Raw genomic sequence first — 72,089 nt, 5'->3', positions numbered from 1 at the left:
TGGGGACAGAATTGAGGAGGGAACTCGTAACCTGCAGTAATAGACGTGGCTTTCAACTCCATTTCTGCATAAGAAAGAAAAACTAGGAACGTGTTGTCAATATCTCAACCCCTTTTCATGATGTTTGTGAAGATGTACGAAGGATGTATCCGATTTCAATTGATGGAGCATTTTAATTGCCAATTGCCTTGTACACAGGTGTGACTTAGTCTGTGCGAACCACACAGTTCAGCTGAAACTACAGCTTTGTGTTTCTAAAAAGCTTACTTCAAAGGCTGTTTTGCAGAGCTTCGTGTAAAAGGTAGCTTCGCTAACTGATGCTGTGTAGCCAAAAAAAAGATGATGCATCCAGCTGTCAGATGTCACCTAATCATTACGAAGAAGAACCAGAAAGAGAATTGTCTTCAGCATCTGGGATTATTTTATACAACGCGTCACCGCGTTATTTCCGTTGTTCAGGATTTACCCTGGTGCTAATAAAGCTCAATTTCCAAGACCCGCAACATCCTACCCGTGCCGAAGGTGGGGAAGCGGTGCCTGCTGCTTGGCCGTCGACCCTGATACGAGCCCAAGGTTTATTCAGTGCCATACCTCTGTCATCTGTCATTCCTCCATCAGTCTCGCGTGTTCGATGCGAAAATGCAGCACTGGGCTAATCCGTTCTGGAGCGGGGTGCTGCGTCCTTGGCACGTGTGGCTCCGGGCAGCTCTGCCAGCTGGGTAGGTTTGGGGCGAGACTGTCAAATGCCTTCATGTTTCTAAATTATTGGGATATATTTTGAGTTGCAGATGACTCTGCAAAAATTTACTTTCTTGAGCAAAAACTCTCTGTGGTTGGTATCTGCTGGAATCTCTTTGGAAAATTTCAGTCGTTTCTGAGGGTGCCAGTTGAGAAAATGCCCTGTTTTGCTTGTTAAACCAAATGCTAACAATCATTGCTGTAAAAAATCAAACAGATCAAACCCTCTTGTGTCCTCATGCTTTTGAGAAAAGGAGTTAATTTTTCTCTTTTTATTAAGAAGTCTTTGCATTTCTTCTGTCCTCGTTTGAAAATCTCTGCTATTTTTCCAAAGCGTGCACCTTTGAAAAGCTGTAGTTTGAACTTGGAGGGGGGGGGAAGACCCTGTCTGTAGGAGGGGGCTAGGGAATGGGGTAGGACGTGTCCTGGCAGCTCTGATAAGGAGGTTTGGAGCAGGTGCCGAAACGCAGAGATCAAAAGACCCGTGAGCCTGTCTGGCTTAAAGCACTGGGAAAGGAGTTAGATGATGCATCTGTGAAAGGGAGAAGGTTGAGATGGGTCAGGCAGTACATGAAACATAAATGGGGAAAATGAGCAGAAAAAATCTTGCCCCAGTAGACCGTAAAAGCTGTGACTAGAAATTGAAGATTTCTCTATCTTATTGTTTGTTTCCTTCCGACAGAATAACTGCTGCTGTGCCCCGTGTGGGAAGCTATCGCTACTATCAATTATTTGATGCTCAGACCTTTGTATCGGGGATCCAGGCTTCCAGCCCCATTAATAACCCTTCACTGAATTTCTTTCTTTTTGTTTACAGGGGGTTGTTTTTGTTTGTTTTGCTTGTTTGTTTTTGTTCAAGAAATTAGTGAGAAATCCTACCCAGAACAGGAGGCTTTATAGTTGTCACTAAATTTCAAAGTCCAAAGTCAAAAATAAGGAAATGCCGCTGCTGGACTCTTTCTGTCCGTAGTGATATTATCTTTTTTGGTGGAGTCCCTTTGCTGCCCACGCAAATGGAAGATTTACTCGGGGTGCCACTCATTGAACAGCCCTTGCAGAGATGCAAGCGGGCCCCAGGCACGGCCACGGCTCAAGTCAGTAAAACAAAATATTGGATTATGTTAAGTGCTAAATATTCTAAAAGGTTTCTGTTCTGTGGCTCCACCTGGCACCTACAAGTTGTGGGTAATTTTGACCTTAATCTCTCTCTGCTTCAGCTCTTTGTAAAGTATCTGCTCATCACACAGCTGTGTTGGAAAAACAAATGTGTGTTTACAAAGCACTTGGGTGCTATTGTGATAAACTCCCAGGAGTAAAAGAAATATTTATTTCATTAGGATAATAATGTTAAGAATGTGCAATAAATTGCACCTTGGCCGTGGATTTGGGTACAAGAAAACAAATTCCAAAAGGTAATGTAAGATCTAAAGGGTTTTTTTTTGCAGTGGGCATTGCTGCTTCCCTACCCTGAGTGGAAGGAGCCTTGGTGTAGTATTTGGCCATGCAATCAATGCTGCTTCATAATGTGTAAAAGACTTCAAAAGCAATTATAATTCTGCTGGTTTTTTTTGTTTTGTTTTGGGGGTTTTTTTTAGCCCTTGATTTAGGATAGTCATTTAAAAAATAATATGTTAATGAGACATACGCAACCACACATGAAATCAGTTTCGCAAATACTTCCATGCAGTGTTTTTCCTGAGAGGAAAAAAATATGTGCATGTATATACGTACAGGCAGACAAGTAAAACTTGTATACAGACGAAGTGCAGAAGTTGCATTTTGATGCACATACTGCCTGAACATATCTATTGTAAATATGCGAAAGGATAAATTTGAATGCCACGGTGACAGGATACTTTATATAAAGTCTAAAATAATAATTGCATTACTCTGAATTTTCATGGGCTTGTACAGGTATTTATTTTGAGTTTAACAGAACAGATGTATCAAATTAGCAATGACTTATTTGATAGACATAACCTTAAATATAGTACTATTTAAAATCTGACAGTCAGGAAGCATCCATCAGATGTACCACTAACATTGCACCAAATGCATGGCCTACTAAAGTCATTATGCTCCTTGTTTCTAGGTTACTCATTTATTCACTTATGCAAGTTGACTTCTAAACTACTTCTGAGTCTGATTCAATTCCCAGTGAAGTGAACGGGAGTCTTTCTAGTGGATGTAATAGGACTCGGACTTGGTCCTGGCTCTGCAGAGCTTTGCAGCGCGGAGGAGGAGGGTATTCCTTGGTGAGTGTGGGGCATGCTTGGCTCCGAGAGCTGCCAAATCGTGCTGGAGAAATGAAGCACGGGTAACCTTCTGCCCCAAAGTATTAGCCGTCACGGTCAGCGTGGGAATGATGTCGAGACTGTACTCCCAGGAATAAAAGATGCAAAACTGATCAGTGGTGAAAATGAGGCAGCAGGTATAGGGAAAATACTGGAAATGGTCGTGCCCCTCTCTTGCAATGCAGTGGTGTTGAGCGCTGCCCAGCAAAGACCAGAAGACTTGCATTGTCATGGTCGCTATGATCTTTTCCGATTGTTTTTTTTCTTTGCATGTTTTTTGTATTTTTTACATCTTATTAATCTTCATTATACTGTTTGTCTTGCCTGTAGAATTCACCTCTAGCCTTCTGAAAGGCTCTGAAAATGCTCGGTCTTTTCCTTAGATCTTGGACTACCTTGGCAAATCATCGGTGTCCTGCTTTTCCCCCCACCATGCCGTAAAACAGCCCTCAACATTTGCCCCCTTCCAGCTTTAAACTCTGGGCAGAGGTGGGTGCGTGTTGGGACGGTGCAGGACCGACTCTGACAAAATGTCTCCCTCCACCTTCTCTTTTCCCATTTTGCTTCAAGATTTAGCAAGCCCTCACCTGCCGGGATGTCCCAGAGTAGCCCTCTGCCACTTCGCCAAAGAGCGTCTCTGACACCTCAAAATTAGGGGACCCTCCTACCTTGAGGCTCTGAGTCGAAGGGATGAACCTCACACAGACAGCAGAAACACCAAATGCACCCCAACATTAATTTTGTTACAAACCAGACAAGGGACCGGTGCTAGACAGAGTTAGGATTTTTCCACCATTCTAATTAAGGTTTTTTCTTTTATCTTTGCAAAGTCAAGTTAGACCATACAGGTGTGTCATCTGTTGCAAGGATGTTTTATGACTACAGTCTTCAAGGGAAAAACAGAACCTGCTTATGGAGACTGTTTTCACCAAGAATATCTTGCTGAGATAAATCAAACACTTCTGTATTTCATGTGCTTGCCGATCAGCTTGAAGTTCTAGGTTGTAACTGAATGACCAAAGTTTATTAAAATAATAAGTTAACTTTGAGTGAAGTTACATTGTAGTTTTTAATACCAGGTCTTTCTACTTCTCCTTTATGTATGGTGCCCTTTTGATACACTTAGTATGAGATACGAAGTGTACTCTTAATACAAGAGTACACTAAGACACTCTTAGTATAAAAGCCTTAACAGTCTAATGTTTCTTCTATTGGTAAGAGAAGTTATATTCAAAAGAAAGTAAGAACATAAAATTCTTATTAATTTTTCATTTGTTGCATCTTTTTTACTATTTATCTTCCCTTCTCTTGCATATTGTGACTACTTTTGTATTGATTAATCACATCCAGATATCTGAAGTTGGGCAACAGAACCGTTGACTTGATATGTCTATGAAAAGTGAGAAATCCAGATGTGCTGAGCATATTCTCACATTAGTCTTTAGTATAAAGGTTGCTTACATGAGAAGTTCTTCAGGATTTCATTCACAATAATTTAATGCATCTTTGGGATTTCACTGTCTTCATATGAAAAGGGAATTTCCAATAAAATGCACAGTAACATACAGAGATAGCTCTTTGCTAAACTTTTAGTAAAACTTCTCATAGCATGTGCTAGGAATACAACCTTTCTTAAATTCTGTATCTGACCACACTGACATCCTCTTAATGCTCTTATTTGTAAGTGGAAGGACTATTCCTTCCCACACATAACCATGTAATATTTGTGGATAATGACAGAAATTGCTTAAGGGAAGGAATATTCTGAAAATATCCTTTTTTTTTTGAATGTGGTGATGATAATTAATGGTTATTTGATGAATAATAGAATAGTGAAGTGAGAATAGTGAAGTAGAAAATGTAGTCCTCATTCAGAAGTTTGATTAAACACAAGAGTCCTAAGGACCAGAAATGTTAATGGACTTCTTGGTTTGATTTGGGAGCCTGTGCTACCCACTGGTGAAGGTCCATGGAAAAGGATCACTAATTCACCTTCAAATCTTTTCTCCAAACGTTGAGGATGCTTTGGAAGGGAGAGACAACTATAATACAAATGCTTTGTGCCCCCGAATACTACCTGAATTGCAATGTTCAATCACAAGGTGGCAGTTATGCTTCACAGATAACTTTTTTTTTACTCTCACTTGCTTTTGGTCCAGCTCCAAAAAATGCCAGCGTGTGTCTCCTGGTGGAATTCACCTTTTTTCCTATGAATAAACATTCTTTACATACCTGAAAGAGGACCTCTTAATGTATCTACAGGTTTCAACTCTAATTCAATCCTATAGCGAATATACCCAGCAAGACTATTAATAGAAGTAAGGTTGCAAAGCTTCTTGATTTTCTTTTCACATAGCTGCAGTCCAGGCCATGAACCTTCATTAAAATGATTTATGTCAAAGAGTTACTAAAATTATTCCTATTGGTATTTTTAAATTTTGGTCGCAGGTGAACTATCTGTTTATTTTATCTGAATTTTGTTATTCCTTATATCATCTTTATTCAAAACTGATAACCTACTTCGATATACAGTCTGTACGAGTAATATGCTGTGGGCTGCTGGAATCAAGCTGATATATTCAAATAACTGTACCGTTTTGCTTGCTGTAAATTTTTAACAGGATCGGAATACAGGTATAGAATAACTTCCTGGATGATATTTCACATTGCCTTGACTTTCTGCAGGAATCAGGGGCATGCATAACCAGCTGCTATTGCACGAGCTGTCCTAGGGTGTGTTTGCTCCTATTCTCAATCTGTTAGGAGTTGAAAATCTTGTGATAATTGTGTGGTCCCTTTGGCTTTTTCTTGTCTTTGGGTTAATTTGCTGCACTTCTCACACTGAAATCAGTTTGCTATGGCTTTTTTGGAACAAAAAGTTTTCCTCTTGGAGTTGTCTTCTGTGATTGCATTTTGAGCACAAGAACCATAATCAACAAATGTTTCTTGGAGATGCCCAGTGAGATGGCATGTAGCTGGGTCCTGTGCACCTCACTCAGAGGCAGAGATAGCTGGAAATTTGTAATGTTGTTGTTGTTGTTGTTATTTATTTTCTCCCCCCTAAGTTGGCTTTTCACTGGAAAAAAAAAAAGAAAAAAATATCACCATGAGAAAGAGCGCAGCACTTTTGACTTTGTGCCTCCACCCCATCCCCACTGAGAGCTCTGTTTTCCTTCTTCCAGGGAATTCAGCATAGTCGCAACCATTAACTTGCTACTTAAAGACTGTTTAAAAGGAAACCAAAGGTGACCTTTTCCACTCAGTGGAGCTGACTAAAAGCAATACTTAGCGTGATGCCCAAGACAGCATCTGTATTCAGCCTGCTTACCGTAAGGGCTCCAGCAGGATTGCACTTAGTGGAAGCCCTCCAACAGGAGACAGCAGGGAGACATTCAGCCCCTGAGTACCAATTTGTCCTTGTTTTCATTTCTTCCTCTCTGAATATGTATACGGAGTAAATGCTTTCATGTATCTTTACCAAACTGCATCACCTTATTACTTGATTTTTCCCATGAGCAAAATCACCACACCATCCCTTATGGCCTTGTGTGGCCACCGATGAACTGTCCTGCTGTTTTGCTTTGGCTGCTTTTGGTCATGAGCATCTTCAGTGTTTCTGATGCAGGACTCTGATTTAAAAAAAAAAAAAAAAAAAAGCCTTTTGCATGGAAACTACACATTTTTCATGCACTGAAGAACATGATGAAGAGTATTTGAAAGCAGAGTTGTTTTATTAGTCTTAAACCGTCCATGCTTTCTTTTGGAGCAACAGTGAAAACAAGGAGGCTCACGTTGTGTGTGCATACACGTGTACAAGGTTAAGCCAAAATTTATCCAGCGCTTTTTCTCGTGCTGATTCCCTTACCACTGTTAATTGGGTGTCTTGATGGTGGTGAACACTGGTGGGCTTGGATCCCTGGGGAAAAAAAAAAAGTACAGGTGGGTGTTACTGCTTGTCATCAGTGTAGGTCTCTGTGTGAATTGTCACCAGTAATTTTTCTTCCCTCATGCGAGGGCTAAGGGTGATAGAGCTGGAGGAAGAGCTATGTTTTGTGTTATAGCTTCATGGCTAAAACACGTGCCCAGTTTATTGAAGACCCAGGTTTCTCTCCTCGCTTTGCCTGGGCATATTTTATGACTTGAAAATGGTCTGTCCCAGCAAACACCTAAAGGAGAATGAAAAGTTTTGTTTTTTTTTTTATCTCCTGTTGGACTCTGTCCGAAAATGCTGAACATTCTGAGCCCTTTTAAAGATTTATTCTTGCAAATCCCTGGTTTTGATCAGGCACAGACCTGGTGCTTGCGCTGAGCGTTGAGCCTGGTGGGGCTGGGGCAGGTCCCTTGGGCAGGTGGAAGTCGAGCTCGGGCTGGTCAGAGAGCTGCGGGGCTGTGGGGGGCTTTCAGCATCGTGGCTTGGGCTGACGCACTTAAAACCTCAATCTAGATCTTAAAAATCTGGTTTTGGATCCTACCGAAAAAGATATGGTCACTATACCCTTCTGTCGATCGTCCTTCTGAAGAGTCTGTGAATAAGTACGCTAATTATCTTTTATCACAACAATAATAAATTACAACGATGTCTTGTTTCTCTTACTTGATATTCATACTGTACCTTTCCCTCATATCCCTACCTGGCTGTTCTTAACCTACATTGTCAAGTCCTGTCCCATTGATGCAAGCTATGGACAAGATCTTATCTAGGTCACTGGGAGCAGATAAAGGCCCCAGAAAATTCATAACAAAAATAAATAACTCTGCTTAACTGCAGCATATGTTTTTCTGAGAGACATCCAACTCGTTTTCAGAGCGGCTTAGCTCCATGGACAGTTTGATGGGATAACAGGCAACTAATAGGCAAAAATCAACATCAGACATGAGCATTGTAGGTGGTTTGTAGCTCAAAAGCTATTTGATTGGGGTTTTTTCCCTAGGCTTTTCAGATGCTTTTCCTTTTTCTTCAGAATAAATCCAACAATTTTCAAAACAGTGTTTATCTAAACACAGCCTGTGGTCTATAATTCAACCTCACTGCAGCACTGTACACAGATTACCATTTTTCCCATAGTAATTTCCTAAAATAACTTCTTTGTGTGTTCTTATTTTGTGTGTGAATTCCTTATTTTTTTTTAATTTATTTTTGAATGCTAGTCAGAATCAGTGTTTCTACTTTACCGAGCTATGGAAACCAGAAATCCCTTGCTGCAGAGCTGATAGTATAAGAGAATGCTGCACACAGGTCAGCAAATAATCTGAACAGTGTCCAGATGGGATCCCCAGCAAGGATTAGACGGATCTCCTTTGTATAGCATAAAAGCATCAGAGCAATGCAGAAAGGTTTCGATAACCCTATTTGTTCATGTGCTAACGAGCAGCCTCAGGTTGTGTGGTCTCTTCTACCCCTCAGGACTTTCCAAGAGATGCTTGTGGTGCTGCTGGTTTCCACCGAGACCGTGGGATGGTTCCTGCAGGCAATGTGTAACGTTAGGGACCTAATCTTCCTATTAGCTCTTAAGCACAAATATAAAATCGTATTTGTGGCATTTGTGTGGCTTTATATCTGGCTCTGAGGTAGAGTGTATGTGGTATTTCTAATTCATCATGCATCTGTTCCCTTTGCTAAATCAAAGGAATTGACATTTAAATTGTTTCAGGTCTTGGTTAAGTTCAATTTTACCAGGTGATGCCAAGATAAGCATTTGATTAGATCATGAAGAATGAAGGATTCAGACAGAAAAGTGAGCAGTCACAAAGTTCTTTGTTTTCCTGGAGAGTTTCTATGTCTTAGTTTCCTTCTCTGCCTAAAAATCCTTTTCGAGGATTTTCCTGTGTGATCCCAGTGTCCGTGCCTCACGGCCTTGCGGTAAGGATAACCGGTCAGTGCCAATAGATAGATAATCGCCTTTGTGTTATCATCATAGCATGCTTTAGGATAGAGCTGTTTGTGCTTATTGGAAGACAGACGGGGAGGAGATCAGGAGTCTCGGGCGTTCCCGACCCCGCTCCATGCGTGTAGCTAGAGAAAGCGTTGCTGGCCAGTACCCGTTCTTATGAAACAGCTAATGAATGACTCGGTGGGCAAAACTAAACCCTAATGTCTCTAAAAATTGTTTCTGGTGGGAATAAATCTTTTTTTAATGATCTCGTGTGAGTTTTATTGCCAAAGCGTTTATTTGCTCACTCGTAAATTAGCCAGAGGTGTTGCTTGCTGCTGGTCACACAGACGATGGAGTAAATGTTGTAGAAATTGGTCTGTAATTCTTTGTCTAGTTGAAAAGACTCCAGGCTCATGTACCTGTTCAGCTTGCTCCGGCTGTTTGGGGCAGAGCTCTTCCAGGTTTGGGCCAGGCTTTTAAGGAATATTTCTGTCTTGCTTGACAATTAAGCAAGATGTGTCCCTGAGCTGTGTGGCCAGCACTGCCAGTTATTTTGCTATCCAAATGGATTTTGGTGGGAATGAAGTGTCCAAGTGTGGATCTGGACCTAAATGGCTCCAAACCACTTCAGTAGACTGAGGTATTTTATCCCAATTTAAAGGAGATTTTCTTTAAATATTTCTTTAATCTGCTCTCTGTTTTTGAAAAATGACATAACATTTCGGTACTTTGATACGTTTGGGGTTTTTTTACCTTTCATTCTGGATCTTTGTTATCCCTGTCCCAGTATTTGAATAACTACTGTGTGTGCATGGGTTACTTACGGAACTGAGTGATGGTATGCATAGAAAAATGCAAATTATGAAAAGAGAAGCAGAATTGCTCTGATATTGCTCTTGGGTCCCCCTGAAAATATCAACAAGCCTGAAACATGATTCCCCTTTTTCTGTTTTCAGACCTTCACATGTGTATGGAACTACTGGGAAATATTAACTGCCCTCATTTATATATGAAAAAAGCCTAGATTTTTCAGCCAGGCTGCCTGCACCAAATTTCCATCGATGTTTAGATTATTTGGTTTTCATAGGTTTTCTTGGTTGTTTGTTCCTAACATAGAACTGGATAAAGATGTATTTATTTCCTCAAAACCTTATTGCTGTTATGGAAAGGTTTCACCCAAATCTCCTTCCACCTTTACTGTTACCTCTCGTCTAAAGTCACGAATCTCTACCAGTGAGGACAAATAACTAACAAGACATTCTTGATTATTCTGACATTCCATTAAATTATCAAGGGTACTTTCATTTTCCTAATCTGCGTGTTGTCTGGAAAACTTCTTGGTCTGTTTTCTTTTTCATGGTTGCCTTGAAATGTGTATAATAATTGGACCATATAATAATAATCTTCTGTCATATCTCTTTGCAAAGCAAATGTCATGTGTTGTCCAGCTCCTCTGTGGTACGACAAATGCTTTGCTCTGTGTTTTCCAAGGTTGATTGTCAGGCTAGAGACACGTGGAGTAAATAGCTGGTAAGAAATATAATTGTGCCATATGGTTTCAAATGTTGCTGAGACGTTTTTGATTTTTAAATCCTTCATATTTTTTGTTTGGGTTTAAGCATATGGTGGTAGTGAGCATGCTAGACAACTTCTGCCATGAAGCAAATGCAGGTTAATGCCAAATATATTTACCATATGTATATTCATGATATCATCACACAAGTATTAGTTAGAAGGATAATACACATACACAGAAATAGCAACAGCTATATTTTTCCCCATGAAAGAACGGCTCATTAAAACATTGAGGAGTAATAACTACTTGTGATTCTTTCCTCTCCATGTTCTGCATAATGGAGTACTACACATTTGCAATATAAGAATAATGTGTCCCCATCTGCATTTATTGCAGAAACGACGAATTATGTTTTCCAGTTTTGTCTAAGTTGAAGCTGGGTATATCGCCTTGGAAAATTAGTATTTGAAAAGCTGGGGTGAGGTAGATACTATCAGTGTACATTAACAATGGGCTATGATGTTTGATGGAATGATCTTGGTTTGTAATGTTCTTAGCTCATAAAAATAATTTTAGTACTGATAATATTTATATCAGTGCTAAACATCCTGACAGAACACTGTAACTAAATTGATTTTATTAATAATATAATAGATCATTAATGACAATTGTACTTGAAAGGAACATAGACATACTGTAAATGATCTTTCCTTCCATCTCGCTTACTATCCTGCCATTTTTAAAATTCCTTGTTTTATTAAGGAGAATAACAAGTAAATATGTAACGAGAATGCGTGCAGGCACCTTGTGAGAAGTACTACAGGGTAATAGTGTGCTCGAACTGAGTTATGTGTAGCAGCTCCCTGTGTTTGGTCCTCTAGCCCTAGCTGGCAGCTCTTTGTGTGCAGAGAAGGTAGCTTTTTTCAGCTGGAGCAATTTTTAGCCTAATAATCTGTTTATACTGGGGATCTTATCTAGATTATTTCACTAGTTTGAATGATGTCTTTTCAATCATTATCCACAGTATCTGAGTTATGGCAGTGCTGCGGTGCCAGAGGTGAGTAGAAAAGAAATCTGCTCTACAGCCTCACCTCTGTGTCCGATGGCATCTGGTGGTGTACCTGATGTTTGGAAAAAAAAACCCCAACCAAAAAAAAAACCCCAAACAAAAAAAAATCCGTAAGCTTGTGAGAAAAAGGCAGCATTTAGTATTAACGCTCTTACTGCTTTTTCAGATGAGACTTCAATTTTTTTTAGCCAGGAAAAGTGTTTTGAATGTAACAATATAAATTGGTGTAAGACAGGAAGCAGGGACTCTTAAAAATGATTGCCATCTGTATCGGGCTTTGAGTTCATGGGACTTGCCAATAACATTGGTAACTCCTTGTCATAGAAAAATGTATCTCATTAAAAGAAGTGAAAAATTTTGGCACGCTTAGGATTGTCTACTTGAAACATTTCTTCTAGTAAGCCAGACCTAGAAGTGAATAAAAATTATGTAGGAGCATAAAAATGTGCAAACCGGTTAATTCTGAAAACTGGGGTTTGGCTGTTGGAGAAGACCAGCCACACACAAGTTTTGACCTAGACCTGCTGAATTAATTAAGATTATGGTAGATAGGTGGTGGTAGTGAGTCACTAGGAAGTGGAGGGTTTCTGAGCTTCAAAAGATATAAGGATGATGCTTAGTTCAAGTGTAGCAATAAAGGGGCACACTAAGCAAATGAGAATATATAAAACCTTTAGCATTTTGCTTCCTAGGCAGAAACCACCTAGACATGGGAGGGATGGAAAGTGCCTGTGGCTTTGCAAGTCTGTTCCAATAGATCTTTCCTCTGCTTATTGGAAGAGAGGTGAAGTGAAATGTGTGGGCAGGGGGAAGGCTAGATGTGATTATCTGCCCTGAATATTAAGATATGCAGGACGTGGTTCCTCCAGGTCCCATCTTCATCCCTCTCCTCCAGGGCTGGGACTTGCAAATTAAATGACTTCGGTGTGGTGTTTTAGAAGCTGTAAAACCTTAATCTATGGTCGGGATTCAGAAAATTAGCATGGGTAAGGGCAGTAACTTTTTGTACAGGTAAATGAACATTTAAACATTTTAAACTGACCTGTATGTTTCCAAAAAACAGGATTGCAGAAGTGCAGAAAGGTAAGTAGCTAAAATGCTTAAGACTGGATTGCATGTATAGAAAGTACAGTTAGTTAAAACCAGTGTGATGCTATTGATTATTTTGGGTTAGAGAGGGTCCTGGTGCAGGACCAAGTGCATGAGAAACCGGAGAGGAAAAAGCATGTACTGGTGTGACCTGATTTCCTAAGAACTCTAAAATGGGGTGGGCTTAAGAACAGAAAACATGAGGCTTCCAACTTCCTGAAAATTGAGAACTATAAAATATATATATATGAATATATATATCTCTTATACATCTTATTTATATCTCTTCATATATATATATACATACATACACATACATATATATAAAGTAGAAGGACTTAAGCGGGAGTTTGCTACCTGCCTCCTCATGAATGATTTTATCCATAGATCCATTGCTCAAACTTTTATTTGCAGTTAACTATATGAATTTGTTGACAATGTGTTATGGATGACGCAGTCATCCTTCATGACCAATTGAATCTGCAGCTAAAGCCTGGAGCTTCATTCTTGTTTTGCAATGGTTATCACCACTCCACCCCCCACCACCCCCCCAAAAAAAAGAAAGAAAGAAAAAAAAAAAGAGCCACACAGAAGTTGTTTGTCTGGCATTTGAACAAAACTGTAAATGAGACCAGACTGTGTCTGCTTATGTTAATGACAGGGCTTTGGCCAGATGTGAAAGCCTGGCCTCAGCTGGCAGCCCCCCGCTGAAGGTCAGAGCAGACAGACTCTTGGGTTTGCACTCAGGCACTCGTTGCTAATTTTAGGTTCAACTCTTCAAACTTCAGTTTGAACTCATCCATAGGCTGAGTTTTTGCAAGGAAACCGAGGATGTCTTGATCTTCAGGAAAAATCTTCCCAATAAATATTTAACTCTCCACCCAACTTGCGTTTTCTGGGTTGTAATGAACATTTTCTCCTGATGCCTGCAGCTCCCCAGGCGGAGATGCCGTGGGTGGAGGAATGTGGCACATTCAACCGTCCCCCCAGTCTTCTGCTCTCTGCATGTCTTTCATCCTCTGCTCACTCTCATGCAATTATTTTCCCATATCAGAACTTTGCTAAAAACTATATGTTTCAAAAACAGAAGAAAAAGACCTTCAGGAGGTATATCTTTATTATCCTGGAGAAGATAACATTTCAAAAGCAAGGTGAAACAGGGAGACAGAAAAATAAGATTAGTGAAAGACACAGTATTATGGACCAGCACAGTGACAGAGACTGATTATAATTTAAAAGATTCTGTCCTTAAAAACAAGAAGAGAAAAAACCCAAACCCTTCAATCAGAGCATTTCAGAAATATTATACGATAATTTACCCACTATCTGAAGCTCTTGTACTCCCCATGTTGCCTCTAACCTGTAGTAAATTTTGGTTTTGATTAAAAGTCTTCCTAACAGGAAGATCACTTTCTTGGTTGTTTTTGTTTGTTTGTTTGTGGTTTTGGTTGTTTGTCCATTGTTGTTTTCTTCTCAAGTTTTATTTGCTGTATCTGTGTAAAGAGCTGTCTCTCCAGGGATGCTGTTTCTGGAGAGGATGCTATACCGACCCACATGCAGCTGCACTACCCCAAACTGCAGTTTTCGGTGCCCAAAAGGAGATTTCAAGGGGACAAGGGGAGGAGGACCCCCCTGACCAAGGCTTCAAAGAAAGGCATGGTATAACACGGCAACTGCAGATAACAGTAAGGCTATTATAAGCCTTGGTGGAGTCTGGTTAGACCCTCATATAGCAATTGAAAAGGAAGAATTAAAATATTTATTATTACTTCATTAATTGGTTTTAAATAAAAACCTCCTAAATTATTTTTTCCAAATCTGTCTGGACAGAAGAATAAATATACCGGGTAAAGCAGAACATTTGATTTGATTTGAACTGGAAAGATTTATTTTTTCCTTATCATTAAAGCTTTCTGTCCCAAAACGTCTGCAGTGTCCAAATGAAATGTTTCAATTTTGAAAGCATTACAAGGGGAAGGGAGTTAACATTATAGATGTGAAAGGGTCAATCTCATGAGTATGTGTGCATACGTCTATATACGTGTATGCATTGCACAAGTATATATGCACACAAATCTTATTTATGTTTGTGGAATACATACTACAGAATAATGGGAAATAACTGAAAAATCTGCAGATAGTTCACTAAAATGTGTGGTCCTCGGCTGGCATTTCTGTTCAGTTCTCATAGTAGGTGGATGAACAAATGTGAGCGACTGGGTTAAAAACCCAGTACTTGATTTCACATCAGACTGTATTTGGACCGATGTAATTCACTTCTGTTCACTTATTATAGTAATGAAAGAATAAAGTGACACCCCACCCCCCCAGTAGCTTTTGGGATGTGTGATGTTTGAGTATTGTGCTTATGATCAAGTTAATCTGAATCGTTAGAAATGCCTATGCAAATTTTTGACTATTTGCCATAGCAGGTCAGCCGGCTTTGATCACTATTGCTAATATTTCCTACAATTTCTGCCCTACAGTCTAGAGCAAAATAATATTTTGAAGCTCATGAAGATGGCCTGGTCCACTGGACAGGAGGTGGGTCGTATCGGGCGCTGGCGCGTGAGCGGGTCTCCCTTTCCAAAGTGCGTTTTGGAAAGCACTAATCCCAACGGCGCTCCGCTTATTTATTTGCATGATGAGAAATACGCAGTTTTGGCATCCTGAAGCTAATATTGTGATTTCCATTTGTTTAAGTTCAGAAAGCCTTGGTTGGGGTTTAGATTTTGCTTCTCCTGCACTTTGCTTAGCAAAATAGGATGCCACAGATACAACTTGTTTTTGTTTTCCGGTTCCTTTGAACAAGTGATTTTATAGCTACTTGAACATGAATTTCAGAGGATAAGGGGGTTGCTTGGCAACTAAACTGCAATATTTGCACTGGTACTGGCGGTGTGGTTTCCCCGCTTCCCGGGGAGAGTGCACAGCGAGTGGCTGTGAGGTTTTCTATTTTTATTTGTTGCTGGTATCGCTGGGTGCCGGGGTTTTGCTGCTGCTCCTCACTCGTGTTGCTGTCGTGCCCCGGACCGTGAGCCTTCACCAGGAGGACTCGTGGTGGGCAGCGTGCAACTGCTCATCCAAATTACAGTCCTTTCCGCAGGGGTTTTACAACCCGGGTTTATGAAATATTCAGCCTTTGGAGATGATAAAGCAGAAGCTTGTCTGTGGCTTGTCCCTTCTCTTTAAATTGTAGCCTGTCCAACTTTCCAGTCAGAAAAGAAAGATCTAGGATTACGTCCTTTAAAAGTGATCCTTATCTTGAAGATCCAGTTTAGGTAAGTAGTAGTATTATTTAAGGAGCGTAAAAAAAGCGTTGCAGGAAGATCTGAATATCTTTTTTCTTGGACCACCAACAAAGAAAGTGGTAAATGATAGCGCAAAAAAGAATCTAGTAGACTGAAGCCACCAAGTTTACAGATGGTATTATTACTGACAGGGACTGGGCAACCAACAGGAATAGTTTTCAGAAGCCTCTATGTTGTTTAATTTCTTTTTAACTGAGTCTTAAGGTGACAGGCTATCTTTTATTAATGTCAGCTTGAGCTAATCCGCTAATTTTCTGGAATTTAGAAAAGCCAGGAAGTATTCCAAGATTAGTCATGCTACATGATGTAATGTGCACACAAAGGGCTATGTTTTATTCATTGGCGATATGCAAAGAGTATTTCCGAATAGAAATGTTCTTCCAGTCCACCTACACCACCATGTCTAACAACAGTTTATACAAATGCTCTCTTGAGAACACCTTTTAAAAAAAAAAAAAAAAAAACAAATTAAAAAAATGGCAAAAAGCTACCTTCCCCTTTTACTTTTGCTGTCTGGACATTCTTGGGATGCTTACAAATTATTTATCCTGTACTGAAGTTAAAAAAAAAAAAAAAGGTCAAAAACCTTTACTGGAAATGACAAAGGTTTCTCTCACCTCTATTTGCTCACATTTATAAGTCTGAAACACTTTGTGCTTGATGCAAGACATGTGAAATTATCTTTACTCTGGTATTTGATTTGAGCCTGAGACATGGCAAGTATCGACTCAAGGTAATATGAAAAAGTAACTATGCATCCAGTGTTCACTGAAGGGAAGGAAAAAAAAAAAAGGCATGAAATCCTCTGTTTACTGCTAACATATCACTTGACTAGCGTGCCGTTTTCCTAATTACACGTCCGTCAAATGAAGGCGGTTTACAAGTGAACGCGTGATGGTGTGTGTATTTGCAACGGGCAAGGAACTTGGCAAAAACTCTCCTGTTATGACCGATGTTAAGACCTTTAAGGGACACAAAATGTAGGAGGCTTGGAAATGAGGCATGGAGGGGTGGTTTTCTAGGACTCCCCCCAACTTGCCCACGCTAAATACCTGAACCCTGTTCCTTTAGACTGTATTTTAAAAGGAAAAAGAAAAATACTTTGGAGTGGTGCTAGCTTTCATTTTCAGACAGTAGCTTGCTAACCCTGCTCGCAGCTACTTGGAGAACTCTAACACCAGAGGGGACGGTAAGCATGACCAAGCGAAGCGTGCAGGGGATGGCTGAGGAACGGCTCTACAGGATGAGCGTGCATGCAGAAACCCTTCTGTTCTCATGCAGAAATTGCAGTTGTGCAGGAAAATCTCCCAACGATTAAGCAAAGAGCAGCTTGGTGCCCAGCCTGGCAAGTCGCTGGGACTACAGACGGGCACCCGCCGACCCAAGGGGTTTCTTCCCTTCCGTTGCCTACGTGTACGTATTGGGAATTAAAAGCAGCAGTTGGAGAGGAAGTTTCAACTGTCAAGTACTTTGATCCTTCACCTCTCAGACCTTGTCAGCTATGAGCGAAAGAACATAAGCGGGGAGGATGCTTTCCCCTCTGAAGAAACCACTAAGATCTCTAACATTTGAATTTACACACAAAGTACTGTTGCGAATGTATTGCCATGTGTGGCCCATAAGCGTATCAATCTATCTTTAAGGAAAAAGCAATCAAATAAAGGCAAAAGGACTAGTTTTATAGCATTTATAGCCACTCTTTCAAATCATACAGGGTGCAGTTTTAAAGAGAAGGTCCCATCACGTGCTCTGTGCGACCCCTTCAGCTTTGCCCTTGAGCCTGTAAAAAATATAGTACAAGTGTTATTTTCTTTTTCAACATAGGCATTTTAGAATGGAAGGGTCCGGTAATTAGCTAGGGTTAGATTCGGGAGGTGAACTGATTGCTGCCTCCTGCTTTATCCTCCTGAGGGAAATTTTGATCATAAAATTCAAAGGCTGACCTTGGTTCGGGTTATATAAGGAATATTGCATTTGGTTTGACCTTCACAATCTAGATTGAAAAAGATGAAAGGATTAGCTGAAATTGAACACTATGCCCAGCGTCCAAGAAGGGGGGAAAAAAAGCTTAAACCATGGTACCTATAAATTATACATGAGAAGCCTTGTATGCTAATGTTATAATCTTATGTCACCAGGCTTCTTGCATTAGCTGGATGTGTAGGTGTCTTATTAGGTGAATAGTAACAGTCACTTTAAAAATAACACATGCAATGAATAGTCCTGGGGGGAGGAGATATACATTTTTATATTCTGAAAACCTAAACTGCATAAAATATTTGCAAAAGCATATACTTTTATATGAGTACAAGATATGTCAGTAAGATCTAGTGCTTTTCCACCTGATTTTTTTTTTTTTTTTTCCCCTTCCCCATAAAAGCAGCAAACTTACATAATTCCAAATTTAATGGAGGGAAATGCACAGTGCTCTCCATGCCCTCCAGTTAACATGATCAGCTGAAGGCAAAGCTTTGTCACTGTTGCTGCTTGGCTTGTTCAGGCTCCCGCTGCGGCTGTGTCACCCTCACCCAGGGTTCCTTCCAGCACGCATTGGCATAGTCTTAGAGAAAAAGGTACTTTCGGTAATTAACTTGATAGATGGTTTCTATCAAACAACTCTTACCCCTATGAAGTGCTACTGAGATGCCCCACGTGAGAAAAGGCAAATAAAATGTGACCCTAAATAGCTCCAAGCTCTGCGAGCATCTCCCACGTTGAACAAATCACGCCTTTTCCCCGCTTCTGCTTGGGTGCAAGCTTGCTCTGCACGTGGTGACGCTGCTCTGCAGAGGTGTAGATTCCAGAATCAGTTCTTACGGTTTGGATTATGATTTAAAGTGCGCTTTTCTGTTTTTGTCAAGGTTGCTGATCCTTGATATAAATGTTATTTATTGAGTGACAAGAAGTATCAGAGTAGAAAGTTTTCAGGTAGAGAATGGGGATTCTTGGAGACTTTCCACTAATATGATTTATGACAAAAAAAGGAGTTTCTATAGAACTTACTGTTGCTTATCACAGAACAAGCATGTTAAAACTGTTTCTATATTGAGCTTTTTTTCTTTGTCTCCGGGTGTAATGTCCGACGGTCCATACAGTGGTATCTCATGATAATGTTATGTAGAGCCATTGCGTTCTTTAAATACTCATAAATTAATAACAATCATCATGCTAGTATAATAATTACCTATATATTTTTTCTTGTATCTTTTGGGTTTGCTGCTTTGTTCTACAAAGTGTTTTTTCCCGTCCTGAAACCTTCCACTCTTACACCAGGCACCAACATTTTCAGAATAGTTGTCATACGTGTAAGTTAGCAGACCAAGATTTCTTTTTTTCTCTTTCTAATCCCCAGCTATTTCAATTTTTTTTTTTTTTCTTTTTTAAAGTCGTCTTAATTCTATTCCCCAGGACTCACACAGCTGATATGGTGCCTTTGGCAAACTGCAGCACCTTAGCTGTCACTGCTGGGGTTTTTATCTTGGCAGCAAAAAACTGGGCAGACCTGTATAATCTTCTGCACATTTATAGTGCTGATTTGATTTATGGTGAGTTCTGACATAGAGGTGCTGACTGTCACCATATAATATGCCTATTGATTAAATCAGGTGAGAGAAGACACTGATGATAATGAAAAAATAGAAGTTTCCCCAGGATGGGCCAGAGCTGCTACACTTACCTGCAATGCCCATGCTCCCTAGGAGTTTTCAAAATCTTGAAATCCAAATTAACCTGTAAAAGTAAGGGCCAAAAATACTGAGTTTCACCTCAACAGGTGAAAACCCTGGACGTGGCTGCATGGTGTTTTCCAGGGCGTGTGTCCTGCACACGTGATTTCTGTGCATTTTAATTTTAGGGGCGTTTCAGTGTATTTTCTAGGTTTTCCTATACATCTCACTGGCATGTGCTCTGACAAAGTGTTGAGAGCCACTTCTGTTTCTGGACACAGTAATTCAATAATATTTTAAATCAACATAAAAAGTGGGTTGGCCTGCTCTTAATTGACCACTGAGCTGGCTGTTCATCGTAAGCTTGAATAATCTCATTTGTCAGGAAGCCCAGAAGGTGGGGCCCTGCTCAGTTCTCGGAGAGGTTACACTTTTAGAAAAATTTCAGACAGAAATGTGCCTTTTACTTGCCAACACATTTCTTTTCAGTAGCATAACCTGGTGTGAACTGTCTCCCAGCTTGAAATGCTTGAATAAGTTGCGTTCTCCTATGCTGACTCTAAGTGATGTTCAGGATCGCTCAGGATGCTCTGAGTGATGAATGCTCTCAGTAGAATTAATTTTTCTGTTTAATAAAGGACCAATACTTAACTAAGTGTTAGTCCTTTAACTAACACTTAAGTTAGTCTAACTTGTTAGTTCTTAACACTAAAATAGAGGAGACATAGTAAAAGAAAAAATTATTAAGCCATAATAATGAAAGCATAAGAAAGAAATAAATGTTTATTAAGGGGAATCACTTTATATTACATATCAAGAAGTACATCGAATACATTAAATGACAACATTACATCATATCCGCTTCCCATCGCTCTGGCAAATGTTTGCAGTCAGACCAACTCGTGCAGGTGAATTCCCAATGGGCGAGAGCGACCCGCTTACACCTGAACGAAGGAGTCCTTGGGAAGGGGCTGTTCTTCCCAGCGGAGGGGAAGAATTTATGAAATTGGACTAAAACTGCACTTGAGAAGGGAACCGTGTGACCCCCTTCCTACATTAACCATCATCTGCAACTGAGGTTATGCCCAGCATGAACTTGGAAATGGCTCAACTTCCATAGAATTTTTACTGGAGAAAACTCTCTTTTAGAGGTTTTGAGGCCAGATTGGTTAAAATATTGTTTGTTATACATCTTCCTTCTCTTCACATGAAGATAATGAGAGAGTGTGGCACCATCCCTTTGCTTTGCCCTGCTTCCCAAACTCTCAGTATAAATGTATGTTAAAAAATGTTTCATTTTTTTTAAATACGGAAAGCTAGAAATAATAATATTTGCTGTTGTGAGATGTCTTCCGGAGTTAAAGATGAAAGTGCCTGTAGGAGCAGTTAATTCATTAAAGAGAGTGCGGATGGGGCTCTGTTGATACTTTCTGAGATTTTTTTTGTGGAGAACTCAGAGACTTCAACTGATAGTTCATATTATAGCTATAAAGGCAATTCTTTTTGCAGGAGAGAAGGTTAATGCACAGAGCTGAAAATGATTATGTTTAAGGTACCTGGTAAGTCAGTTCAACCACCTAAATTCCTAGCTTGTTCCCTTTAAAACTAGTCTGGACTCTTTAGTGCTGGTCTGTACTACTAGAAAAATCTATGATAATTCATATTAAATTTAACTGCTGTGTTTCCATAGAGATGATGGTTAGCATAAAAATAGCTGAAACATTTTGACATTGATTCTGAGACTATAGTTCCTAACATCTTATTTTAATACTATTACTAACCCTCAGCAATACTAAAGTGTAGAAATAAATCCTTCATTTCAGCAGCACAACTTGTGTAATGACATATGTGAAGGTAACAAAATTTGTCTCTAATTTAAAATAATAGAAGATAGCTTCTCTATGAATTGTAATATATAACTTAGCTTGTTGCATCAAGGATGGGTTAAAATGAATATTGTAATGTACATTTCCACAAATGGGTTAGATGTTTATAGGTAGGGCAAGGGAAGAGAAAATGTAAGTTAATATAGATGTTTGAATTTTGTGGAAGAAGTCAGAAGCATTGATTTTGGTTAGGTTACTTTATTGGCAATGACTGCAAGAGTATTTTCAGGTTAGCTAAAAGTCTTTCTAGAGGTGAAACAAAATTATCTCCCTGAACAGTCTACTGAGCAGCCAATGCGAACAGAGAGATTTTTTTCTGGGTTTCATCCTAGAAAAGGAGCCAAATCTGATGAACATTGGTGAAACTGAAGATTCAGTGATTATAATATCATTACACAGGAAATTTAGTTTGGGTTATTTGCATTGCGTGGTAGATTTTAGCAAGGTAGAGTTGGAATAGCAGCTGAAGGAAAGCCAGAGAGTTAAAATTACAGGATAAAGAATGCACCTATTTTAGTAGGGGAAGAAATGAAGCCTGCAGCCCGGTGATGCCTTTGAAAGCTAAGAGCTGGGCTGTGGTCAATGCAAATCGTCCCATGCCTAGAGTTTGGGTTGTGCTCAGGGGGCGGAAAGTCTTCCCCGGCTGTGATGCAGCAGCCTGTATTGCTTAAACACTCGAGAAGTTTGGGCAGGATTGGATCGTCCCTGTAACTCAGGGTGCAGCGTGGTGTCGAGCAACCTTGGCTCCGTTGACGTGTGATACAAGTCGCCGTGGTTGGGGAGGCTCTCGTAGACTTCTCTTTGGCAGCATATGGTTTTGGATAGTTAGTTCTGGTCTGTAGATGGTTGCTGGTGCATTCGAATGAGGGTAATTTAAACGCATTCGACTGAGATGAAATAAAGAACAGAAAAACCCACTGATGATGGAAGAGGAGAGAGTTGATCACGTATGCAGATGGCCAAGCTGAGAATACGTATCAGACACTTGAGTTCAGGAACAGAAATGGAAAAACTCTGAATTACTTAAATCCTTTACCATGAATTTTACCTAGAATCCATCATTTGTATGCATCTGGAAAGCCTGGATGAAATTTAACAATGCATACTTGCTTGAACCATGCATATGTTCAACCAGTTTCATACAGGTGCAAATCTGGAGGGAAATCGTTTATACTGGATTTAGGATTGCTACAGTAGGATGCATCTCCAGTTGACTGTAGCGTAGAGCTGTTTAATTTGCTTGCATTAAATACCATATGTTCTCTCTTTGTGCCAAAAGCTATACCAAACATTTGCATGCTGTTGTCAGTAATATTTCCTTTAGGAGTAATGCCATGTCATTTAAATACCCACTCTCTAAAGCTCTGCTCTGTTTCTGCAAAATGTATTGCTCACAGACAATTTTAGTCTAGGAGCAACATGACTGTTCCTCCTTTTGGGTGCAAAAGCGCTTCCATCATTCAGGCTGTCAAAAAGAGTATGTAGGTATGTTGGCAATGTACCACTGCTACTTAGCTATGGTGGTTTGGTTTGTTTTTTTTTTTTTTTTTTTTTTTTTTTTTAATGCCGTTGTATTAAAAAAAAACCCCTTTTCTAGGGAAATGAATGTGCTTCCTTTTTAACTCTATATCCTAATTTGACCTAATATCCTGCTGTGCACAAATGCCCCCAAAACTTAAAATTAAATTGTTTCAGCTTCAGGAAATGAAGATAATCAAGTGATTAGTGGACTATGTGACTAATTAGGACATTTGACTTTCATTCCCAGTGAATACCCATGACTGGTGAATCTCTGCATCCGTGAAATGAATGCAGATATACCCAAGTAATTCATAAAGGAGGTGCTAAAAATGCTTTGGGATCCCTCGTTAAAAACACTTCAAAGGAGCAAAGCGGCATTAGCCGCAGCGGGGTTTGGGGCTCCGATCCTGGTCTGCGAGGACCTGAGGCTGCTGCGGGGAATCGTTGCACCCTTGGGTAGAGAGGACTCAGCGCACTGCGCAGGAGGGAGGAAAAAAATCACAAGGACGATTTCATAAATTCTCAGAATGATCTTCACAAAATCTGGCAATACGTTATCTGTCCTAAGTTGCAGCAATACTGATTTTTCTTCCGAGACGCTCGTCAGCCAAGGCCCCCGCTTGCTGTGCTAACTCACCCTGTTTGTCCCAGCTCTGCTTCAGGGATGAAGGCAAGAGCGGTAACCTCGCCGGGTGTTTGGGGGCTAATGGGTGATAGGCAACGTTAAAAAAGAAGGTATTGAATAGGTACATTCTCTAAATAAATCCTAGGAAAATAAAAATAAATTAAAAAAACCCCAACCCCAAAACCCAAAACAAAACAAAAAACCCCAAACCTCCACAACCCCCCCCAAACCTTTAGGTGTGTGCTTACAAAAAGAGTTGAAATATTTGTTTGACCGTATATTGTCACCCTGTACACTGCTGTTATTTCTTACTAAAATTGATAAAGTAAATTTAAAGCAGATGTTTTAGACAATTGTGAATTCTAGTTTGCATGTTTGGGGTTTTTGTTGTCTATGCTATTTTTGCTTATTTCTGTGGCTCTGACATACATGTGCTGCTCATAGAGCCTCTTAGAGAACTTTTTATAAAGAACTCAACAAAAATTATACCAATATCTCATTTTTTCCTGTTTTTGAGTCTCCATATAATCACAGGGAACTTATTTGGGTGCTAATGTGGAAGTTGTTAAGTGGCTGTGCGCGACTTCCACTGAAAATCAACGCTAATTGAAATATAATTATTTTAAATTGTCATGATACTTCAGAAACAATATTAGAAACACGGAAGGGGAAACTGAATGAAATTATTTCAAATGAGATCCGCATGTCGTCCAGGCAATTATGGTGGTTTTAAATGTAATTCTCCTGAAACGGGGGGTAGATAGGCAGAGATCAGGTAGTGCCCGAAGCAAAGTAACGACCTGATCCGGTCGGATTGTGAAGCATTGCTGGGATCCACATTAATTAATTGCAGTGATTTGTCATTATTGTAGCAGAGACTTTGGTCTACCAGGCAATGGCGCGTAGTCTGCTTTTCACCAAACTCTGCCATTAAGAACTGGGGAGCAATAAATGCAATAAAATCGTAAGAATAAGGTTTAAAACAGCAGCGGTGCACAAAGCGAGCATCGCAGTTTGTTGCTGCGGGAGGCTGTGGAGGCTCATTGCTCCGACATATTCAAAAGGGGATTGCACAAAAACGTGAACAACAGGTCCGCAAGCAGACCCTACCAGGCAGGGACGTACCCTCTGGTGTCACCAGTCTGCCAGACGCTTTACTGGCCGTTTGCTTTTGGTGACCCTATTTGCAGCCACCGAAAAATCGGGAGAAGTTACCCCTGTCCGTGCTATGCTGAAGTCACGAAGGAAGTGATTTCTGAAACCATATTAAAGGCTTTAATATTAAATTTGATTAATTAATTATTAAATAATATTAAAGTCGGTCTTTATTCCATATCTATTTATATATATAAAAATATATATTTCTTTCCTACTTTAAAAAAAAAAAGTTACAAAACCTGTACTCCTGTCCAACGGTAGATGGAAATAAAATGCAAAAAAGACTGTCGGCACCTCTGTCTGTAAGGGGCTGTCCTCTGCCATCTGCCATGAAGATTGATTTAAAAGCATCCACTGCTGTACTCCTTTTCTCTTAATTGGTTATTATTGCTTTTATGGTGATTTTAAAACAGTTGTGAAGTGAATTTTAAGCAACTCCTACGATTGTTAGATTTTAAATTAAAGTTGTGCTACTGGAAAAAGCACGAGGCAACTTGGAGGGGAGAGAGTATGGAGATAGGGGACGTTTTGCTAAAAGGAGTGCTCTGGCCAGGCGGAATTATGGTCGTAAGGTTAATATACAGGTAACGTAAGCTTAAATACATCTTCCTAGTCATGGAAAGACTGGGCAAAGAAATGGAAAAAAAATTCTGAAGTTTGGTGCTTAAATGATTAATAAGTCTTGGGTGAAGTTTTGCACAAGATCTAGGACTAGATGGAAACAGGTCCAGGAAATGCGGTGGTTTTCTTTGTAGTGGATATATGTGTGTTTATGTCCAGTTGTAAGTGCAAGGACTGTTGCTAGCGATTTACACGCCCTATTATCAGTGAAAAGAGTTCCATTTAAAACAAATAGGATCAGATACTTGTTCTTGCTATAGGATTTTTGGAATGCATTTATTATTTAAGACACGTGTCAGTAAGAAAAAACTGTAAATATTAATCTACATTGTGTTTTTTTTCTTTTTAATTTAATTAAGAAAAAGTGATAATAACTTCAGATTTTCTGTGATAAGTTTTAGGTTGAAGCAATAACTTAAAGTACAAACTGCAGACACCTTAGGGTGAGGAGTTTTTAGGAAAGGCTCTGAAAAAAGGAAGATAAAGCTGAAAGCATTAGTTCACTATACTTTTTTTTTTTTTAAATTGAAAAAGCTGACATTATCATGCTTAGTTGCAGAGAAGAGGAAAAACTTCTATTCAGTTTTTCAGCAAACAGGGTGTGCGCTGATTTCTAGTGATCCTTGATTATCCACAGTGACAAGAAAAAGTAATTGTGAAAAGTCCGGTTGCGGAAAGCGTTAGAGCTGCAGGGTTTGAGCTGTTGGGGTTGCAGCTTGCTTTTCCAGACAAAGTTTTTTCTTGCAAAGAAAACAAGAGGCCCAACTGAAAAGGACAGGCTAAACTTATTCTTGAGGTCTTACTATTAATTCTGAAGATCGCAATGTAATCTTGAACTGTTTTCAACAGAGCCGTAAGAAGCAGTCTCTGTGCCCAGAGATGCACAGATTTTTTTCCCTTTTTTTTTTTCGTTATTTTTTTGGTTTTGTGTTTTTTGTTTATAGTCCTACCGTTGCAGACATCCAGAGCTCTTTGAGATAATGGAGAGGAAACCCTGCAGATACAGTGACAGAAATGGCAATTACTGTAACACCAGGGCTTAGATGTCTACATCAATCACATCACGCTCAGGCAGCGAGAGCTGCGGACTTTGAAAAGATGCCCCAGAGGAGGGAATCTCTGCGAATGAAAGGGCTAGCTCCAGCACCCCAGATAGGACCGTAACCTTCCAACTTCTTCACAAGGTGACAGATTTTGTGCCAGTGGAACTGGAGGGGGGGAAACGCTGGCCAGTGGAATATAGAGCAAATTGTGTATGATGTGATGTGAGAAAGACATGAGCTTTTATTGGAAGAAATAAATGAAAATTCAGAGAGTATTTCTCAGGCTGGAACAGAAAACTCTCTCATGAGACTCCGAAGGTAGTTCTGGGAAGTTCACCTAAACAAAATTGTTCTACCAAAACTGGGGGTGGGGATTCATTAATGTGAAAAATATCCGCAAGTTCTCTGGTTTCCCCAGGTGACATACATAGGACAGAAAAAAATAAATTTATATTTTAATTCATATAGGGGAATTGCTATTAAGCACCTTTTGTTTCTAAACATGATTTAGTAATGACTAGTAGTTTGGGAAGCAGATGGTTCTTGCCTGTTAGTCCGAGCACCTTTGGGGAATTGTGCATTCCAGGATAGGAATAATAATAAACCCACATTGTCTTTAATCTTTACTAACAAATTTTCATTGCTTATTTTTAAAGTGGTATTCGGAAATGATGAATCTCACAAGCTCAGTGATGCCATTAAAAGTAGAGAGAGCAACCTTTTTAATTCATTTGCAGATTCAGCCACTTGTTTCCAGGTGGATCTCAGGAAGCATCTCTGTTCTCGGTGAACTCAGCTTGGACTCCTCTGTCTTCTCCGACGTCCCTGTGGGACAAGGCAAGCATGGGTAAGGTTGGAGATGGGGATGGATAGGCATCGCTCTTCAAGAACCGCAATTCTGTTGTGAAAAGTGCTGGCTTTGTACTTTCAGGGAGAGACAGGAGTTGTAACTGAGCTGGGCACAGTGCGATACCCAAAGCCAGCATGTATCAGTCCTTCTGTATAATACTGCTCAATAATTTTAGCCTTGAAGTATGTTTTCTTCTTCCAGCTGTCTTGTAACTCACTGCTTGCAAAGCTATGTGAGAGCACGTGCTGGTGTTTCCTTCTTGGGAGGTACAATTTCTGAAGCCTTTCCCGCTTTTGTTCTAGAAGATTTGAGGGGGAAAAAAATAGAAAGTCTCCTTCTGATAACTGTGTGTAATTTGTGTTAATTTGCAGTTACTGCCTCAATAATTCATTTGACAAGCTCAGCCTTTACTGTGGCAGAGGATACATCTCAGAAACACGAGTGTGTCCATATGCTTACATGTGAATCTGACACACTGCAATGTTCCCGCTATTAACTTTACTGTTGGGTAATGGAAGCTGGTACCCTTTAATGCGGTGCATCTGACTTTGACTACTATCAAAAATTTAAGGTGGCAGTAAATAATGAAGTAGCTTTGTTTACTCTCCAGCTCCAAAGAACAAACAAGGGGAGGGTGGGAAGAGGGGAAAACAAGAACATTAATTTTTAAGCTATTTCTTTTCTTGCTCAGCCTGGAGGAGGTGAAGGAGAAATCCAAAGAGCTCAACCAAGAAATGATGCTTCTGCAAACTTCTCCTGTGCTGTGGTCCTGCACAGTGCTCTGGTGATGATCAGGGCACTTGTGTGTGCTCACCCAGCCTGCAGCAGGACTCTCACAAGTACTCATTCATGGCCCTTTAGAGGGGAAAACAGTCTTCATTTCCAGGACATCTGTCATGCTCTTTTTTAGAGAAGGACATAAAGCCAAGTTCAACCTACTCTGAGCTGGTATAGGAAAAAGAGACTGCGAGTTAGACCTTGTCCCAAGAGTGAAAAACTGAAACTCTTTCGGGATTTTCCCGTTTTTCATGCCCTGACACTTACAAGTGAGAAAACCCAGTGACTCCTGTCCCTCCAGAGTTCTGCCTCAGCTGCTGCTTAAAGAGCATACCTATGGCATTGATTTTCATTGGGTTTGTTTTTCCTTAGACCGCTTTTGAATTTGAGACCGTACAAATAATATAAATAACAAATAGGGACATTATAAACTGCTTATAAAGTCCTAGGGCAGCCTCAAGGAGAAAAAGCTTTTTTAAATTACGAATCTGTAATTTGAAATAATGCATTTGGTCAATATTGGCTGCTTTTTCAAATACTGACGAAGGATGCTGACTAGATACAAGCCAACCCTGTTGCTATTCGTCTGGATCCCTGACCGCCTGATGGCTGGTCACAGTGAGATGGGTCATAGCTGATGATGTCCAGAGCAGGGATTTAGCATGTGGGACAGGGAACCCAAATTATTCTGGTAATGTGGTGGTGTGGTGGGAGAAAGAAGGCTTCAGAGGTAGGGCTGGAGTGTGCTAATTGCTTCCACGTGGCCGTACAGCTTCCAGACCCAAGCTGGCCTCGCTCAACTCTTCTGCAAGGGTCCCCTTGGTGCTTCCAGCGATGAGATTGACACAGGCAAAGGGCACAAGCTGCCATGTGGAAATGTCCTGAATCTGCTTTCTGCCACCAGAGCGGTCAAAAGAAGAGCAAGCAAATATAAAAACGGGATCTGGTCCGTGAGAATGCCATGAAGAACGACTGAAGCGGTTCTTTGCTGTTTAGCAGAAAAAGTGTTTTTTGTGCGATGTGCAGCGGCGGCAGTTTGGATGGATGGCTCTGTGCACCGAGGATGCTCGCTGACGCAGCAGCCTGCTGTGCTGCATCAGGACAGTGCTGGAGCGGCACCCGTGCGCAATCGAGAGCGGTACCCTCCTTTGTGTGGGTACAGCAGTCTGCAAAATTTGGGCTTTTATCCTGTTTTAAAAGTTAATTCAGCTGTGCAAGAAAACAGGACTTTTAAAGAAGAAACAAATAGAGTGAATCAGCTGTGGGAACAATAATGAGCTTCATATTCTGCAAAGATCGAAGATGGAGTGACACTTAAAAAGCATTAGGTATCTGAACATTTCAGGTATTTAAAGGTGATGCAGCTGTAGTTCAGTTTGGAGAGAGTCTCATTTCTTTGTAACCAGAACATCAATTCCCATTTGAAGCACATTGTCCGGACTATAAATAAGTTTGCCACTCAGGAAATTTTACATAAGCTCCTGTTTGTATTGCTAGGTGAGCTCCACACTGCTGCTCTGTAGTCAGAGGCTCCCGTTTCAGTTTGTACAGGCTGCTGTCCGCATTTCCTTCTGCCCGGTGCCTCTACAAATTGCTTTCACTGTAAATCAAAGAGAAATTTGAGCAAGGATTTTTTTCTTTCTCTATTTACAGCCTTAAGGTTTGTGGCCCTCTCTGGACTTTGCACTTGCAAAGTCTTTTTAGCGAAGAATGCAGAGGTACTTGTCTGTAGCAACAGGGAGCTGGCCATGACATATATGTATTTATATATGCATATGTGTATATATACACATAAGCTGATCTCTTGTCACTGGATACCGGGGAGAAGTCTCACAGGAATGGTTCAGAGCTGTGCCAGGAGAGGCTTAGACTGGACATTAGGAAACATTTCTTTACCAGGAGGGTGGTCAAGCACTGCAACAGGCTTCCTAGAGAGGTGGTTGATGCCCCAAGCCTGTCAGCGTTTAAAAGGCGTTTGGACAATGCCCTTAACAACATGCTTTAACTTTTCGGTCAGCCCTGAATTGGTCAGGCAGTTGGACTAGACGATCGTCGTAGGTCCCTTCCAACTAAAATAGTCTATTCTATATATTCCCTCTCCCGTCACTAAGAATAAAGATGAGGTGTATTACGATGACCCTAAGCTCTAAAAATGGCCATTCCTAATTTCTGTAGTTACTTGGTCTTTATCGTTATTTCTATACGCTCTGATCCGAGGTTGGTAGAAGTTAGTTAAGTCTTTAGATTATTTCTGCAAGATTTGAACGCTTCCTATTCTAAAGAGGTGAGGAGATGCTCTCCTAAGGGGCTAGAGGACAACCATTGAATATAAGGACAGGCAGAGCTGAGCTGAGAAGCTGCAGTTACGGGAACACAGGGCGTGATGCAGAGGGTCACGCTGCTGTTTTGGATGGGCAAGAGGGGAGGCCAATGGTCATACACTTAAACAGAAAAGTAGGTTTCAGTGCTGAGCTTGAGTCTCCATCTGTAGACATGCTTCTCCCAGTCTGCCAGAGGTTGAGTGCATCAATTAGACAACGTTTAATTAGCAGTTGGAAGTGCATGACTGAGAGAGGCTCTGGGAAAAATCTTGTCGGATGAAAGCCATTCCCTTTTTCTTCTCTGGAGTGGTTTATGGGTCCCTGAATCCTGATTCCTTTAGTTTCTTCCCTGGCAGTGCTGTGTGTGAGCACTGCTTTGTGATGCTGCAAAATAGGGTTAGTTTTATGGATTAAAATGGGTCAATAAAAATTTATACTGGCTTAGTGGGTGGACCAGAGCTTTTCACTTCATTTTTACAGATATTTAACCCAGGGAAAGCACAGAGCAGGGGGCTATGCATTTGAGCTTCAGGGAGAGGAGAAAATGTTGCCTACCAGTTCAACAGGTATCCTGATTTTGTTTGGAGAAAAGTTGCCAGTTCAACAGGTAATTTTTCTCCAAATGTAAAAATACCTTTTTAATTGCGACCAATCTAGCATGATTGCTTTTATTTTAGAGCATCATGATGATGAATCATGCTGAGATAATTGGCTCAAATAAACTGTCCCTACCTATGCAAATAAAAGACGGAAAAATTTGATCTATTCTGAACATGTGGTGTTCAGGCAGGAGGGAAAAACTTCCAGTGATACTGAGGCTCAAGGCTAAGATTAGCGCTCATCATCTGCACTTATTAGTGCTTTTTAAGTTTTACTTCACATGCAAAAGGTGCTGGAGAGTTTCACCTTTTAAAATGAATCCACAGTGCTGTAAATACAGTCATCCCTGTTGAGCACTGAGTAAGGTCTAGAATAACTTCTGAATATTGTGCAATTGTCCTGGTCTTGTTTAACTGTTGATAATATGCGTGGCAGAGTTACTGGAGACAAATATTTCTTGGAGTTTTAGTCTATAGTGATTTACTCTTGAAGGTTTTAATATTGTGGGAGTGTGTTTGTAAGGTTTAAAACCATTTTGGGAAATTTAATCGCAATGTATTGACGCAATTTTTTTAAATTTTATTTTTTAGCAGAAAGGGTTTTCAAGGATTTTGCAGACTTTTGTTCTTGTTTCTATGATGCTCGTGGCCGTAAAAGTTTTGTGAAGAAGTAAAAGCAGTTTTTCCTGGCTTGAGATAAAGATGACCATTTCCAGGAACTCCTGCTTGCGTCCCAGACCCCATCTCCATGTGAGCAAACAGCTCCAGACTGTGCTCTCTCTCGTCTTTGGTAGGAGTGCTCACAACATTTTAGTAAAGTTTCTAAACATTTTAGAAAAGCTGCAGAGATTCCTGACAAGTCTTTAGTGAGGGCAAAGGGGAGTTGCCCTGGTTTTGGCTGTGTTTGAATCGGACCATGAGAAAAAGATCTTTAAGAATACAGTTTTCTTCATAAAGTATAGGTGTTTTATAAGCATTACACTATGAAGCCAGTACCTTAAAAAAATCAGAAGTGTGTCTGCGTGTATTATGAAGAAGGAGGTGTGTTGCTGCCGTTGGGTTTGCACACAACGTCTCTGAAGAGGGACGGAGCCGTCGACGGTGCCCGGTGCTTTCCCAGGAGCGGACAAGCGAGGAAGAGCTAAAGCAATGCCAGCTCACGCGTGGAGGAGGACAAGAGGCCTCTAACTGTGCCTGGCAAAGGAAGGCGAGAGCTTTCCGATGAGAATATGACCTTTGTGGCCCTCCTGATGTGGCCCAGAGGGTGGGATGTGCTGGGCAGGGATGCGGTGGAGGGCATTTCCCTGCCTGGGAGCTGCTGTGCATCCTGCCCAGCCCCCTTGCAATCAGCAGGGAACCGCTTTCCGAGGGCTTGTGTGCAGCTGTATCCTTTTTTTTTTTTTTTTTCCTCTTGTGTTAGCATCTGAAGTACTGTTGTTGTGCAAACAGTATACATAATTTTTTTCCTGGCACCCCCTGTGAACGCAGCGAGGCTCTTAACCTATTTCTGCATTGCAACTTGCTGTTTCAGTCTGCTGAGAGGTGAATGTGCTCCCGGGCACACATCTCCTTTCTCCTTCCTTCCAGTCAACAGTGGTTTAATGTCGAACTAGATTATGGAATTTAAGAAGAAAACTGTTACAGAATGATCATCAGAAAAATTAAAGTATAATTGGAAGTGAAAGATTGGCGTTAAAAACTTCAAGATAATTAATTATCGTTGCATAAGCACACAGAAATGGCTGTATGTACAACTTTTTAAATCATTTTATCTAAACTGTATCATTAATATTAGAAATATTTGGCTAGGAGACAGCAAAATTGCTGTATTTAGTATGAAGCTAATGAGTTAGTCAGGCTACTATTACACCTAGAAAAAAATTCTCAGTAGATGACAAATTATTGGTATTAAAGAGAGCGGGTACTTTTTATAATTATTTTTCCTTGCACAATGCAGGAGAGTCTAGAGGTTCGTAATAGATTTTTATAACAATAAAGAGAAAATTTGAATCCGTAGCAGTAATCAAATAATACTGCCATATGGTAACGTGATAAATGAGGTCTGAAAGAAGAGCTATCATTCTGAGCCAGCAGTCCCATGAAAGATTAGATTAAAATAGCTTAGATAGAAAACACTAGAAAAAGTCATGACTGTGGATGGATGAAAAAGGATGAGTAAGAGTTACCTGGTAAATGAAAGGAGGAGAAATAGGAAACAGGATGAATGGCAAAGAACAAAAAGTAAAAGGCCAAGAACCAGCTGGATTCTGTATTAGACTCACGCAGCAGCAATATTACTTGTCCAGGAGCTTGGAGGGGGAGAATGAATAGTGTCGGGCTCTGACAACTTAACAAGTTGTCGCAGGTCTCTCGAGAAATATGGATGTGGTTGGGATATTTGGGTCTCTAAAGAGTCAGAATAAATATGTAAATCCGAGTACCAAAGCATGCCATTTAACTGTGCTCCCTTTCCCAGAGATGGTGGCCATGGTTTAGCATTTTGGAAATGTTTGGAGTTTGAAAACTTTGGCTGCAATGTATTGAACGCAGAGCTTGTGCTTATGAGATTACCTAGTTTTTTCCTTAATATTCCTTTCCATCCTTTCCCTTTTTCTGCTTTTTCATATTATTTTGCCTCCTCCAGTAGGGAAACTGGTGGTAATACAGTGAGAAGTGGTAAGAGCCTTTAATCTTCTCGGCTTGTCTGATGTTTCTCCCCGCGCTCCGAGGCTCTAGAATAGGGTGTCCTTGGGCTGTTTGCAAACTATACGTGCTATAGGATTATCTATCCCAGCAGCAGGGATTCCTGTAGAAGGCCAGATTAGCCACGGGTTAAACAGGCTGTGCTATCTCCTCAGTAGCAATAGCTCGGGGCTGGTGGGACTGAATAGTTATCTTTGCAGGGTGGCACATCTCGAGGCAGGGAGCTGTGTTCCTTGAGTTTTGTGCCGAAAGAGAAGTGGCAGGGCAATTAGGTGGCCGGGATCTATCATTAAAATATCTGGGCTGATGGATGCTGTGCTTTCAGAGGGATAGAGCTGTTTGGATATACGTGGGACTCGCTCCTTCATTTTGTTTACCCAAATGGGTAAAGATTTTGCTGTCTCTAAGAGTATGGAGGTAGCCGAATCCAAACTGTGCGTGCATTTGAGAAGGGGTTGTGAAGAAAAACGTGAAGTTTGCTGGTTTAGTTCCACTTCAGGGTTTGTGTGTTCCTCTCAGCTCTCTGTCAGAGTTGCTCGCTTTCAATTTATGCCTCAAAGACATAGAATAGCTGTGTGCGGGCTGAAAAGCCTGGCTAGACAATTGTGTGCATGTGTGACTAAATGGCATGAGAGGCACTGAAATAAATGATTTTTTAATTTGACGTGCTTATTGTTTGAAATCTGAGAATCATTTTCCTCTTTATTCAGTGGTGAGGGTTTTTGCCTTTCTTTTCAGAGACCAAACGAATTAAGAGCTGTAACAAATATTGAAGGGTTAGAATTCATAAGACAGTTCATAGAAGTAGCTCTCTGACTTCATAAATCATATTGTCCGTTTGAAAGATTTTGCTCTAATGACTTGAAATAAATTGGAGTCTGAGGTGTTTTTCAAGGACCGTTTCTCTGTGAACAACAAAATAGCTGTACAAAATACTGCTGCATTCTGCAGCAGTTAAATGTACCAAGAGGAGAACAATTGATCGAGAACCCCAAATGCATGATGCCCTCCTTCGAATCAATGAAGGAATTGCTGAAGACACCATAACTTAACTACAAGTGGATATATTGCCATTCCAGAAAAGGTGTTTTATGCAGATTGAATTATTTCGGTGATGCTCTTTTCTTCCAACTGACTTAGCCAGCTCTTGTGTACATCAGCATCATTCATTTGAATTGATGGCAGCACCCAGCAGCTCCAGCTGGAGAAGAGGCAACTGCGTCATGGATGCAGCGATAGCACGTGCAGTCGCTGCCCATCAAAACGCTGAATAATACCGTAGTGTGACAGATGACTGAAAGTATCTGAGGATTTGTTGAACACCGTACCTATCCCAGTGATAGTTTTTCTGCCTGTGAAGCTCATGTGCTGTTAAGGGCGAGAAAAAAAAAAAAGCTAAGGTTAATAACCATAAGATTTGCTGCCGGGGATAAGGCTGTTCACAGCTCCACAGTGTCATGCTTCCCGATCACACAGGTTTTGTTTCAGAGAACGAAGCATAAATAAAATCAGCAGTCCTGGTTTTTGCAGCCACCTATGTGTTATGAGTTGAGACTTGTTGCGAATACGGCATTTTAGTGTTCCCTGATCCATATTCACTTCTGTTAATACATAGTTTATTAACACTGCTTGCTAGTCAGTCTGTGCGTGTTGTGCAAGCGCATGTCTGTGCATGTGCGTTTCCTTCTGTCATCTTCAAGGCAAATGCTCTCAGTGCAATCCTTGCAAATGCATTGGAATAGCATTTCAGATACATTTGTCATCAGGGATTAAAGTCTGTGCTATCCATTAATGCAGACATACCCTTGATCCAACGCTTTGTTTCTGCCATAAAGCTGTAAGTGTAGTGATCAACTCCATTTGCTCCTGATGTGTGGTTTTTGAGTTAAATGATACGGTAAGAAAAAAAAAAAAAGCAAAGCAAATTGTTTTAAAATGTACTCTAAGAGCAGACACAGAAAATACTTGATCAAAACCAGTTTGAAGCTGCACAATAAGTGAACTAAAGGATAGATGGGATTGGCTTTTGAGAAAAGCAACAAATGGGTTAATGCTATTCATATACTGTTTTCTTACTTTTTTTTTTTTCTTACAGAGGAGGCATGTGCACATTACAGTTACTTAGCCGTAACGAGGAGCTATACCACAACCTTGATTTTGCCAAGTTGGGGATGAGCACATAAGGTAAGAGAAGGGCATAAAAAAACTTGCTCTAAGTCTCCTGACTTAGACACAGTCATGGTCTGTGTATCCAGCCAGCTCAGTGCTCAGGGAAAACAAAGCCTCCCAAAGTTGCCTGCTTTTCCATTTTTGTGGTGGTTGGGGTCTTTTGGGGTTTGGTGTGGGGTTTTTTGTTTGGGTGGGGTTTTTTTGTTTTTGTTTTTCCTGCTCCCATCACACCCAGACCACAGAGTACATGTCCATACTGCTGGTGCTTTTTCTCGCTGAGTAGAACAACAAAGTGGTCTCTTTATTAGAAAGATGGTCTCCAACGTTGCTGTGTTATGGACGTTATGATCTCTCTAGCAGGGGAAAACCACCATATGATGCCTGGAGAGTGCCAGGGCACCAAGGAGCATGGTGCCCAGCCATTCTCCAGGCTGGGCTGGTCAGCCTCTGGCCACCTGGACCCAAGGCTTCACCTTCTTGGGAGGCTCAGCACAGTCCCATTAGCATGCTTTAATCTCAACCTCACCGATACGTTTTCTGAATGCTGCTCCTCTGTCTACACACCTGCAGAAATGCAATCTCTTGGCCCCTGTGCTTCAGACCTTGGGACTGCTGATGGTCCTTCCCTTGCAATGGCAGAGCACTGCCCGCGTGTGTGGCTCCAGCCTGGTGAGCACCTCTGTTCTAATTTGAGTTCACCCCTTTAAAGACACAGACTAATCATGAAAGCAAAAACTTAGGGGTTAAGAAAACTGCTTTATGTGTATTTTGCTAGTGGCATTCAGGGCAAAACAATTGTACGTGCTCCGAGCATCTGGGAATGCTTCAGAGGAGAGCTACTTAGGGAGCTGGTGTCTTTTCCCTACTGCATGTGACTGTTTCAAAATGTGGCATTTTTCTCACATTTGCTTACCTTCAGTCTTCAAAGCACTGCTGCTCTTGCTAGGTCTCTGTAGCCTCTCCAGTGAAACAATTTCTTCTGTAATAAGTCCCTTCACATGTTTCCACAGCAAAGAATAAGCACCTTTTCCTACACTGATTCACTGATGAGTTATTTCCTCTCAGGAATTAATACTTGAGAGTACGGTTTGTGGTACATAGCAACCTATTCTTTGTCCTGAAGAATTGTGTGTGAATAGAGCATTGTCAAGATTTAATTGCAGCCTATTCTTAGGCCTGCCGCAACAGCTCTTGGGCTTTTGATTGAAGATGGAGGTAAGAGGTCCTGCATGTGGATCGGGACAATCCCAAGCATAAGTACAGGCTGGGCAATGAGTGGATTGAGAGCAGCCCAGAGGAGAAGGACTTGGGGGTGTTGGTAGACAAGAAGCTCAACATGACTCAGCAATGTGTGTTTGCAGCCCAGAAAGCCAACCGTATTCAGGGCTGCATCAAAAGAAATGTGACCAGCAGGTCGAGGGAGGGGATTCTGCCCCTCTACTCCGCTCTCGTGAGACCCCACCTGCAGTACTGCATCCAGCTCTGGGGCCTCCAACATGAGAAGGCCATGGACCTGTTGGAGCAGGTCCAGAGGGGGGCCACGAGGATGATGAGAGGGCTGGAGCACCTCTCCTGTGAAGACAGGCTGAGAGAGTTGGGGTTGTTCAGCCTGGAGAAGAGAAGGCTCCGGGGAGACCTTACAGCAGCCTGCCAGTACCTAAAGGGGGTCTACAGGAAAGCTGGAGAAGGACTTTTTACAAGGCCAGGTAGTGATAGGACAAGGGGTCATGGCTCTAAACTGATAGGGGGTAGATTTAGAGCAGATGGAAGGAAGAAGTTCTTCACTGTGAGGGTGGTGAGACACTGGGACAGGTTGCCCAGAGGAGTTGTGGATGCCCCATCCCTGGAAGTGTTCCAGGCCAGGCTGGACGGGGCTTTGAGCAGCCTGGTCTGGTGGAAGGTGTCCCTGCCCATGGCAGGGGGGTTGGAACTGGGTGACCTTTAAGGTCCCTTCCAACCCAAACCATCCTATGATAATTCTAAAAGGGCATTAGGGAAGACGGGCAAACCAAGTCTACACAGGCAAAGAGGAGAATGCTCAGTAACCCTTAGAAAGAAGCAGCTCTACCCAGGGAGTTTTTTTGGTTTTTTTTTTTTAAGGTTCTTTTAGCACCATTGATAACGAATTAGTTTTTTATGTAGGTTGCAACTTAGCTCTTATGGACATCAAAATTAGGAAACTAGATCAAAATAGATCTTAAATATAGTTTGCTTAACAGCTTTTTAGGGTTTTTTCCACTGTTGTTTGTACTTCCAGTTTTCTTTTTTTGGCTGGCTGTTTCTTTGCTTATCTAATTTCATGATGAATCAGTGCTTTGGGCCACCGCGATGGAAGTAAACAAATGTATTGACCAAGCAGTTCTGTGTACACTACTCCCCCGAATTTTTTTTTTGCAAGCCATATGGAAGGAAATCACATGTTGAGAAAGAGATATCCATAAGCAAGGAGAGGCTACAAAGTAAACTAAACTGATGATCATGATTTGGCCAAGAGTCTGCGTTTGGGTCTGTCAGTGTTTCACTTGATTGTAACGTGGTAGAAGGAAGTTCAGATAAAGAAATACTGTAATCGAGCCTATTAATTAACAGGAAATGTTGCCCTGTAGCTTAATGGCTAGTGCGAGGTGGAGCTGAGTGACAACCTAACAGTAGCCAATTAGGTCAACCAGCAGGCTTTTCATTTACTTGTTTTAGGCAACCTTTAAAAGAGGTTGGGAATGAAGATACTTATAGAGATTGCTGCAGGTGGAAGCTGTAATTTGGGGCAATGCAAGAACATAGTAGAACTGAATGCTATCAACAAAATTGTCACTACTAAGGAGGGGTTTGACACTTGACTGAAACAGGGTGCTGCACAAGTAATAAACTGGAGGAAAAAACATTTAGGATGGATTATACAGATGGTCCTGGAAAATGTGGAGAAACAGATAAGCCTGGAAGGAAGGAGAAGACTGAGGGAGGGAGGAGGAATAGAAAAGTAGGTGAGGAGAGAATTGAGGTTATCGCAGTGATAACCATTAAAACAGGACTGTTTGCCTAGACCTCCCACTGTAAGACAGCAAAGAGAGAGTTTTCTGGACCAGGAGATGTTGTTCTTGCATACCTCTATATGGCACTACCTACCACTGCGCAGTAGGGTTAAAGAAGTGCCCATCAGGGGCCTAAAAGTAGCCAACGTGGAACCACCACGGTTTTGCACACTTATTGTCATCACTATAACTGAGAAAGATCCCGAACAACTAAATTTAAAAAGAGAAAAGTACCTAATTTTAGCTCTCACTCTGAGATCAATGTGGGACAGAATAAACCCAGCATCTTTAGGAGAGCCTGAGGCTTTTTCAGCGCATGAAGAATGCCTGATGCACATTTTGAAATTCAGCAGATAATGTTTTTCCACTGCTGTTATCACTCTAAAGATAACTCAGCTCCTCCCTATCTTTTTCTTGATGTTAGTTCTGATAAGTATGCGTTTCTTTTTATGACCTAAAGCAACTTTCAGAAGCGCTAGTCCTTTTTTTAATTTATATATTTTCAACCACGTAACAGAACAGTCACATTCCCAGCGGACTGCACGCATTCATGGAATACTGCATCTACATCTGCTACGTACAGAACCTACTCAATCAATAACCCAAGAAGGGATGGTGAGTTTTCTGTACATATTTTGTGCTCTAGTCATTAAGAACACTTAATATGTAATTTATCACATCTGCTAGTTAAAATTAACCACCTTCAGAATGGATGAAGCAATTGTTCAGAGGAAGACGTCCTTGGACAGGATAAAACTGCTGTCTTGCAAAGAGGGAAGAGAGAACTGTGTGAATTTTAAATGGATGTATTTGTTGGATGTAAGCAGAAGCTGCGTCCTATGAGTTGCATTAAATAATATCCATTTAGTGGGGAAAAAAAAAAAACCAAATCCAACCCAAACCACACCAAAGGTCCCAACAAACTAGCTTAGCAGCTGTGTTTTTATATTGTAATCCAAGGATTATCAGTTAAAGCAAAACCTCTCCTCCTCTTCTTCCAGCTGCCAGTAGTACCGGTTATCTGCATCAGCATGAGGCAGTTGGGATGTCCCTCAGAGCTCTCTGTCACAGCAAGCCCTTCTCCTGGGACCACTTTCTGCTGCCTCCTTCCCCATCACAAGGTCAGTGCGGTGGTAGAAGGTTCACCATCTGTCTTCTCTAACCTATGTCATTTTTCTCTAGCAAGTAAGAGAGTCAAAATTCAAAACCAGACTGGGATGGTCATTCAGGCTTAGAAATAAGACTGGGAAGATGCTGGCAGCAGTTTCTGGGGTCGTGCATCCCTTGCAGTAACTTGAGGCATGCCATGCTCTCATTTGCGACAACGTTTATAAGAACAGGAGATATTTTTTTTATTATTTTTTTTTTCCAAGACAAAACTAGAGAGGTAGGGATGTTCACCAAAACACCTGCTGAAATTCACAGTGCACAGTGAACCAAGACAATCAATTGTTCACGCAGTTCTAGTCCCAGAGCTTTCTCTTCAAATTTGGGAACGCTTTTAATTCACTTGTCTGCTCTGCAGAAGAATGTTTTTTGTAAATCTATTTTACATACGACAGAAGGTGCTTAAATATAGAATTTATGTGCGAATCCGTGTTTTATTTTTGTAAATGTAAAGTGTTTCAGCTATTGTTTTTGCAAAAATAAGTGGCTGAACAGAAGTAAACGGCCCTGTTTCTCGCATGCATCTATTCGGGAGGAGATGATTCATCGGCCATCCGGAAAGAGATGAGAAAGGACCTGAAGGGCCTCAAGCTGTGGAGCAGATGTCAGCGAGCCTCCCAGAGGGGCTGGGAAACCTCTGTCCTCCTGCTCCTGAGTCCGAGGAGGAGAGGCTGTGCAGCTGAAACTAAAGCCTTTAAACTAGGGCTGTCCAGCTGTTTAGGATAGACAGCCTCAAAGAAATTAAAGCGTTGGGCTTATAAAAGGAATTTGGCACCAAAAATATATCCAAGGAAAGTCCATTTCTACATTGTCTTGGGAGAGAATAGTCTGTCTGGAGACAGCAGTCAACTTTGGCATCAGTTGCTCAGAGCATTCCCACCACAGGCATTTTCTCTCCTGCTCTTTAGGAAGGGTGAAATATCTATTTTATTACGATATACATTGGCTTCAGCAATCGAAAAAATTTATTGGCCCAATAAGAAATCCACAGAAAATAAATACTAGAAAGCTTTCTTTACTCAAGGTACTTTGGTAAAATCCTTATGAAGATGTACTTCTTGTCATTATTCTGGTAGGAAAAAACCCTTTATTTTTTGACAAAGCGTTGGAGAAAGTAGATGCCTGCTGTGGAAATCTATAGAGAGATTAAAGAAATCTTATTATCTGCTCTTAGAATTCTACCTTTTTTGTGTTGTGGGTTTTTTTGTTTGGTTGTTTTTTTTAAATCTCAATTCAACTCATGCGAATGCTTGAAGTTTTGGATACTTCATTTTCTTGCCTTTCTAGACAGCAGTAAGAATATCTATATATTCCTGCTATTTGCACGCAGAAGGGATTAAGAAGCATAACTGGCTGGGCCATCTCCGGAGAGGTGGAAAGGGCAAATCCTCTGCCAGTCTTTGCAGCAGCCTTTTCTCACGCACGGCTCCGTGTGAGCAGGTACATGTAGGTACCCAGTAGTCACTGAATAAAGGAATTTCAACCATTTCTTCTGTCTTGTTCCAATTTAACCATCAGGACAGCACTTTCCTGAACTGCTAACTAAGGTAATTTTCTTTAAAACTCTGTGTGGATACGTTATTCCTCCCTGAAAATGTTTCAGATATAGCATTGAATAAAACCAAATTTTGCTCAAGAAATGAGGATTGGCACAAAGTATAGTTATTTTTTTGGTCAGCTCTAATGTTTTACGAGTCGTCTTTTTACACATATCTGGTTAGGACAAGGGAGAAAAGTATTATTTTGGAAGGTTAACTTGATGTTGTTGCTAAGCCTGCTGTTTGGCTTTTGTATAACTTTCCATAAAAAATATTAATACAACAAAGAAATCTCACTTCTATTTGTGCTTTATGATTAATGTATTGGAAAGTGATTCACAGGTCTCTGAAATCAACACAAAAAATGTCACTTACCTTATTTTTTCCTATTGATTTCTATAGATTTTAGATTTAGACCCTTAGACTTTCATATCAGGAAACCAACTTTCATAACTCTTTCAGACAAAAAGAAATGACCTGTTCTTAAATACTAAGTCAATCTTCTTCTAATATAATTACAAAGGGTAGAACATAATGCCTGCCTGCCCGTGCACTCATCTGTGTGGTCTGCTTTCCTATTTCTGAGTCTGGAATGCGCTTTCTGAGTGATGCCTGTCAATTATCTCTGGGCCACTCTGTTGGCTGACTCACAAAATGTCATTGCAGGGAAAAATACAAAAGCATCGTGACTAATGATATTGATGGGAACCAAGACCAAATCACAGAGTCTGGAAAATAAAGCTGTGCATTCAAATCCCCTTAGAAAAGTTTGGTAAAGGACACAGGAACCGAGTAACTACTTTTGCAAGAGAGGAACACATTTTGGTTTTGTACATATGCCTGCCTGCAAAATAACATTTTCTCTTTAAGTACCTCTTAAAATAATTTTGACTGGGTGGCTATTTGGAACCATGTAATATTTCCACATTTGGAGTCCTTTTGTTGTGGTTTGGGGGTTTTTTGTTTGTTTGTTTGTTTGGTTTTTTCCCCTTTCATCCATCATCTTTTGTTTGTGCTTGGTAAGGCACTGCCTTTTGTTCTGATTTTCTACTCTTTTCCTCAAGAGAGGAGTTATATCTGGTTTTATTTTCTTGTCTATTATTTTTCTAAGCTAATCTCCTTGTTTTCTTTCATTTCGTTGTTGTCTTTGCTATTTAGGCTTGTTGTTGTATGCGTCTTCACTTACAAGCGTGCCTTTATCTCGTTTTGCTTGAGAAGCATTGCTCATTTTGGCGACAGTTTTGAAGCCGTATCCATTTTTGCTTATATTTTTTATTACCATGACAAATCATTTTATTTAACGGTATCTTGTTAACAGAAAGAGCATTTTGTTATCTTTGTTGCTTCGTGTCCTGAGTGGGCTTAAGGCTCCTCTGCTGAGTTTGCTCATGCATATTGTATCCTTCACTACAAGCATTAACTTGTGAAGGATGTGCGGGCCACTTGCAGTAACCAACTGTAACGTTTCTCTCTAATTTTTCATTTGAAGTATGTGTCTTGTCTGTCTTTGAATTATCCGGGGCTGTAATTTTGGTCATACAGGGATGGAAGGTGTGTTCTTTCAGTGCGTAAGGGAGTGTGACGCTGTCCCACGTACAGGATGCTGAGTCAGTGCTTGGTAGGCGTTCACACAGTCATATATGCTAATGACAGCTATTTTCACAAATTTTAAGCAAAAATCTACTTTATATTTGCTTGAAAGTTCATTCAAAAAGTTACCCTTTTCTTAAAGCTGAAAACTTCCCTTTAATGTTTTTTTTTCTGCAAAAAATGTTCCCTTTTCAGTTTTTTTTTCTTAATTTTGTATTATAAGTCTGTTCTTAGTTTTCCAATATTATTTTTATTTTTCCTTTATTCTTTTCAAATTTCAGCTGTAGCTGCTTTCAAAAGGTAATCAAAGCTAGCATTTAACAGGGAAAGACCCTAGACCTCATTCATTTGCTATATTGCAAGTGGTGAAGAGACAGTGTAAAAGGGGTTAAAACAAGCATTCAACATCATTAAACTCAGAATTTAGAACCTCCAACATGTTCATAGAAGAATTTCCGGAGAAACTTTGAAAAGGCAAAATATGCATTTTGAACTATTACTAAATAGCATGATCGGCATTGTTCCAGAAATACCTTACAAGATGCAATTTTGGGGCCTGTGTTATGTATGGTGTTTTTATAGATAAATACCACATAAATAAATGTACATATGAGTAAACTGTATGCTAAGGTTACACAGGGAACTACACTTGAACTTAGATAACTTTACTGGAAGTTCATTTGATCATGTCCAGGTACCATACGCCTCTTGCAATGAAAACAAGCATGTGCATCTTGATCTCTCTGGCTGTAAAAGAAAAAAGTTTTGAACTGACTCTAGAAGTGCTGGATATAATTCACAATAATTTATTTTAACCAGTAGATGCAATGCATAACTATCTGTTGGACCAGTAAGTACCAAGTTGGGCTTCACATGAAACAAAAGTCAGAAACTTGGGACTTTTATTATAACAGAAATTGAACCTCGCATCTAAAAGATGCCAAAACTCTACTGGAAATCTCCCTAGACAACTAACGGGTACCTTCGAGCTCCTCAGTAGCTTTGAAAATAAAGCCTTTAGTCACACAACCACTTTTAAGGCTTTAATTATCTAGGTGAAAACAGCATTTATGAAACTAACGGGAATATTGTCGTTGATTTTGTGCCCAAAGCTTTCCTCTTTCTATTTAATACCATGGGTTATAGCAGCCCTTTGCTACCTGCCCCTTCTGCAGGTCTCTCGTGTGCTGTTATTCAGTCAGTAAGAGGGTCCTGTACCAGCTCCTCCAGAGCCCAGCTCAGTTCAGCTGGACTTTGCCCCGGAATTAAACCCATTTAATGAGCACCGGCCTGTGATGCTTTAAGACCAATATAAAATGCGTGAGGGAACACACCCAGCTGTAAGTTCATAATATGGAAATTGCTCTTAAGTCAGTCCTAGAATGAACCCCACATTTATTACAGAAGTGTGCACGTAAGAGCGATCGTTTCTTACCACAGGGCTGTATAACCCACGTAGGAACATCTTCTTAATATAACATGTCAGCCTAGGTTAGATGCCATTAAAAACCTATAGCGGGCGGTGTGCTGCCAAACCTGAGGGAGGCTAACACTTCTGACAAGATGAACAGCGTGGGGAAATTGGACTCCCTGCATTGATCAGCAGGTTGATAGGAAAGCTGCCATGGCAACGGGGGCAATATATTGTTTTCATCTATCAATCATCTCTCTGGGCTTGACTGGGAGACGTTGAGGCTGGAAAGGCGTTTAGACGGTGCTTGAACGCAGGGTGTTCAGCACATCTGTAAAACGTAATTGCACTGTGCTTTGTCCTTTGAACTCTTACATCCCATTGTACATCTCATCTCAATTCTGTTTCGCTGCCAACGTGTTCTATAAAGGTGCATTGAATTGCTTTCTTGTTTTTTTTAATTTCTCTCTGAAGGCATAGCCACTGAGGCTGGATGTAGGACTTCTACAGACCAAGAAGGAGCTGAAGTCTGGGAGAGACCTGTCAGGAGTGAAAAGGGTTTTCTCGTAAAGCTGACAGGTAAAGGGTCCATTCAGTATGATAGTGCCTTCAGAAGAAAAACATTAATTAACACTTGTCATCCATGACAGTCACAGGTAATTCCCCCACCGGCAGGTCTTTGCATGTGCCAAATGGATTCCCGTTATTCCTCTGACAACTGGACTGTGAAATCTAATTTTGCCAGGACAGAAAATGGTATCGCTGTTTACGCCAGGTTGCAAAACGCATCAAAATGAGCAGAATGTTCCTGCAGACAGAGGAGGGAAGCGTCTGCAAAGCACTGGGAGCACGCAAACGCTCCTCTCGGGACAAGGGGCATTGCTCTAACAAGCAGCAACAAGTAATTAATTACAAACAGCAAATCGGTCTCACAGGACAAGTTTTGAGGTCATAAACAAAAAAAGAAAAAAAACCCCGAACAATTTATGGATGGTTAGCTGCAACGAGGTAATAAATAAGTGAATGCTTGAAAGACACAGAAAACAATACCTGACTTTCATTCTGTAAAATATTTATGATGAATGAAATTGATAGTGGATATGAGTATACACTGAGCAATCCTTCACATACAAGTAGTAGAAGTCACTATCTTAGAGAAACTTCTTGTTTGTTCTTAAATGGGAATAGGCTAGGAAGTTTTATGCAGGTATGGCATTAACAGTGACGTAAGTCGTAATTCAAGAAAAATACTTCCCACTTGCAAGAAGATCAGAATTACCTGTCTAAAAACACATATATAGTATGTGCTTTCCTTAGACACCACAAATGCAAATGTCCCAGCAACTACTGAGAAAATTTGCACCCCACTGAAGTTAATGAAATTTCTATTCTTAGTTTCAGTGAGGCGAGGGTGTCCTCTCTGGAGTAGATAGATGTGTGTTAGATGTGGGTGAGCTTCAGGACATTGTGAAGTAACTACTCGAGTTGACACTGTCTTCCCAAGACTTAATAATCTTTATGGCTTCATATGCACTGACTTTTTCCCTGAGATAACTTGGGCAGGCACGTATTTTGGAATGCCTCCAATTCTCGTTTCAATTCATAATGTGCAACTGAGCATATGCTTTTGAATCTCATCAAGAACAAGCATAGCACAAAGGCTGAAATGATGCACGTGCTTGTGTATTAATTACAGTACTAGCGCAGGGAGCTTGAAACAGCCCAGGCATGAGCTCCTTTGCACCAATGATGTAGCTTACCTGCACAATTTCATATTTCAGGACTCCTGATGTAAGCAATTGACACTAATAACACTGGGGTATTATGTGATCTTTCTGCAAACAGAGGTAACATTGACTCTAAAGGGAGAGATCTTCACCTAAATTGCAACAGGGCTCTCCTGAGGATTTTTCTGAAGGAAGAGAGTGGAGGGGTTCAGGCTAACTATCCAGAGGGGAATGAAAACGGAGCAGCATGATGAGAAAGTTTTCTTCCAATATAATTGTAAAGTGACTTTCTGCTACGTGACTTCCCTGTACCTCCCTATTGCCCTTCCTCATCCATTTCTCAGTGCGTATATCTATATTGGTGCCTTGCAGACTGGTGCTCTGATTCCACATGATGCCTCTGACAAAACTAATGATATAACGGTGAGTTACTCCTACAGGACAGCTGATGCTGGATTTGATATATTTTTCTTCTGCTATTTTATCAGCAAATACCAATCCCATCTCTTCTTGCACCTGCCATCTTAGATACCAGCTTTTCCTCCAGTACGTGGTTTCGCTATTCCTTTCCTGGTCGATTATTTCTACAACTTTCAAGTTTTGCCAGTGCTAACTTTGTCATATTTCATAAAATAGCAACTTTCCACTTTATATTTCAGAGTTTTCTGGTACTACAATCTGGAGATTGTAGTAGCATACATACCTTGTATTTGTCAGTCATCAGCGTACCGCTGCCTGCCTTGATTGATGTACTTTTATCTCTTGTAATTTGTCGTATCTTGCTAGTCTTCTCTCCCCTTCTTTTTCATGAGCAGGAAAGACTGGCTACTGCTCTCCCATAAAAATAGTTTATATATCAATCAATGTTATATGTGAATTTGGTTTTAACATCTGTGAAAAGCGCAATGTGTTATGATGTTCAGCGAATGCATAAAACTGTAGAAAAGTTTGTTCCTACCTACAGCCCATAAATATCCATTCTATAAAAAAAGATTTACAGTGCCATATCTGTGGCACATAAGTGCTCAAGTTACTCCGTAATATTCTTGGAAGGCTTTTCCTTGTCTATCCAACTTGGATTTGTTGTGTGCGTGTATGTGTTTAACATATTTTTGCAGCTATTATTGCTATTTTAGCTTTTTTTAAATCTGATTTTATTGTGTTGTAAACTTCTTTCTCTCTTTTGCTAGAAAGCTGGGTAATTTCACTTCCCTCTGAGAAACGTGCGGTAAAAAACGTGTGACTATTAAGTCAAAAAATATATTGTGTTGCGTTTACCCCCAGCCTGCTTTTCATTATACCTCTGCAAGCCTTTAAAAATATCCATAGTATGGGAAGAAAACATTCATTTTGCAAAGGCAGCTTTTCAATTAAGCTTCTTTTCTTGATCAAACTTAGCTCTCAAGGACTTTCAGTTTCTGCTGCCTCAGAGAAGAAAAAGACTTTTACTGAAAATCATACTGTTCTGAAATTTCAGAAGTACTTACTAACCATAGTAAGTAGGCAAGTCTTTTTAAAATATTTCAGAAATTCACCCAAAACTCTGAGCTATGTTTCAAGAGATAAGTACGCTTGATCTTAGTGTTACAGCAACTGGGTAAGAAGCAGCAAACAGAAGAGATTTCTCCAAGTTCTGGCTACTGTGAAATACAAAAAAAAGACTCATTTTAACCATTGAAAGTAGAAGAGACCAGAAGAACCCACACAGGAATAGCAGGGAAAATGTCTTAGCCTCCATTTCATGTTCATGCTTATTTTACGTGTACTTTCTGTATTTGAATAAATTATATGTACTTTTACATCCTAAATGGCAGTACATAGGTGATCAGTTTCTGGCTGGCTTTAAAGTGTTCCAGTTTTTTCTACAGGATTTGAAGCTCTGACCTTTGAAGGTACCATAAAAGACCAAGGAAAAGAATGAGTTTATTTAGATCTCAGTGTGTGGGCACGAATCAAGCTTTATGAAAAAATGCTGGTGTTTTTTTTGGATTTGAAGTACATCACCCAAAGTGTCAGCTGATGTCAGGATTATTATTATTATTAACCATTACTTTCTGAGCAGGGGATTTGGTCTGTTCAGAAGATCAGGATCTGCACAATAGCTTCTCCTGCAATTTTTCATTTTGAGCTCAAAGTTTTCAAAACAACTTCAGGTAAAGCACTGAATACTGGTGAGGAATGTGGTGTCAGCCTAAGAGAACTGAAGTTGTGTTACATTTACCTTTGAGTAAGAGCTTGGCCTGGACATGTAATTCATGTTTTTTTCATTGAGTTAACTACAACGAAAGAAAGGATAAGAAACACCTAAATACTTTAATAACTAAAAAAAAAAAAAAAAAAGGAATAAAAGAAGACAACCCAAAACACTACCACCACCAACAGAAAATCCCAAGCAATCTATAGGTAATGTTTAGGGACTATTTGCAGTGTGAAACCTAGAAAAGGATGACTATTGCATTTGGAACAAAATAATTTCTACAATAATAGGAATGATAGTTCTGAGAATGGGAAGAAGAAAAATTTTATATAAATGTTGAAAAATGGAAAGCTAGGAATATATGTCTTTCAAAACTTTAGTTTAAAAGAATTATTCAAAATAATGCAAAGTCATATGAATTGGAAGGACAAATTTGACAGTTACTGCTGGATCTCAGAAGATTTTAGTCTTATGTCAGAATATAATGCATGAACCAGAAGGTCTGAATCTTTATTTGAATGCAGATGCCCAGTATATTTAAATGCAATCAAAACAGTATTTTTCCATGGTAGCTGGTGGCTGTACAGTCGTGCATTTAAAGTAACTTACCATTTTTATCCTCAACAAACTTCATTTGGGTTACATCCCAAAAGAGCAAAGGATCTCATTTCTTTCAGAGGAACACTAAAACCAGTTATCTTAATAAAAATATTTCATATCTGCATTTGTTGTATTCAGCCAAGCTTCCAGGTGTTCAGTGCAATGTGTCAAAGATGGTTAAAGAAAAATATTAAGAAACTACTAAAAGACAGAACAAGTTAGGAATTAAGTGATCATTTTTCTACATGGTGAAGGCTTCTCGGAGAGATAGGGTCCAGTTTTGATCGGGGGTGGCTGGGTTTAAATGTGTCTTTAAGGAGCTAAGGGAGAGTGCTAAGCAATAGGAGTAAAAATAGGCAGATATTATAAAATTAGTCAGATTTATTTGGCTGAATAGGAAAAGCCATTGGAGGGATCTAGAAGATCTAGATGAAATGGTAGGAGGATAAAAGATAAAACATGCAGGTACATTATTAAGGTTATCAAATGGTTAATGAATTTGGAAAGGGAAAACGATTCAACAGTGCTGGGTGCAAAACCAAACAAAGATTTTTGCCTATTTTAGTGCTGCTTGGAAAAACAAACAAAGGATTTAGTGTTTTTAAATTGCAGAAAGGAAATTTTATCTCAATTATTATAGCAGAACTTGTGAATCAATGACTGGACCTGTTAAAATCAGAAACAACTAAGAAAGATGAGGAAGATGATTTTGGTGGTATCTATGGTACAAAGAAGTGAAGTTTCTCATGCTTGCTGTGTTTCATACTTCAGGAGTCAAGGGAGACCCGAGATGAACGCCAGCAAAAGTAAAATTGATTAAAAGATATACTTGTGCTAGAGCAGTGGGAAATGTAACACATTTAGGTCCGAAACAAATTAATAATCCTAGTGTCTAAACCACACCCTTGAATCTAGGAGAAGCAAACGTTCTCAGGACCACATGCAACATCAGAGATGGTCCGGGAAAGGCTCAATTTTTTTTCATTTTCTGGCCTCAGCCATCTCTTCCAGGAGTTGTCATGACCTCCTGACTCAAGCAAGTGACTTCCACCTGCGCAACAGGTCATTTTGGAATCCAGTTGGAAGAGATACTGATTGAATCAGGCTTCTCCATGAAGACACGTGATTTATCTGATGCTGTGGGTGTGGCTATTTCTTACGCACCTTGACATCATATTTTGCCAAAAAAAAAAAAAAAAAAAAAGACGCGTTTGTTTTGATGAGAATTCAAAGATACCACATTTCTTGAGCTGCTACAGATATTCCTGTTCTTTGGTCCAGTGATGGCAATTGATCTTGAGGTACGATTGCTCCCCTAGTGAGCTGGTAAAAATGGATAAAGAGATGCTGTGATTTCTGAAGACTTACTAACAGCTATTGTGGTCAGTTGTTCCATATGATCTTGCTTACCAGAGGTCTAGACTTAACAATCAATAAGAGTCACGACTCATGCCTTGGTATTTTCCTGACTACTTTCTACTATTGCAGGACTGTAATTTCTCATACTGCACTTAAAAAATTGGCTTTTTCAAAAGCCATTTCTTGAGGTGGTTGGGGTGAACGTTGCTGTTTGAGATCAGCCCTTGAAAGAAATACAGAAAATACCAGTATGTGCTTTATAAATGTAGACTAGAAGTATGTTTTAAACCAAAAAGTTAATCTGTCAGTATCAGGAAAAGCTACGTTCAATATGCTGTGGATAATTTTTTCAATGACTGCTCTTGATCTGATCATTTTACTATTAATTTTGACAGGGTTGAGTGGTTATTCTTTAATTTTGGTGAAAACTGTGTATTGTTTTACACATTCCCTGGCATCTTTCCTAAGCGGGCGGCTATTATAAACACCTGATTGCTGCTTGGACAGCTAATGTTAGTTGCTTTGTTTATTATTGCAGAATCAACTGAATTTAGAACAAGGTGTAAAGGGAATGGATACAGACTAAAACTTTTACTAGTGATTATATTCTCCTTGGCCTCTTCTCATCCTATTTCTTACCAATCAAATTTAAAGGACTTTAAATCAATGTATTAAAACCCATTGAAATATGTGTAGTGTTGTTCTATATACTAGCAGATCCCTCCGGAATATGAATCAACATGTAGGGTTCTGAATATGGGTATTGAATCAGTGGGTTCATGTTCATTGTTGTAGTAAATCTAAGTCTTCCACCACGTTTGAGGTTACGAAAGTGAAAACTTAATACAAACAATGAAATAATTAATACCAGTCAAGTTTCACAGGCCCCTTGACCATCCTAACGCTCGGATATGTGTGAATGCATGACATAAAGAACTGATACTCTTTCCCCTTGAGCTGTCTTTCAAAAGGGATTGATCTGATTTATTTCATTGAATCTTTGAGCTCCTTTCAAAGACAGCCCGTGTTTCAGGAGGAATGTAAAATTGTAGAATAAATTTCATTCTGGTGTCTCCTCCCAGCTAAATCAACTCACCAAGTTATATTTAGCAGCATGCCATGCTTCTGAACTAGTGAAACAAATTTGTCTGGGCTTTCAATGGGGCTCAGTAATGATGAAAACTGATGCCTTGAATGCAAATTTTTTTGTTTCGTACTGTGCACTCTGGATTTATAAACTCTTGAAAGTTGCTATAAATACAGGTGTGCACAATACGGCATAACCAGAGGAAAGCATAAAACTATTATATGTCTTTTACAGTTATATATACATTATCTTTGAAATGCTTATTTAACGATATGGATTACCCATTGTATTTCTGTAATCTTCAAAACATGTGAGACAGAAAAACAGAGATTGTGAGGGATAGTCATTCAGATCTGGAATGTCACCAGTCTCAGAGAGAGGAACCTAACAGGTGAAGACAAATATGCAGCTGCATAAAAATAAGTGTTTTGACCCCTTCATGTGTCAGTCATTCATCCTGTCTATAGTAAAGTAACACACCTGACAAAATAGTGAATTTTATTGTTCCATGATGTTACTTTCAGATGCTCCTAAATAACCCTTGTTGTTACAGCTGCCAAGTCTCACCTGATAAAACATGTTTTGATTCAGTTAATCATCCTGTTCTCTGGAGTCATAAAAGTAAGGCAACAGTTCATCTTTTCTGAAGGGTAGAAAATAGAACTTAAAGCCTCTAAGTCTGTTGTGGTGTTAGTTATTGGGAAACTGTTCCATGCCTCCTTTGTATAAGATCTGAAAACGGAGAAGAAAGGACAGATATTTTGGAATATTTGCTAAACTGTGCAGTCCTAGATCTCTTCTGGATTTGAGACATTCAGTCTAGGAAATAGGTGATATAATCCCCTCTGGACACATAGCCCTGTATCTTGACCTTCTTAAAGATAAAGGTTAAGGCGTGCTTCTTGCCTTCTGTGGGCAGAGCGGTCTTGAAGCCCTAACAGAATAGAAGTATTTTGAATACAGTTAGGTTTGGGGCACGAATTAGAAATGTATTGAAATGATGGCTAAAAATTAATCCCCATGCCCCCCCCTATCTCCAGCAAGGCCCCCTTTTGATAGCTGACTTGCTGATTATTTTCTGAAATTTAAAAAAAGTCTATGTCCTGGTCTGCGTGACTGCCCTTTGAGGCCACTTCTCCTTGGTGGTTTTGATGTTCAAGGCAAGAATTGCACCTTTCTGAGTATGAGAACACATCATCTGAATTAGATAATTAAATAAGGGTTTCTTTAATCCTCTCAGGCAGGTTTCAGAAGCCCCTTCAACTGGCAGAAGAGATCAGGATAGACAAACTTTACCTAGGGGTACTGGTGCAATTTCTGTAATGGGGATGAAGGGGGAAATAAACGACAACCTTTGATTGTCCTCTGGCAACGCCAACAAATAGCGTTTGCATTTCCTACGTCATGCAAGACTCAGAAGAATTTTGATCAAGTAAGAACTGCTTATCACACGAGACCTTTTCTTTTTCTCCAGAGACTTCTTTAATCTCAGTTTAGTAATTGGGTTATATCTACTCCTAGGGGTGGAGCTGTTTTTTCCTAGAAGGTAAAAATGATATTTATTACTGCTTTTAAACTGCACGTGTTGTTTTTTCTACAAATTTCTTTCATGACAACCTCCCTTTTCGATTACGCATATCTTTGTGCACTTTTCACCAAAAAGATTCCCAAAACAGTCATTTTGCAGGTAAATGATGATAGTCAGAAAAAAAATTTCTACTTCAAGGCCATCTTCTGCTTTAGTTCCTGCAAATCCATGAACTTTCCTGAACACATTGGATGGCTGCCACCAGCAGTAATGTCACTATTTAGATGTGTAATTTGAAAGTACATGTCTGCCACGGTTTCTCAAAGCCTGCAACCTACAAACTTATTTTTCATGCGGTGATTTCCAGGGATTTAAAATACAAGGGGTGTAAGTTATTTATGTGCCTTTAGTCTTACATGATTAAGACCTGAAATTATAAACTCTTCAAAACAGCAGTTTAATTTTGTATTATTGCCAAAAACTGTTTCCATTCTTTAAAATGTCCAAAAGAGTATAATCAAATCCTACCAGTGGCCTGAGCGAGAGACAGCACTGTGCTGGAAAAAAATGAGGGAAAAAAATCATTGGCCAAGCACAAACCAGTGCCTTAAGGGCTTGTGTCGGACTTGCTGTCGTTTGCAATGATGTTTCTGTACCTTTCTCTGTGTGAAAGGGAGAACTGAGAGTATTTTAATCCTTTCTTTTTTGATCCCTGGGCACAGAGAAAGAGATTACTACAATCCTTTAAAAGCCCGTGTTTTTCCTTGCACTTAAATGTGTTCTCTATATGCTCCCGTGTAAAAAGCTATTATATTTTAGCATGGACCAGAACAGTGCAGAAACACTACATGTAATTTGTTTCATTGAGCTAAGTAAGCTGTTTTAAACAGCTGATGCTTTGATCTGACTTGCAGATGAGATGGAGATAAACAAGCATTTCCTAGCATTTTGCCTACATTCTTACTTGCAAGAATAAGGCATTGTCTGTAAACAGTGGGTCTACTGGTTAGCGTTATATATTTGCATAAATAACATATAAAAAATGACTGTTTATCTGCTTTCTGCCTCCCCTACTTGAATCACAAAACCAGACTGAATTGCAATGCATGCCTGAATTAAAAAATAAATAGATAAATAAATTATTATGGAGTAGTTAAAGTAATTAGAGCTATTGCTTTGGGTAGATGGTGAAACACTTGTGAATATTGCATAAGTATTCATAAATAACAATATTAAATTAACGATAGCCTGTTTTCTTATATAATGTTCTGTTTGTTGTTCTGTATCTGCTGTTATAAATCATGCAGGATGTTCCTCCAGCTTCTAAGATACGCAGAAGTAGCTTTTGCTAGGTCCAGAGTTTAGGAATTTGGTTTTGCCGAAAATTTGTTTTTACACGCTCACCTTCAACCCAAGTGAGAAATGGCATGAGGAAAACAACATTATCATTAGAACTGTGCTTGGTTATTTGTACAGAAACCATGCCCTTATTGAAAAACGGGAATATTGCCAACTGCAGAAATAGCGCAGTGAGTTGGAAGCGATGGAATGACGTGCTCAGCAAAAAAAAGAGTTTGTGGAAATAAAAATTTAAAGATTGAATTCCAAATACTTTCTCCTGTGCAGCAGTCAGAAGGAAGACAAGGGATGAAGTGAGAAGTGTGCAGTGGCATAATCTGAGGACTTTATTTAAATGTCGGGCTATAAAAGAAAAATTTGAATAGGCTCACGGAAATAAGGATTTCTGTTGCAGAAACTTTCAGAAAATGTGGTATTTCAGTATGGGTGCTTCTAGCAAAGAAAAGCGCAGCACCCTATTTGCAGATTGAGAGGGCTGATGCGTATTCCTAGCTAACTAGAAAGCGTTGGTATTACTGGCAGGAGAAACGAAGCTGCTGCACCCATGGTGTGCATCCCTGGTCCTCATGTTGTCATGGGCAAGCCAGTGGAAATGGTCTTGTAGGTAGGTGATTACAGTGTGAGTAAGGGCCATAATTTTGAGGTCTGAGAAACTTGTACTAAAACGCATAAAGCTGTCTTTTCAGGACAGTTATTGCAAATATTTTTCTCTCTTTGCTCTGCTTTGTGAGCCGTTCTTCAGAAAGAGGCAAGAAATTATTACATTGCAACAAAACAGAAGAGCTGCCACATATCATAAAGGGTCCCTTGGTTTCCTTTTTTTTCATAACAACGGCAAATTTCTCCTTCTGGGTTGGCATAGCTGTGCTAGCTGATGCAGGGGTGGAGAGGTCACTCTGACCCCCCCCCATACGCACTCCAAATAAGATTTCTCGGAAGCTTTCTATTCCTTTTGTGCATTCTATCAGCCATGACCACAACCTTCCTCATATTTATATTTCTTTGTTCTGGTCGGCCTTGGCACCGTGAGGCCTCTGCCACGCAAGAGGATTGACCTAGCTCTGGAAAGTATCTGGACATCTACAAAAACCTCTTTCGTGGTGTCTTTGGAAGAAACGAATGGAGGAGAGAATTGGGGCAGGAAGAAGCTTCAACTGAAAGCAAAGGTGAGGGTCTAATTTCCAGCTGTTGAAATAATTAATTGCGTTTGCCTTTTACAATCAGATCTTCAAATTTCATTTTGGATCAAGCAAAGTAACATAGGCTATCAGTAGATTTTATCTTCTAGGTTGTATTCCTTTATGCGTTTCATATGATTTCAAGAGGCAACATAGCTGTGGAAAAAGTGCTCTTAACCGCAGCTTTCATTGAACTTAATGTCTTTGTACCAAATTCAATTTCAGATTTACTACACTTTCAGTATTTTGCAACTAGAATCTCCTATTGTAGAAAACTTGTGCTTTTGGTAATACAGGTATTTCCCTGGTTAGCTGTAGCTTATGGCTTTTATGTTTTGATGTAATGAATTAGTCTAAAGACCAAAAATGCTGCTTTCAGGTTCCCCTTCAGTGGCTGCCTAAGAAATAAATTTACTGTTGCACAAAATGTAAAACAAAAAAATGTAATAGAAAAAGATTTCATTCTCAGGAGCTTGAAGAAATGTGGCATTGCATCCTTGTGCCTAATTTTCACATATCTCAGGTGAAGGGCACAGACTGATTTGTAGCAAACTTTAAGCAGGGATAACTCAAGAAATGAGGGCTTAGATCCCTTCTATTCCAAAGTACACGAGCTGTAAAATTCAAACTACTTTTTAATACGATATTGCTTGTGCCAGTCTCTGACTTGATATCGACAAGGAATGGGATGAAAGGTGCCAGTCTGCCTCAGACACAACGGCCCACCATAATCACAAACTCTCTTTTCCTAGACAGGAATATGCTCCAAAGCTGCGGAAGAGCCCAAATTTGAACCTCATTTTGTGGTACGCGGGAAGGGTAGTGGGTTCTGCACTCCCCTCATCCTGCTGCATACCCACGCTAAAGGTGATCATCCCAGATGGTTCAAACAGAAGGCTCTACTGAAGTTCCCATTTACTAAATGGGCACAAGCATATATGAAGGATACCTTGAAATCTGCAGTGTATCCCTCACTTGTGCCATTGAATATTTCCTTCAGTTTTGCAACAGTGCTTTTAATTCCAACTGTACCTCTCAGGAGTTGACTTTAAGATGACAATTCCTCTCCATTATTTAGGAAAAAAAATTAAAAGAGCATAAACCATAAGAAGTTAGTAATTTGGCAAAGATGAATAAATCAGGTTTAGAAAAAATAAATCCAAACTCTCCCCCTCTGCCACCCATCCCTCCACCCCCCAAATATCCCTTAATTTTCAATAAACAAAAACTAGCCTAGGAAGGACTGTCTGCCTTGTGACTGATTTCAATATCAAGCAGAGTGTAACTGTACCTCCTAATTAATTTTTATTCCACGGTTGGAAAAATCTTATGGACTTATTCTCATGTGAATTTTCTCACATTTCCAGTCTTTACCTCAGTCAGATCCTTTTCAGGATTTCTCTCTGCTCTTTAGCAATCAGTTGGGTTGCAATAAGTCAACGTGTTCACAGTTGTAAGGGTGTGGGCAGGAGGACCTGCAGGCAATGGGACGTGATAGAGACAGACTAGATATGAAAACGTACGCATTAAGAAATAAGGCTGGGAAATGACTACAAAACTTAACGGTTGGTCCTCTTAGACCAAACCACAGATTTTGCACCAAACTTCACAAATATTACAGCCGGTACATAGCTGCAGAAACAAAGGCTCTACATGACAGATAATGGCACTGGGCAGATTTTAGTCATTGATAAAATCTCTTTTTGGCTGTTGGGTGTTCTGGTGGTGAGGATAGAAAACAGGAACTGAACTTTAAACACTTTAATAAAATACTTTTCAGAAAGACCTTTTGAAAGTTTCATCCTCAGTCTGGGTACAGTGAGGGTTTCAGAGGTGGGAGCAGAAGCGGGCTGGAAGCAACCAGTGAGCTATTTTGAACAGTTGGTTCCCATGTGGGTGATGAGCAGTTCTGGAAATAAATTCTTTCTAAAACAAAGCAGTGCAGTATGTGAATTCAGAATACAGCAAAGCTTGTTGTTTTTTTTTTTTTTCTAGAAATTTCTACTCATACATTTGAGGACAAAAATATACCTCTGGGAATTTCAGGTACAATGCACAATAACAATTAATTTTTTTATGGGAAATAATATGAGTAATGCATCATTACTGACTACCATGGTGAAAGTTTATAGCAGTTTCATTTTTAGCCATTAATAAACAGGCTAATCATTAACATTCATTACTGAGGAATGTATTGGATATTATATTATTGAGTTATTATTGAGTTGTTATTCTGAATACACAGCATGCTAAATGTGGTATTTAATTGTAAATTACTGCTTCATTGCTCCATATTCTAAAGACACAGCACAATATTTCACAGCTTTAGTGGTTTATATCTTATGCTTTGGTTTTCCACGACATATTTTTGAAAACTCTCTCTCCATAGGACCTGGGTTGCTGCTCACTGTTTCACTCCAAAACATTATTTTGATGAAACATGTAAGAACTAAAAATGGGAGGGTAATAGTTTAATGTTTCTTGAAATGGCGTGTAATGCTTGGAAGAATCACAGCACTTGTAGTAGGAGCCTTCATGCATGTTTCCAGAATAGCGTTTTGTATAGGAAAGGTGAGGAATTTAATAGCTGTTTCACTTCTAGGGTCATAAGAGCAATTAGTGCACATTGGCTTTTTGTGGAATGACAAACTGATTACCTCTTCACTGCTACGAGCATGATTTTAACTTGCTAAAAAAATTTACGGTTAATAATTTACTGTTTTTATAAATGTATATCACCTTATAAATATGGTATTTCCATTTAGGATTATGTTAATGGAAAAGTTCTGCTTCACAGTTGACAGGATACTAAAAGTCATTGGGTTTTAGACTGGTTCAATTTGGGTATATGTAAAATTCAACAAGGTGGGGCACAGAATAACAGCTGAGCGCCTAGAATACAAGCTGCAGATTTGATCCTTGCAGCCTTCGCAATACAGAAAATTTACTCCAGTGTTGGGAGATATTAAATTTCTGAGCTTAAAAATTGATGACATATCTGCATAAGGGAATATTAAATTCAGTATGCCATCTGAAGGCCAGGGCTCTTAACAGCTGTGAAAATCATTATAATGTGACTGCTGTTCAGTTGGTTACGTGAAGTGAGTTTGTGGTCTTGGTCCAGTTCTTAGCTCTTGACAGGCGCCTGGGTCACCAAACCGCATGTCAGCTCTCTGCCTTTTATCTCGTCTTTTATTTCAGCAGGGAAGAATGTATATGAGAAGTGAATTAAGGTACTTATAAGGGAAGCTGGCATGACCGGTGAGTCAAGTAAGGGATACTAATCTCAAGGCAACACATACTGCGTTTTCAAGGTTTAGGAATTTGGCGCAGTTGATGCTTAGATTTCATCCAAAGAATATTCCCTAGAGTGGAGATCCCAGTAGCAAGAATACTGGGGGCAGCAGGGAGGAGGAGGAGTTTGTGGAGCTCAGACCTGTATAATCTTCATGCTTTTGCTTCTGTCTTAAGTGATTACAGAGTTGAGGTCGCTGGAGGAGCAGAAAGGAATAAAAAGAAGGTGAAAAGGACATGGTTCTAGCCATAAAAGTTGCAGGAGAGGCATGACTTGTTTTACTGATGTAAAATTCCCTGGGTGCCTGAGTGACTTCACTTCTTAGTCAGGAGAAATCTTAGAGATGTTTCTGAAAGGGATATTCTTCCAAATGAAATTATCTAACTGTGAAGTGCTAAAACCAGATTTCCTCTCCACTTCTTTAACTTCAAGGTTTCTGGTTTTGACTTAGGTAAATGATGTTTGAAGCTCCTGTCTCCCGCACCACCCCTACGAGAGGTCTGTTTCTTAAAAATGTGTGATTATGAGAACAGGAAATATTTTTGTTGGTTTTCCCTTTTGCATGAGAGTTCGTTCCTGCTGTCCTGCAACGTCAGGGTCTGCTGCCCCTGCATACCAGGGACACGTACGTGGAAAAGGTGTGCTGACACAGTTCTGCGAGGCGACCGGACTATTGTTGCAAAGGCTTCAGTCTTGTGAGACTGTTTATTGTGTGGCCAGATGCTGGAAATCTGGGAAAATTTGTATCATCTCTTACAAAGGCCTGTCCCCAGGCGGTACAAGCTAGCCCTAAGGTGTGGGGGGGTGGGAAATAAAATACCCAAAAGGTGTTCAGGAACATCTCCTCAGTGATTTTCTGCCTTTCTGCAAACACCATAATATTTTAGTATGCACTTTAATACATAAGCCAACAGTGCTTTTTCCCCTCCAGACAAACTGAGCTCCTTTTTTCCAAGGTAAGCTGTTAGAAGTCGCCCTGTTTTCACATTCTGCACATAATAAATATCCCTATATGCTAATGACACAATGCTGCAACAGAAATGAACTACTGATGCATAAAAGGTTGTTACTGGCAGTACAGTGCCACTTACAGAAGCTCCTTCTCTTTTAAGAAGGCTCAATTACCTTTCTGAAACCACTGGGACATCACAAGGATAATGCTCCCTTTCAAGAAATCTCTCTCTTCAAGCTTCCTACTGATGGAAACCCTGTGTTGCTGAAAGGTGGCAATTAATCCTTAAGCAAAGATATATTGCTTGTCATAGGTTCCTGCTGGTCTCCAGTTACACAAGAGCCATTTCTATCTGCTAAAATCTGACTTTCTTATGTTATTGCCTACTCCTATCTTACAAACATCTGACATACATTTTCTTCCAAATAAGAAATTCTTTTTCATTTTACCATTATGGCAGCTCTAGGAGGTGTTTTTCATTTCATAACATCCCTCAGGACAAAGAGCTAATAGTGAGACTAAATTCCCTAAAGCAATTTTCTTTGATATCCACACCCTCTCCTTGGTCTATTGGTACAATCAGAAGTTAGAGATGGATAAAAGCTACTCGGTTACAAGTTCATCTCCTGTCAGTGCAGAAGTTGCTCTCTATAGCTTATTTCTAGTGTTTTGACCAATCTGTTATTTCAAAGTTTATTGTAGCTGTCTGTTAAGAGATAGAAGTTTCTCCTGTTATTCAGCTGAAATTTTCATTGTCCTTATTTCATCACCTCCCTCCTGCTCCATTTCTACTTTCTTGCAGCTTGAAAGTAGAGAATCACACACCTTTAATACTTACAGGAAAGAAGTCTTTCTGGAAAGAAGATAGATAACTAATTGTGGAAGCCTCATGTAAAGCTTGTAAAGTTTTCTTTCTAAATCTTAAGACACAATAAAGTTCCTCCTAGGTATGAAACATAAAGACCGCTGGAAGAAAAGGGCGGACTTATGATCCTGTTGTCCCTTGAATTGCTCTAAGGCACTATGTCTGGCTGAGCAATGTGAGACAAATTAATCTGACAATTGTTGGCTTCTCGATGGGTTTTGTAGGGTTCTTTTTCTATTTATGTACGCTAAACATTTGTTGTCCGCTACTAGTTTTAGGAAATCCAATGATACACTATAAAAGCAAGAAGTGGAGGAGAATTTTCGACAATTCTGCTTGCTCCTTTCACTGTCAGTCATAGGGTTAGTAGCTGTCAAGCCCAGGTACAAGTCAGGACAGGTCCTTATCATGTTGGAAGGCAACTAACATTGAAGCTTCTGGAAAATGGAGTTGTGGGACATGCCGTCAGCCATGAGCCCTCCAGTTGAGTCCCCTTCTGAAGGAGCAGAGCTGCCTTCCAGGGAGGTGGTCCTCCAGCCCAGGAGGGAAAGGCAGATGACAGGCCAGTTATAGCAGACTGAAAAGCCAGGCCTTGTGCACAGACAGCAATACTGTGGAAACCTGGCTGAAATGGGAGGTAGGAAGAGGTTAAAAAGCAGCGAGGGAGGAAGGAAGAAGAAATCAAAGTACAAAAAAAAAAAAATCTCAGTCTACCTCTTTCAGTCCTTTGGCTTAGAGTTGCTAGCTCTGGTTGGCCTCCCACTTTTTTTCAAATCTATTCATAGCGAATTATTTAACACTTCTGTTTGCTTTAAAAACTGAAAGTACATCAAGGCTAAATATAAGCATATCTCCAGCTCTTTGTTCTCTCTTACAAAGGCTGTAGCTAAGATTCTTTGCTACCTTGCACCTTGAGATACTAATTACACATGTCAAATTAGGTGTGGACTGCTACTACCAACATCAGAAGAGAGTTTTGTTTGATGTCTTACACCTTTCCTCCGCAGACTGAAATCACTGCCAGAGGTGCAAGACGTACTAATACCTGCCTATCTACCTACCTGTTTATCTTGACAGAACGTTTTCTGATTAAAATATGGGAGTGAAACAGTGCACTTGCAATACACTCCTTGCTTGTGACATGCTGCTTTTATAAAGTTTGTAAAGGCAAGTTGATTAACCATTCCTGCTCCAATCCACCTCTGAATTGTGAAGTGTGGTCAGATGCACACACAGCATTTACCTACAGGCAGTTTTCAAGCTTAGTTCCATAACAGTTGTGATATGCCTTTTTATCCTTGTGGAAGGTGTGATAGAAAGACAAAACTTTTATATTGAAGGTAAGAATGACATTTTATTTCGTTGATTAAAAAAAAAAAAAAATTATTTTCCGTAAAACCTCCCTAATGATCTATTTCCTTCCCTAACTAAAGTCAACAGCTGCAATCACCTTGTTGCACCTCCGTGACACGCCGTGTTAGCCAGCGTTCAGCGCTCTGGAGCAGATTTAAATTCCCTCCTGCTCTGCTGTTGTCCTTCCCTGCATTTCTTTCCCCTGCTCGTTCTTTAATGTCCAGTCAGGACCCCATTTCTACGGAGTCTCACTCATCAACCTGTTTGCACTGGTTAAAGGTAAGCATGTTCAGGAACCTTGGGACTCCAGCTCAAACGTTCCTCTGAGAGAGACCTTTCATTTAACGGCTCGTTACACCTGTCTGCTCTTCTGCGTAAATAATAAATAATAACAAAGATAATCCTATATAAGGCAGTTCCCCTTTGAACATAACCTGCAGCACTACAGAAGCAGGGATAGCAAAATATACCATTGTACTTGGAGAAAAGGGACAAAATTTTGGGTCCTGATAAAACGTGGGGGCCATCCGTGTGTGTTACCTTTACTAGGGACTGGGTATAAGACCTCAGGAGATGTGTCTTATAGTAAACAGGTTTCAAAGAGGCAGTTACAGAGCTGCCACAATTTCAACTTTGAGCAATGAATACTGTAAATATAAATTGCCATTATAAAATGCGGTAATTGTGATTTCCAGTTTTACTTTCCTATTTTATCCTGCTGTTTATACCCAACCAAGAGCTGTAGCAATATAAAAATGCATAGATTTGTTCAAATGCTCACTAATACACTGTTTAATTCAAATTGTTTTTAAATAGCTTTCTAAATTCTATTTCATTTTGTTATTTTTGGATTTATTACTGCTTTAGTTCATAAAACTGCTGGATTCCAAAATCTGAATTGCAGTCCCTCTATTTTTCTTTACTACAATAAGTTGTATACAAGTATTCTTGATTACTTTCCTTTAGTTCCTTGTGAAATAATAAAGTAACAGCTTTTTATGCTCTATTTAAATTTTGAGTGCCAGCCAAGATCCTTCTCTCCCTGTTTTAGTATCCATTTAAAGTGAGTTTTCTAATCAGCTATGCCCTCCACATCATAAAGCCTCCCCTCACTATCTTCGCTGATAACTCCAGAGATTTTCAGGCTGGGAAATTATTCGTCATGCTTCCCTAGTTATGCTTCCCTCAAGAATCTAGCCCTTAGGAAATTCATGCTCTGAACTCCTATTCCCTGATCTCAAGAAATACATAGATTTCATGAGCAGATGGTTACATGTAATTTCGAAGGTCAGCATTCAAGGAGGTTAGAAAACTTTAACTGAATACTTACATGCTCTACAACTTCGCTCGCTTTTGGTTTTGGTAAATTTATTTAACCGAATTTAAGGTAATTTTCTCTCTGAACGGTCTCTCTTACTTTTCAATAAAAGCCCTAAAAGGACAACATTCAATGTTAAGTGCAAATATTAGCTTGAATCAAGACTCCTATTGACTTAAAAGGGTTTTCCATAACCAACCAACCTGTGTGTTCAATAAAAACCATGAAAGATTTGCATGCTGAAGACAAGACTGTAGAAAACAGACAAATATATGCTTGCATGCATGTGCACATATATGTCTATGCACAGATCTGCAGCCGGTGAGCTCTTCCAGACAAATTTGCATTTCTAACCATGGGTGCTTCTGCCCACAGCTGTGCTGCGTTGGGTGAAGCAAAGCGCTTTTCACCCTTCTCGGGGCTTCTTGTGATGCCAGTGTTTGCTCTTCCCGCAATGTTCAACAGAGACTGTGCTACGTAACATCTCCAATTCAAGTCACGTGAGGTAAAAATAAGGCAGAGCGACTCTGGAAATCAGAACATGACTGCGGTGATTCAAAGGATGGTGAAAAAAGTGCAGGACGCCGAGTAAATCCATTCAAAACTGCTATACATGCGGAAAAGCATGTTCTCCCTCAACAATTTTTTCTCATGACAAATTTCTGAGAAATTAAAAGCAAACAAATAAATTAAAAACTAAAATGCATCTCCACACATCCTATTTTTTGTTATATTCCCTAATCAGCAATGGACTGATGTTACAAATTAAAAACTTGGATTAGAACTGTGAAAATAAACTCTGCAGAGAAAACATCAAACTACATTCAGATCCCAGAAACGGTGCTTAACTCAGGCTGTAAAGTGAAAAGACAGTCAACAGCACGGAGAACTCGTCATTGGGAGCTGGGTTATTATGCTCATATTTGAACGTTATCAAGTATTCAGATGAGAGATGCGATTTCTGAACATCTCCATAAGCCTGTGCTCTTAGAAATGGATTCACTTTTAGAAGACACTTCGGTGTGTATATCCCCGCAATGATTCACTAGATCTTCTTGATCCTTTCTCTCCTACCCTCTTCTTATGGTTAAGCATTATTAAGGCTTTTACTCATGAGATCTTTTTTCTATGTCTTCCGAGATATACCAGAGATGCTTCTATGTTAAATATGGTATCAATTTTAATATTGTAGTTGGTATTTGTATTTGTCTTGTTTCCAAGAAGCTCTGTTTTTTAAAGAATGGCTCAAAAATTTGTCACCTGGCTCATGCAATACAGCTGAACAGATATGAAAATACGGCTACTGATCTCTCTAACAGTACTGTTAGCAATCTTCCTTGATTCTACTGCTTTCAAGGTCAGTTCGCTCCTTATTTAGAGAACCAAACTTTGTAAAGCTTCTCTTAACAGACTAGCGACTTGGGATTTCGGTTGTTTTTCTCTTTGTTCCAGTACCGTTTTGCCTGGGCTCTATAATACACCCGCTTGAGGATAAGTAATCTATTATAAGACACGACAAGGACAAAAGCTCCTCTGGCTCGCATCGCAGAGATAGGGTTAAAATGCTTTTTGTGCAGTGCATTTTCCTGCAACTTGCCGTTCTTGCCGCTACTCCGTCGTCGCGGTCTTTCCCTCTCTCCTCTGCTGCCTAGTACAACTCTTTCTGTTGCTTCAGCTGGTTTCATCCTTTCCCTTTTGTCTTTTGTGTTTGAAGGCAAGGTCAGAGAGCCGCTCGTCTGCGCGGGCTCCCAGCAGAGCAGAAGGTAGCTGATGTGAAAGCCCGGTCTGAGCCGCGTGGGGGTACGGAGGACGCCTGAAAGGGAAGTTCTAACAGGAAAAAAGCAAGCTGGAAGGAGCCAGAGGTTTAAGGCATAACCTTTTGGAAACAAGAGGTCAGTTGAAGGTTTAAAATCGTATATCGTTTTCTTCTGGCTTTGATGGAAAGTTCCTTTAGAGCCCAGCTGGAAGAAAGGACTCAAAGCGATGGGAGGGTTTGCAAGAGTGCTGATTTTTTCTGCCTTATCATCAGTATTGCACACTTTGCAATATCCAAAGTCTTTTACTTTGCTGTTCAAAAGTCTGTGGAGAGAAGAGTAAATTATACCCTTCAATGACAAATTGACTGTATGAGTAAAGTGCGCACACAGAAAATTAATTATAGCGACTTTTAACTCCGCAGATTTCCTTCTTCCTTCCTCCACCCAGAGAAAGACTGAGGTAATGTCGCCTATAACAGCTCGCAGCACTATTAGTTCTCACTTCATGTAGCTACATATTGTGCTTTGAACATAGGTCATATAATGCGGAGAGGTGACGATTTCTTTGAGCTGGGTACCTGCGACAGCTCCACAACAGACAGGGCTGAGGGGACCGTCAGGCACTTTGTTGAGTCTTTATAAGTAATACAATGTACTCAAGTGAAACACGTCGCATAGTCGCTCCTCTTTTAATTTAAAAAATTCACATCTGTGGACTCTTTGCATAAAAGAGTTTGCTTTGGCAATTTCTTTAGTTTTTTCTCCTTTTTTTTTTTTTGGCAGCACAGTTGCGAAAGAGTGATACTCTGACATTCTGCAAAGAAATGTAATCTGATTTTCTGGTTCAAAATTAATTTTGGTTTCAAATATGACCCAAAAGACATACAAATCTTACTTAAACTTGTCAAATCCTGGATAAAATATTTCACTTGATACAGACTGACGTTTTTAACTGAGACATTTGATTTGTAAAAATGTTCTCAATTCCAGCTTTTTCTCATGAGCTGTGAAGGGAATAGTTTTAGACATGTCATTGCAGTGACATGTCTAAAGTGACCAGGGATTCACTTGATCACTTTACACATGCAATATATGACATAACTAAATCATATGGCTTTAATTGCTTATATTTTGTAAATGCAAGGAGAAGATTTTAATTATTAAATTCAAATTATTAAAGCAGAGCATCTGCATTACAAAATTCAGAAGTCTGACAAGTTTCCTGCAATCAGCTGAACAAACTCCAGCTGTTTAGATGGAAAACCCAAACATGTGAAATTTGTGGTTTCACTCCATCCCTGTTCCTGACTACTTCTTAAGTAAGAAAGAAATCCTTCCTTCATGTGAGGTATCCCTAAATACACAGGCAGCTCAATCAACTTCTCCGGGAGTAAGTAAAGGTTTAGACATTCAAGACCCAAGTTATAGTATTTTGAGCCTGAATTACTTGGTCTTTTTTATCATCTGCGAAATACATCTTCTTTGACGTTAGTCGGTCTCGTTTAGAAAGCAGAGTAGATTGCATACCCTTACATTTCTAGAAGAGCTTTATTATGGTGACTTTGGTGACTTCACATTTTTACCCATGGTGAGACACTTTACTATCACCCTACCCAAAACCTGAAATACTTTGCTGATAAAGCTTACATAGCCAGTATTGGTTTTTGCATTGCTTTTGTGGGAACTGCCAAATAATAATTTATATATAAAAGTTTTTTGGTTTTTTTTTTTTCTTCTGAAGTGTAACTGTTAAAAAAAATGTTGAGAGAGATGCAGTTTTATTTTTTGGCCTCTCTACAAAAATGTCTTACAAGATTTAAATCAATTGCATGGAGGAAAAAATCCAACGCATCCAAGCAGACAGCTTGGTATGCTCTACAACAAATTATTCCAACCCACTGCAAATGTTTATAATGAAAATGATAACTGAACCACAGCTACACCGGAGCAATACTGGAGGTGGTGGTACGAATATACTCTGATAGATGATGTCTTAAGTCAAGAAAACCATATGCATGCTGAACAAAGTCGTAAGGCGTATGCAAAGTATGCCATTTCGCTTCCACTAGCTGTAACATTATTGGTTTTGGACAATTTTTGAATGGAAGTCTGAGGGAGGCTGGGAAGCCTTTGCTTTCCCTGAGGCTGATGAAGGTGGACACAAGGCAGAGGCTGGCTCAGCAGCAGGGCTAGGGTAGGGCCGTGTGTGCGTGCCCCTGTTTTGCAAACACTTATGCACAAAGTCAGAAAGTTCAGCTGGCTATTAATAGAGAACTAATTTGATGCTTTTAGATAGTACTACTCAAATTGCTCTTGATAAATAAATTACTGGATGAATTGAGCCCTAAATCTACATATCATGTCTGATCCAAAGTTATGCATTCATTATTCACAAGTGTTTGATGAACAGTTTATGAAAAAAAAAACCCAGAACAAAACAAACCCAAACATTAACCATGTATTTTGTAGGATGATTGACTCACCACCAGTGACAAAATTGTTTTTCCATGGTTATATAGCTTAATCATAGAAGTGCTGAACCCTGTTATGCATAAGTGCATTTGTTCAGACAACTAACTAAAAATATTTATCCTAAGAAAAAACAATTATCAATCAGTAATGGAAATAGAGAGCCATGGTGATTGTGGTTATGGAGTTCATGACCTATTTTAACATGCTCACACTGAGCAGGGGCTTGGAGCTGAAATATGAGGCTGGAGCCGATCAAAACATGTAACTGAGCAGCACAGACAAATTGCAAATAACCATAGCAAACCAGCTATAAAAAACATGTAGACTAAGAACTGATTGCTTTTAAAACAGTGCAAGGTAAACAGGACTATCCTAAGCCTCATCAAACTACCGATCCCAAATTCAGTTCAGGTCTGCCAATTTGTCTTTCACTTTATTCAAGGCCCAAAGACCCAAAGGTCTAAGGCTATGGAGGAGCCATTGATGCATTTTGTGATGGCTATATGGTCCGCATTGAATTTGTAAATTTGGATTGGTAAGGTAGAAAAATTGTTATAGCAGCCCAGATCTATAATACCGCTAAGGCTGACCAATGTCACAGTGTGTTGAAAGGTGTGTGTTCAGTCCTCCATCAGCTTGGGGAAAAGAAAGTGTAAATCCGTAAGACAGTAACGGAAATCTTTAGGAAAACTTTGTGTTATTAATGTCTAAAATGCCCCTAACCATGTGAATAAGCAGCAATGACCTGGATATGTGGAAAAACTTACAGAAAAACCTACTCGAGCTATTTTAATTGATTGTTCAGTCACCTGCAAATGATGCCCCTGGCTATGAAATGCAAATTTACCTCAAAATATTCTTGTTCATATGATGAGAAAAAGGTCTGCTGTACTTTGAATGTCAATAAGCTTGGCTTGAGAACCCTCTCCTCTAAACACTTCAAGTTATACATGTATATGAATATCTATACTATACATATACAAATTATATATTGTAAATGTAGAAATAACACCTATTTATTTGTATATATTTAATAATGTGGACTTGTAGACAATTCTAACAGGTAAAAAAGATACATCACATCAGTTTTTGCAATTGGGTGAAAACATGGACATTAGCCCAGGGCAAGTACTAGCTCTCACTTCAGTTATGAATCTGCACTTTGTAAATATACGCTATCCACTTAAAGAGATGAAAAAATCACATGAGCCTCTGATGATGAGCCATTTATTGCGCAGAAAGAACAACCAAGGCCTTAGACAATACTTGCTGTGCACTGCTGTGTGATGGGTATGTGCAAACCCTTTTTTGAGTTCAGTAGACATTTTCTGGTTAAAGAAACGTATTCACAGACTGGGGCCATTATTGTTGAAGCAGTGGACTCTCTATACTGGTCAGATCAACTTGATTAGACTCAACCCGAATGGCATCTTCTACTGTCGGGACGGGATGTACAAAAAGATGAGAAGCAGCAGACAACTTCGCATGGCTTGTTTAAGCAGGTCATCCTTTATAAATAACACTGATGTGGAAAGAGAGCTGTAGAGCATGTACTCTAAATGTTGATTCCTCTAACTGAATTACAAAGCCATCCCAATGGTGGTTGGAGGGGACCTCTGGAAAGCTGTGGTCCAGCCTCAAAGCGTGACCTCACTGGTGGTCCCTAAGCGTTCTCCCTTGTTGTATCTCCATGCCCTTATCCCAGGCACCTCTGTGCACCTCTAGCAAAGCTTGACGTCCCGTTGACTACTGGTGGCAGGGTCCTCTGCTCCTCCTGGATATACCCCCTTTGGTCTCCAGGGTAGAAAAGCTCTGTCTCGTGCTCATTTGGCAAGAGCTTAAAAAATGTGAGCTGAAAGTAAAGATAGGACTCTTGCCACCATTTGTCTTCTAGATGGTCCCCTCAAATCCTGGAATATTTGCTGCATGTTGTAGTTTTCTGGTGTTTTCTCCAATCATATCTTAAGTTATCTAAATTATAGGGTTGATACTTCTTCCCTTGAGAGACTATTCCACAATCTAATATGTCTCACTGTCAAGGAGATTTCTTCACGTTGCTTTAAGCTATACCCCCTTAGGTTACCCTACATAATTTTCTCCTCCTTCAGCTCATTCATCAAATATTTATATGTAGTTCATGTACCTATTTACTCATTACTTAGCCAAATTTTACATACTTAGCTCATCCCCCAGTCTTTAAGTATTTTCCCTAAAGGTTTATTTTAGCTCAGAATGTGATTTGATTGCTAGTGCAGAAGAAAGATTATTTTTTTCAGATTCATATTACTCTCAACATATTAGGGCAATATCTGTACGTATTTATATCTCATGCAGCGTCAGTGAATGCAGAAGTATTAAAAAAGCACAGAAATTGTTCTGTTGGGCTTGTGTTGCACTTTGGACAGCACTTGGTAATCTGAAGTGACATTCAGCTGAAAAATAGCAGAGAGCGGCGAGCCAGAATACAGTGCCTTTGCAAAGGCATATTTCCTTCTTCGTCATCTGGTTATTGAAGAGGCAGAGAAGTAACGTTAGCCTGTGGTGCAGAAATAACAAAGTGCATGTGTGTTTGTATATACGTATCTCTGCGTACATGCATGTATGGACATACGGATGGTAAAGAGCAATGGAGCTGCTTGCTGAGAGAATGTATCAAGCACAAAAGAGAAATTAGTAATAATCAGTGTTTTTCACAGCATTGCATTAATATTTTTGTGTTCTTTTTGCTGCAGTTAGGGAAATGCATACGTTCTGCATTGCTCTTTCATTTTATAGGTGCTAGAAATGTTCTGTTGATGTGTATCCCGTATTCTGACCATGGCAGCCCGGTGCTGTGCTCCAGCCCTACTCAAAACCTATTAGAGGAAATCTTTCTTATTGACTTCAGCAGCGTGTGAGCTGCACCCAGGGTTGTGCTGAGCAGTCCAGCTTACTGAAGTTATTCACGTCTTTGAACTGGTGGGACCCTTGTGTAGCTGTCTGGTGAAGGGGCACGTACATTTCTCAGGTCTAGTGGTCTTGGGTTCAATTAGGGAAGGTAAAGTGTTATTTCTTTGGAACTCTGCAGATCTTAATTCTTGGCTATGAAAAAGTGTTTGAGGGAAGCGGTGTGTAGACCATCTGCCAGCGCTGCCTGCCCTTGGATGTGTTGCTGAAACCCCAGCCTGAGTCTCTCAGGATGAAGGGAAGAAACTTCTGTCAGTTATGTCTGCTTTTAAATCAATGACTTTTTCAGGCATGTGGCAGTTTTAATATCTCTCCAACAATATCTCGTAGAAAGAGCTGAAAAGTGTATTGTGGGGCATACAACAACTTAATTTACCAGGCAAGGGGAGCTACCACAGGTGTTGCCTCTTTGCTGGGTTTCTGCAACACCGTGTTTTCCTTCGCACGTATGGTATCTCACATTTGTTGGTTCTGGACAGAGCCCAGCAGGTCTTGGTAGCCTTTCACAGCCTCCAGCCTGTGCTGGCAACCTCCAAATGCTGCAGCAGCCTGAGACTTTTTAGTTTGTCACAGTCTGCAACATGCCAAAACCATCTACAATCCAGTGCCCACACCTCCAAGCAAAGGTAATGACCTTATACTCAAATATAATTATTTCCTTAATTAAACAACCAAGCGAACAAATGTTTGGAAATCATAAACAAAAAAGCATGCAGAGTAAAAAAAAAAAAAATTTGAATGATAGTTCTCATAAGAAGTGTAAAAATTTAGCAAATTTTCCAACCTTTTTTTCCTCCTCCAGAAATAGATCAAAACCGTTGATAATCTCCAGGAGGCTAATTTACGGTACCTACTACAACGTGAATTTTCTAAACTATATGCCCAACCTTTGAAGTATGTTTACTCCTTACACAGACGCTCACAGCAATGGGAGAAGACGCTTGCACACCCATGTGCAGAACGAGGCACCGAGGGTGGGATAAACCGCTGCTTTGTAGCCAGGAGAGGGACTAGTACAAATTACAGAATAAAGAAATCTAGGGTCCTCATTGGTAATCAGGTTCAGAAGAGTATAAAGTGCTCCCACGCTATGTAAAATTTTCACCCCTTTGCTTTACAAGGGTATTTTGATATAGACCGTGTTCCTGGTTTTGTTTTTATTTGACATGAGACTACATTTTATGGACTTAGCTCAACCTTATCTTTCCCTATCACAGCTAAATCCGTATTAGAGGCTGCTCTAGGAGAATTTATCTGGCAACAGATTTACTTAAATGCCATCATCTGAACCCTCACCCCTACACACAGCTGGGGAAGACCCGGGGGAACTTGTTTTTACGGTGCCAGGGTGGTGATGGTGGTTATTCAGCTGCGTTCCCCAAGGAACTGTGGTAATGTACTGAATGAGGTGAGATCCATGGGCGTTTCTGTAAGCTGCAATTTCTAAATGTGGGTTTTTTTCCTCTTTAGATATCTATTTCTCTCTCTTCCAAGAGGTCCTGGGGAAAAAATGTTGTCTAGCCGAGGCTGTCT

At 40.0% G+C, this 72,089-nt stretch overlaps 1 long non-coding RNA gene across 1 annotated transcript; it reads left to right on the top strand.

Annotated features, from left to right (window-relative positions):
• The first annotated feature begins 29,279 nt into the window (after window positions 1–29,279).
• LOC128148880 (uncharacterized) lies at window positions 29,280–39,457 on the top strand. The gene is made up of 3 exons (XR_008237443.1): window positions 29,280–29,364; window positions 35,755–35,843; window positions 39,375–39,457. It is a non-coding gene; the product is annotated as an uncharacterized LOC128148880 (long non-coding RNA).
• Window positions 39,458–72,089: the final 32,632 nt, after the last annotated feature.

Source organism: Harpia harpyja, chromosome 12 (assembly GCF_026419915.1).
Source record: "Harpia harpyja isolate bHarHar1 chromosome 12, bHarHar1 primary haplotype, whole genome shotgun sequence".
Classification (NCBI taxonomy): Eukaryota; Metazoa; Chordata; class Aves; order Accipitriformes; family Accipitridae; genus Harpia; species Harpia harpyja.
This window is presented reverse-complemented; position numbering and strand designations above follow the sequence as displayed.